The following is a 72,089-nucleotide window of genomic DNA, read 5'->3' on the forward strand; positions in this document are numbered from 1 at the left end:
CAGTTTTATTTTTAATTTCAGTATAGTTAACATACAGTGTTCTGTTAGTTTCAGGTATACAATATGGTGATTCAAAAATTCCATACATCAGAGGAGTCAAGATAGCAGAGGAGTAGCAGGCTGAGATGACATCAGGTAGCAGGAGATCAGCTAGATAGTTTATCAAACCATTCTGAACACCTACAAATCCAACAGGAGATTGAGGAGAAGAGCAGCAATTCTAGACATAGAAATTCGACTGAAAGGGAGGACCCGCGGAGAAGTGAATCCGAAGTAACGGGAAGATAGACCATGGGGGGTTGAGCAACAGAGCACAAAATCAGAACTTTTAAAAGTCTGCTCCTCTGAGGGACATCACTCCAGAGGCTAAGCAGGGGTGGAGCCCTCGTGGGGACAACGTGGTCTCAGGTCCCACGGGGTCACAGAAGGATTGGGGCTGTCTGAGTGTCACAGAGCTTGCAGGTATCAGAGCGGGGAAGCCAGCTACAGAGATGGAGCCGAGGAGTGAGCTCTCAACTCGGGGTTACCTTAAACTGTGACCCATGGCACAGTGAGACCACTATTCTTTGAGCAGGGACCCCACATGTGGCAGATCCAGGGAGACCACCCTGGAAGAGTGGCAGGGATCTGCTGGGTTTGGAGATCCCAGGCAGGACTGTATGCCAGAGCAGAGAATCTCAGTCACAGGCTGGTGAGCTCAGGGTGCCACCGGAGGCCAGGGAGATGGGAGTGATTGAGCACCTTTCTCCGAGGGCACACTGAGGAGTGGGGATCCTAGCACTTGGCTCCTCTGGGCCAGAGATTGGGAGGCTGCCATTTTCATTTCCATCTTCCAGAGCTCTATGGAAAGGGTTCAGGGAACAAAGGCTCCCAAGACCGAACCCAAGCAGATTACTTAGCCCTTAGCCCCTGGCAAGGGTAGACCAATTCTGCCTCAGGTAAAGACACTTGAGAATCACTACAACAGGCCCTTACCCCCAGATGATCAGCAAGAACATCCAGCCAAGACCAAGCTCACTGATCAAAGAGAACATTGGAACTCCAGAGAAGGGGAAAGCAAAGCATGGAATTCATGGCTTTCTCCCCATGATTCTTTAGTCTTGCAAAGTTAATGAAATTTTTTTATTTTACTTTTTTCTTATTCTAATTTTTTTAACTTTTACTCTTTCCTCTTTTAACTTTTTTAACTAGTTTATCTTAACAATATCTTTCTGAAAAAAAATCTTTTTGAACCTTCATTATTATAGTAATATTTTACCCTTTATTGTATCTAACTTTAGTTTTTGTATACACATAAGATTTCTTCTAAAACATTTTGGGATACAACTTCCTCTAATAGATCAAAATTTACCCTACATGTAGCACAGGGATTTATTCTAGTTTCCAGCCTGAGCAAAATCTCTCCACTTTCTTTTTCTTTCCATTCCCAACCAACTAATTTTATCAAATCCTTTTTTTTTTAAAGATTTTATTTATTTATTTGACAGACAGAGATCACAAGCAGGCAGACAGGCAGGCAGAGAGAGGGAGAGGAGGAAGCAGGCTCCCTGCAGAGCAGAGAGACCAATGCGGGACTCGATCCCAGGACCCTGAGATCATGACCTGAGCTGAAGGCAGTGGCTTAATCCACTGAGCCACCCAGGCACCCCATCAACTCCTTTTTTAGATTTTTTAAAATTTGCATCCTTACAGCCATATTACATCACTTCATCATGTTGACCCTTATTTTTGCATATACATATATGCATATATATATAAAGAATATAATATATATATATATATATATATATATATAATATATGTATATACTTTGTTTCTTTTAAAATTTGGGAAGTAGTTTCTTCTAAGATACCAAAATATTCCCCAAATTAAGTGGGTGGCTCTGTTCTAGTAAGAGAATAGAATCAATTTAATTTATATAATTTCCTTTTTTTAAAATTTTTTTGAAACTTCTTTTTACCCCCTTTCTTCTCCCCATGATTTGGGGTCTCTTCAGATTTAGTTAATGCACAGTTTCTGGGGGTCTTTGCCACTCTTTTAGTATTTTATTCTCTTGGTCATATATACTTATCTGGATAAAATGAGAAGGCGGGAAAACTAACTGCAAAACAAACAAACAAACAAACAAAAACCAAGAGGCAGTACCAAAGGCTAGGGACCTACTCAATATGGACATTGATAATTTGTCAGGTCCAGAGTTCAGAATGATGATTCTCAAGGTGCTAGCTGGGCTTGAAAAAAGCATGGAAGATATTAGAGAAACCCTGTCTGGAGAAATAAAAGCCCTTTCTGGAGAAATAACATAACTAAAATCTAAGCAAGTCAAAATTAAAAAAAAAAATAAAAAAAGTTTTTAATGAGGTGCAACCAAAATGGAGGCTCTTACTGCTAGGATAAATGAGGCAGAAGAGATGTTTTGTGGTATAGAAGTCCAAATGGGGGACGATCAAGACGCTGAGCAAAAGAGAGACAAAGAACTACTGGACCATGAATAGAGAATTCAAGAGATAACTGATACCATAGGACGAAACAACATTAAAATAATTAGGATTCCATAAGAAGAAGAAAGAGAGATGGGGGCAGAAGGTCTGTTGCAGCGAATTATCATAGAGAATTTCCCTAATATGGCAAAGGGAACAAACATCAAAATCCAGGAGGCACAGAGAACCCCCCTCAAAATCAATAAGAATATGTCCACAACCCATTATCTAATAGTAAAACTTACAGGTCTTAGTGACAAAGAGAAAATCCTGAAAGCAGCCTGGGACAAGAGGTCTGTAACATATAATGGAAAAACATTAGATAGGTAGCAGACTGATCCACAGAAACCTGGAAGGCCAGAAAGAACTGGCATGACATATTCAGAGCCCTCAATGAGAAAAACATGCAGCCAAGAATACTATATCCAGCTAGCTGTCTTGGAAAATAGGAGAGATAAAAAGCTTCCAGGACAAACAAAAATTAAAAGAATTTGTAAACACCACACCACCTTTGCAGGAAATATTGAAAAGGGTCCTCTAAGCAAAGAGAGAGCCTAAAAGCAGTAGACCAGAGAGGAACAGAGACAATATACAGTAGCAGTCGCCTTACAGGCAATACAATGGCACTCAATTCATATCTTTCGATAGTTACCCTGAATGTAAATGGGCTAAATGCCCCAATCAAAAGACATAGGGTATCAGAATGGATAAAAAAAAAAAAAAAGCCCATCAATATGCTTTCTTAAAGAAACTCACTTTAGGTCCAAAGATACCTCCAGATTTAAAGTGAGGGGTGAGAAACAATTTACCATGCTAATGGACATCAAAAGAAAGCTTGGGGTGGCAATCTTTATAACAGATAAATTTGATTTTAAGCCAAAGAGTATAATAAGTGATGAGGAAGGACACTATAGCATACTGAAAGGGTCTGCCCAACAAGAAGATCTAGCAATTTTAGATATCTATGTCCCTAACATGGGAACAGCCAACTGTATAACCCAATTAGTAGCAAAATCAAAGAAGCACATTGACAATAATACAATAATAGTAGGGGACTTTAACACCCCCCTCACTGAAATGGACAGATCATCCAAGCAAAAGATCCAAAAGGATCTAATGTGTTGTTTCACATTGATTGATTTCTGAATAGAGGCCTTAAATGGCACACTGGACCAGATGGACTGGTCATCACAGATATATTCAGAACATTCCATCCCAAAGCAACAGAACAAACATTCTTCTCTAGTGCACCTGGTACATTCTCCAGAATAGATTACATCCTGGGTGACAAATCAGGTCTCAACCAGTACCAAAAGATTGGGATCATTCCCTGCATATTTTCAGACCACAATACTCTGAAGCTAGAACTCAATCACAAGAGGATATTTGGAAAGAACCCAAATACATGGAGGCCAAAGAGCATCCTTCTAAATAATGAATGGGTCAACCAGGAAATTAAAGAAGAATTGAAAAAAAATTAATGGAAACAAATGACAATGAAAACATAACTGTCCAAAATCTGTGGGACACAGCAAAGGCAGTCCTGAGAGGAAAATATATAGTGATACAAGTCTGTCTCAAGAAACAAGAAGGTCTCAGGTACACAACCTAGCCCTTCACCTAAAAGAGCCGAAGAAAGTGCAGCAAAGAAAGCCTAAAACTGGCAGGAGAAGAGAAAAAAGATCAGAGCAGAAATCAATGAAACAGAAACCAAAACCAAAACCAAAACCAAAACCAAAACGAACAAACACAACAAATCAACGATATTAGGAGCTGGTTCCTTAAAAGGATTAATAAGATTGACAAACCCCCAGCCAGCCTTATTGAAAAGAAAAGAGAAGGGACCCAAATAAATAAAATCATGAATGAAAGAGGAGAGATCACAACCAACACCAAAGAAATACAATTATAAGAACATATTATGAGCAACTATATGCCAGCAAATTTGACAATCTGGAAGAAATGAATGCATTCCTAGAGACATATAAACTACCGACAACTGAACCAGGAAGAAATAGAAAACCTGAACAGACCCATAACCAGTAAGGAGACTGAAGCATTCATCAATAGTCTCCCAACAAACAAGAGCCCAGGGCCAGATGGCTTCCCAGGGGAATTCTACCAAGCATTTAAAGAAGAATTAATTCCTATTCTCCTGAAACTGTTCCAAAAAATAGAAATGGAAGGAAAACTTCCAAACTCATTTTATGAGGCCAGCATCACCTTGATCCCCAAACAGGACAAGGATCTCATCAAAAAAGAGAACGACAGACCAATATCCTTGATGAACACAGATGCAAACATTCTCACCAAAATACTAGCCATTAGGATCCAACAGTACATTAAAAGGATTATTCACCACAACAAGTGGGATTTATTCCAGGGCTGCAGGGTTGGTTCAACATCTGCAAATCAATCAATGTGAAACAACACATTAATAAAAGAAAGAACGAGAACCATATGACACTCTCAACAGATGCTGAAAAAGCACTTGACAAAGTAGAGCATCCTTTCTTGATCAAAACTCTTCAAAGTGTAGAGATAGAAGATACATACCTCAATATCATCAAAGCCATCTATGAAAAACTCACAGCAAATATCATTCTCAATGGAGAAAAACTGAGATCTTTTCCACTAAGGTCAGGAACACGGCAGGGATGTCCATTATCACCGCTGCTATTCAACATAGTACTAGAAGTCCTAGCCTCAGCAATCAGACAACAAAAAGATATTAAAGGCATCCAAATCGGCAAAGAAGAAGTCAAACTATCACGCTTTGCAGATGATATGATACTTTATGTGGAAGACCCCAAAGCCTCCACTCCAAAACTGCTAGAACTTGTACAGGAATTCAGCAAAGTGTCAGGATATAAAATCAATGCACAGAAATCAGCTGCGTTTCTTTACACCAACAACAAGACAAAAAAAAAGAGAAATTAAGGAGTCAATCCCATTTACAATTGCACCCGAAACCATAAGATGCCTAGGAGCAAACCTAACCAGAGGCAGAGACTCTCTACTCAGAAAACTATAAAGTACTCATGAAAGAAACTGAGGATGACACAAAGAAATGGAAAAATGTTCCATGCTCATGGATTGGAAGAACAAATATTGTGAAAATGTCTATGCTACCTAAAGCAATCTACAGATTAACTGCAATCCCTATCAAATTCCATCCTTTTTTTTTTTTTCAAAGAAATGGAACAAATAATCCTAAAATTTTTAGGGAACCAGAAAAGACCTCAAATAGCCAGAAGAATATTGAAAAAGAAAGCCAAAGTTGGTGGCATCACAATTCCAGACTTCAAGCTCTATCACAAAGCTGTCATCATCAGGACAGCATGGTACTGGCACAAAAACAGACACATAGATTAATGAAACAGAATAGAAAGCCCAGAAATAGACCCTCAACTCTATGGTCAACTAATCTTCGACAAAGCCGGGAAGAATGTCCAATGGAAAAAAGACAGCCTCTTCAACAAATGGTGTTGGGAAAATTGGATAGCCACATGCAGAAAAATGAAATTGGACCATATCCTTACACCACACACGACAATAGACTCAAAATGGATGAAGGACTTCAATGTGAGAAAGGAATGCATCAAAATTCTTGAGGAGAACACAGGCAGCAACCTCTTCAACCTCAGCCGCAGCAACTTCTTCCTAGCAACATCGCCAAAGGCAAGGGAAGCAAGGGCAAAAATGAACTATTGGGACTTCATCAAGATCAAAAGCTTTTGCACATCAAAGGAAACAGTTCACAAAACCAAATGACAAATGAGAGAATGGGAGAAGACATTTGCAAACAACATATCAGATAAAGGGCTAGTATCCAAAATCTATAAAGAACTTCCCAAACTCAGCACCCAAAGAACAAATAATCCAATCAAGAAATGGGCAGAGGACATGAACAGACATTTCTGCAAAGAAGACATCCAGATGGCCAACAGACACATGAAAAAGTGCTCCACATCACTCAGCATCAGGGAAATACAAATCAAAACCACTATGAGAGGCCACCTCACACCAGTCAGAATGGCTAAAATTCACAAGTCAGGAAATGACAGATACTGGCGAGGACGCGGAGAAAGGGGAACATTCCTATGCTCTTGGTGGGAATGCAAGCTGGAGCAACCACTCTGGAAAACAATACGGAGCTTCCTCAAAAGTTAAAAAATAGAGCTACTCTACAACCCAGCAATAGTACTACTAGGTATTTACCCTAAAGATACAAATGTGGTGATATGTAGGGGCACGTGCACCTCAATGTTTATAGCAGCAATGTCCACAATAGCCAAACTATGGAAAGAATCTAGACGTCCATCAACAGATGAATGGATAGAGAAGAAGCAGTATATATATAAATTTGAATGCTATGCAGCCATCAAAAAAAATGAAATCTTTCCATTTGCAATGACATGGATGGAACTAGAGGGTATTATGCTGAGCAAAATAAGTGAAACAGAGAATGACAATTATCATATGATCTCCCTGATATGAGGAGGTTGAGAGGCAATGTGGGGGGTTTGGGGGGTAGGAAAGGAATAAATGAATCAAGATGGGATCGGGAGGGAGATAAACCATTAAGAGACTCTTAATCACACAAAACAAACTGAGGGTTGCAGGGCGTAGAGGGGGTAGGGAGACGGTGGTTGGGTTATGGACATTGGGGAAGGTATGTGCTATGGTGAATGCTGTGAAGTGTGTAAACCTGGTGATTCACAGACCTGTACCCCTGGGGCTAATAATACATTATATGTTAATTAAAAATTAATTTTTTTAAAAAAAATTCCATACATCACTCAGTGTTCATCACGACAAGGGCACTTTTTGATCCCCTTAACCTCTTTCACCCATCCCCTCCCCCTCTGGTAACCATCTACTTGTTCTCCACAGTTAAGAGTCTGATTCTTGGTTTCTCTCTCTCTCTTCCTTTGCTCATTTGTTTTGTTTCTTAAATTTCACATATGAGTGAGATGATATAGTATTTGTCATTTTTTAAAAATTTATTTTTTATTTATTTTCAGCATAACAGTATTCATTATTTTTGTACCACACCCAGTGCTCCATGCAATCCATGCCCTCTATAATACCCACCACCTGGTACCCCGACCTCCCACCCCCCGCCCCTTCAAAACTCTCAGATTGTTTTTCAGAATCCATAGTCTCTCATGGTTCACCTCCCCTTCCAATATTTGTCATTTTTTGACAGACTTATTTTGCTTAGAACTATATTCTCTAGCTTCATCCATGTCATTGAAAATAAGATTTCATTCTTTTTTGTGGCAGAGTTATATCGCATCACACACACACACACACACACACACACACACACACACACACACACTTATGTATGTATATATAACACTTCTTTATCCATTCATTTACCGATGAACACTCCAGCAGCTTCCATACCCTGGCTATTGTAAGTAGTGTCGCTATAAACATAGGGGTTCACATATCCCTTTGAATTCATGTTTTTGTATTTTTTTGTGTAGATAGCCTGTATTGTGATTACTGGATGATAGAGTCGTTGTATTTTTGACTTTTTGAGGAACCTCTATACTGTTTTCAGAGTGGCTGGGTCAGTTTACATTCCCATCAGCAGTGCAAGAGGGTTCCCTTTTCTGCACATCCTCACCAACACTTGTTGTTTCTTATGTTTTTGATTTTAGCCATGATGACAGGTGTGAATTAATAACTCATTGTGGTTTGGATTTGCAGTTCCATGATGGTTAATGATGTTGAGCACCTTTTCTTTTCTTTCTTTCTTTTTTTAAAATTTATTTATTTGACAGAGAGAGCGAGAGTGAAAATGCATGCCTGAGAGAGAGAGAGAGAGTGCTCACACAAGCAAGGGGAGTGGCAGAGGGAGAGGGAGAATAAGGTTCCTTGCTGAGCAGGGAGACTGACATAAGGTTCAGTCCTAAGACCTGAGCGGAAGGGATCATGACCTGAGCCGAAGGCAGACGCTTAACTGACTGAGCCACCCAGGCACTCTGAGCACCTTTTCATATACTTGTTGTACATTTGTATATCACCTCTGGAATAATGTCTATTCAGGTATTTTGACCATTTTTTGATCAGATTTTTTTTATGTTATTGAGTTGTATGTGTTCCTTATATATTTTGGACATCAGCCCCTTCTCAGATATATGCTTTACAAATATTTTCTCCAACTCCATAGGTTGCTTTTTAATTTTGTTGGTTATTCCTTTTGCTGTGCAAAAGCTTTTTACTTTCCTGTGGCCCCACTTACTGATTTTTGCTTTCATTGCTTTCGTGTCTTTGTGTCCTATGCAAGAACATTGCCAAGGAGCTTTCTTTCCTTTTTTTTTTTTTTTTTTAAGATTTTATTCATTTACTTGACAGAGAGAGACAGAGAGCACAAACAGGCAGAGAAGAAGATGGAGAGGAAGAAGCAGGATTCCTACTGAGCAGGGAGCCCAATTCAGGGCTCAATCCCATGGAATCATGACCTGAGCCAAAGGCAGTCGCTTAACCAACTGAGCTACTCAGGCGCCCCCAAGGAGATTTCCCCTTATGTTTTCTTCTAGGAGTTTTATGGTTCCAGGACCTACATTTAAAGCTTTGATCCATTTTGAGTAAAGTTTTGTGAGTGGTGTAAGGTAGGGGTCCAATTTCATTCTTTTTCTTCTGAATGTCCGGGTTTCCCAGCACCCACCCTTTCTTTCTTGCTTGCTTGCTTGCTTGCTTTTTTTTTTTTTTTTTAATTATTGTTGTGTTATGTTAGTCACATAAAATACATCATTAGTTTTTGATGTATTGTTCCATGACTCATTGTTTTGCATGTAACACTCAGTGCCCCATGCAATCCATGCCCTCTTTAATACCCATCACTGGGTTCACCGATCCCCCAACCCTCTCCCTTCTAAAACCCTCAGTTTGTTTCCTGGAGTCCATAGACTCTCATGGTTCATCTCCCACTCCAATTTCCCCCCACTTCATTTTTTTTCCTTCTCTCTCCTAATGTCCTCCATGTTATTCCTTATGTTCCACAAATAAGTGAAACCATATAATGATTGTCTTTCTCTCTTTGAATTATTTAACTCAGCATAGTCTCCTCCAGTCCCATCCAAGTTGATGCAAAAGTTGGGTATTCATCCTTTCTGATGGCTGAGTAATATTCCATTGTGTATATGGACCATTCTTCTTTATTCGTTTGTTGAAGGGCCTTTCGGCTCTTTCCACAGTTTGGCTATTTTGGACTTTGCTGCTATGAACATTGGGGTGCACATGGCCCTTCTTTTCACTACATCTGTATCGTTGAGGTAAATACCCAGTCGTGCAATTGCTGGGTTATAGGGTAGCTCTATTTTTAATTTTTTGAGGAACCTCCACACTGTTTTCCAAAATGGCCGCACCAATTTACATTTCCACCAACATTGTAACAGGGTCACCTTCTCCACAACTTCTGCAACATTTGTTGTTTCTTGCCTTGTCTGCTTTTGCAATTCTAACTGGTGTAAAGTGGCATCGCAGTGTGGTTTTGATTTGAATTTCCCTGATGGTTAATGGTGATGAACACTTTTTCATATGTCCGTTAGCCATTTGTATGTCTTCTTTGGAGAAGTGCCTGTTCACGTTTTCTGACCAATTTTTGACGTGATTATCTGTTTGTTGGGTGTTGAGTTTGAGAAGTTCTTTATAGAGCTTGGACACCAGCCCTTTGCAGTGTAATTTGCAAATATCTTCTTCCATTCTGCGGGTTGCCTGTTTGTTTTGTTGACTGTTTTCTTTGCTGTGCAGAAGGTTTTTAACTTGATGAAGTCCCAGAAATTCATTTTTGCTTCTATTTCCCTTATCTTCGGAGAGGTGTCTTAAAAGAAGTTGCTGTGGCCGATGTCAAAGAGGCTCCTGCCTATGTTCTCCTCTAGGATTTTGATGGATTCCTGTCTTACACTGAGGTCAGTCATCCATTTAGAATTATCTTTGTGTATGGTGTAAGTGAATGATCCAGTTTCATTCGTCTGTATATAGCTGTCCAATTTTCCCAGCACCACTTATGGAAGAGACTGTCTTTTTTCCATTGGATATTTTTTTTGTGCTTTGTCAAAGATTGTTTGACCATAGAGTTGAGGGGTCCATATCTGGGCTCTCCATTCTGTTCCATTGGTCTATGTGTCTGTTTTTGTGCCAGTACCATGCTGTCTTGGTGATCACAGCTACGTAATATAGCCTGAAATCAGACAACGTGTTACCCCCAGCTTTGTTTTTCTTTTTCAACGTTTCCTTAGCATTTGGGGTCTTTTCTGTTTCCATACAAATTTTAGGATTGTTCATCCCAACATTCTGAAAAATGCTGTTGGTATTTTGCCAGCACCAGTTTTTTGAACCAACTGTCCTTTCCTCGTTGAATATTCTTAGCTCTCCTATTAAATATTAGTTGACCGGTTATGTGTGGGTTGATTTCTGGGCTCTCTGTTCTGTTCCACCAGCCCATGTGTAGGTTTTTATGCCAGCACCATACTGTTTGATTATGATGGCTTTGTAATATAGTTGAAAATCAGGAGGTGTGATGCCTCCAGCTTTGTTCTTCTTTCTCAAATTGCTTTGGCTATTCTGGGTCTTTTGTAGTTCCATATGAATTTAAGTGTTTCTTTTTGGTTCTGTTTCTGCAAAAATGGCACTAACATTTTGATAGGGCTCACACTGAATCTATAGATTATATGGGGATAGTGTGGATATTTTAACAATATTAAATCTTTCCATCCACGAACATGGAGTATCATTCCATTTATTTGTGTTTTCTTCTCATCAATTCAGCATATAGATATGTCACCTTCTTGGTTAAATTGATTCATAAGTACTTTATTGTTTTTGATGCTAGAGTAAACGTGATTATTTTATTCGTATCTTATTTTCAGTGGTTTACTGTTAGTATACAGACGTGTAACTAATTTCTGTATGTTGAATGTGCATTCTGCAACTTTACTGTATTGGCTGTGCTCTTGTTGGTTCTTTTTTAAAATCTCACTTTATTATTATCATGGTCACAGGGTGACTTAGTCTGACGTTAGTGTTCAGTGTGATGGCTGATGATCAACAGGAGAGCAATATGACCCAGCTGCGAGTGTCAAGTGATTTCGTGATTGAGAATGGTTGGGTAGACAGCAAGAAAAATTTGAGAGACTGTGCACATTCTCAAGGAGAGAGACAGAGTTTGCTCATGTAGACAAAACCAGGTGTAGATGGAACCACTGTAGACAACCAGACCAGTTATACAGAGGTAAAGGTCTCTACATTAATATTTTTTTTCTCTCACCTAAGTGCATGGTGAGCAAACCTGGGTACCACTGTGCTAGAAGGTAATGGAAACAGGGCTCAAATCCAAATCTGCTTCCCTCCTGTTCACAGGTCTACAACCAGTGAGATTTGGCACTATCCTGTCTTAAAGATGAAGCCAGCATGGTGGGTGGAGACCAAACAAACTGAATTTGTCCTGGGGTCCATTTTTCACATAAGGTGAAGCAACAGGCAGATCCTAGGCTGTGGCAGCCAGTTAAGGGTGAGGACCAGGTTGAAATAAGTGAGGTGTGGCTGTTTATGCTCTCACAAGGCACGATCACATCTCCCTGGGATTTCTACTGGGGAAAGCTTGTCAAGTTTGAGGCTTTCAACCATTTTCTTCCCATGTTTTCACTTTAGTGCTGAATCTACTGTGTAATGTGTACATCGCACTTTCATGAGTAGAAAGTCAGTTTTCCTTCCATTGTGGACATTCACCTCTGCACTTTAAGCAAACACCCTGCTCATGCCTTCTGCCAAATAAAATCTTTTCCCAGCTCCTGAAAATGGGTCGTTTTGATGGGAGGTCAAGGGTTGATTTGTATCCAGCCATATTTGTTTTGAGAAAGTAACAAATGGTCCTTCAACTGGGTTTTGGTGCACTGCCAAATTAGTCAGGTTCAAGGGTTTTGTTCAAAGTGCCCATGAATATGTGTGAGGCATCTTCATCTTAACCTCAAATTCTGTAGTTTGTGTTACCTATCAGCAAACATGTTGTAATGCAGATTTTAATTGTAATGCTTAAAAATTAAACTCTTTAATTTTGAGAAGAAAAATCCTTTTTGAGCAACACATATTCCCCCAGTCCTTGCCAATGACATTCTTACAATTGTTCATTCGCTTTCATGGAGAAAGGATACATAACTTTCCTTCTCTGTTAAAAGCGATATCTGTGTAACAGATGTCAGAGTGATAGATAGTAGAAATAGAAACAAAAACTTGTCTCCAATAGTCACAATAAATTGAAGCTAGAATTTTAAATAGTTTTCAGGTGTCAGGAAGGGAACCCCAAAAGTTTACTATGTTTGTGAGTGTCCTGTGGCTTTGCTAGTTATTTGCATTTCTCCCCACATTCTTGAGTGTATTTTCCAAACTGTCTAAACCGAGTGTGAATTCCCATTATGTTCATAAACAAAGCGTACAAAAGTATATCCAAAAATGGCTTCAGAAGATGTGGTTTCCCTTCTGGGCTCAGCCAATGAATAGGAGCATGATATGTGACAGTGTGGGACATTAAGGCCCCAAGCACCAACTTCCCTGTTGAGGGAGTGAGGATTCTCTTTTTCATGGGGTCCTTGCCAGAACTTATTGAAATCAAAAGGCAGCGCAGGTCACACAGGTGCTTTAGCCGCAGCCATGCCTGGAATCTGAGGCTCAGTTTCCTCATCTGTAAAGAAGGAATGACCATGTGGACTTTGTGGTTATATCAAAGGGATTAATCGTTATTATGTAGATTAAAATAGAAGCCAGTGTCATATTACATACATAATTAGTGAGAATATAAGGAAAGATGAGATCTCCTTGGGGGCTAATGGAAATTTTTGTTTCCTTCTTTAGTGTTTTTTTAAATGATTTTTGAAATTTATTTAAATATTCTGAAATATATTTAAGAACATTTCACAAAGCAAATTATTTAAAAACTTCCAAACTTGTTGACAAGGATGTGGAGAAAAAGGTGCACTGTTGGTGGGAATGCAAATTGGTATAGACACTGTGGAAAACTGTATGGAGCTTCCTCAGAAAATTAAAAATAGAATTACCATGTGATACAGTAATTCCACTACTGAGTATATAGCCAAAGGAAATGAAGACACTGATTTGAAAAGCTATATGCACTCCTATGTTTGTTGCAGCATTTTTTACAGTAGCCAAGATATGGAAGTAACCCAAATATCCATCCATAGGTGAATGTGATGAAGTTTTAGAATATAAGAGAGGTCCAGAGCTGATGACTAATAAAGAATTCTTAAGACATCTCTGGTGGAAAAAGGTGATTTAAATAAAGAATGGGAACAGGACCTGTGGGCAGAAAGAGCTGCTGCTCTGTGATCCCGAGGAGTGACTGATTATATACTCAGGAGTTGGGGAGGTGAGGACAAAGCGGGTGTTCAGAAGGGCTGTCCTATGGTAAAGAAGACTCTCGGGATAATGGAGGCCTGGTTATTGCCAAGACAAGCTGCTTTGTTTTTGTTTTTGTTTTCTCTAATGAGGTACCAACATGAAGACAGTTGGGAGTTTTTTGGTGGAATGCCCCACTCTTCCTTTCACACGTCCCTGTCCACAAACTTTCGGTTTAGAGGAAATTCAACTTTATTTATATTTCCTTCCACCTTAGCCTCCCTCCATTTTATGGAGGGGAGGATGATGTTAGGGTTTCAGGAACTGAATTATGGGCCTCTGGAAGTTAGGTTATGATAAGAAAGCTTCTTCCTTGTAAATCACTAGGACATTTGTAAATTAAGTGAGACTCAGGTCTTGCAGTATTGCCATCTCTACAAGATAGCTATTTGTTTTTCCCTTAGGGCAGCCAGGAGCACCTAAGGAAAGTCGCATATATCCCATGGGAGGTGGTTTGTGGGATGTAACCTTCTGCTTTGCCCTCAGCTTGCTTTCTGTTCCCTCATTTCGATAAAGGAGATGTGATCTATCTATCTATCTATCGATCGATCGATCTATATCTAGATAGATAGATATCTAGGTAGATAGGTAGATATCTATCTATCTATCTATCTAGATACAGATCGATCGATAGATATTATATATACACGCACACATACATATGGTGTACATCTATCTATCTATCTATAGTCGAGAATATATGGTATATATACCATGGTGTGTGTGTGTGTGTGTGTGTGTGTGTGTGTGATGGAATATCACTCAGCCATAAAAAAGAATGAGATTTTGCCATTCGCAACAACATGGGTGGACCTGGAGTTTACAATGCAAAGTGAAATAAATCAGTCAGAAAAATACAAATAATATATTATTTCACTATAGTTGGAATTTAGGAAACAAAACACATGACTAGAGGGAAAAAAGACAAGAGAAGAAGAAGGAAAGAAAGAAAGAAAGAAAGAAAGAAAGAAAGAAAGAAAGAAAGAAAGAAAGAAAGAAAGAAAGAAAAAAAAGAAAGAAAGAAAGAAAGAAAGAAAGAAAGAAAGAAAAGGAAGAAAACAAAACAAAACAGACTCTTAAAGAGAACAAATTGGTGGTTACCAGAGAGGAGGTGGGTGGAGTGATGGGTGAAATTGATAAAGGGCATTAAGAGTTCACTTACTCTGAGGAGTACTGAGTAGTGTACAAAATTATTGAATCACTAATTTGTACACATGAATCTAATATAATGCTGTATGTTAATTATGCTTCAGAGTGAAGAAAATATCACCACCTCCACGAACAACTTTCTAACTCACAATTCTACCTCTGGAAGTTTCACTTGTTCCCTACCATGCAAAACCACATCTCCTAAAACTCACAGACTGTCATTACAGTACTTTCATTGGATCTTTTTAGAGAACAAAGCATCAGTCTGCAGCCTCGACAGCTTCTCTGAGGTACATGCCCTCATTGTTGTCTGTGGAACAACCGTTCAATTTCTGAACGGACCTGTGTCCTGAACATCCTCCTCTATGCTGAGTGAAATAGATCAGGAGAGAGAGTCAATTATCATATGGTTTCACTTATTTGTGGAGCATAACAAATAGCATGGAGGACATGGGGAATTAGAGAGGAGAGGGGAGTTGGGGGAAATTGGAGGGGGGGTGAACCATGAGAGACTATGGACTCTGAAAAACAAACTGGGGGGTTTGAAATGGTGGGGGGTGGGAGGTTGGGGTAACAGGTGGTGGGTATTATAGAGGGCACGGATTGCATGGAGCACTGGGTGTGGTGCAAAAATAATGAATACTGTTATGCTGAAAAAAAAAAACCAGACGCTTAAACGACTGAGTCACCACCCCCCCCCCAAAAAAAAAGTAGGAGAGACAAATCCGTGGCAAATCTTCAGGTAAAAAATATTTGAAAAGCTTCAGAATCTTTAGCCCACCCTGTGGAGCCACAGCCCACGAGAACACTTTGAGCTCACAGTCTTTTGTCCCATTTCACATGAAATGTGTACCTGGAGATGGTAAAGGTGATGGAGTGACTAGATGCCTAAAGGTAATTAAACCAGTAGGGTGTGTCTGAGACTTCTCACAGGAAGTGAATGTTTAAACTGAGACTGGAGGCTAAGGAGGCATTAGCCAGCAGAATAGGAGATCATGGGGACTAACCAGATACAACAGACAGGAAATACCTTATAACCTGCCTCATCCCTTGGAAAAACCAATGTGGAAATTCCTTACACAGCAGTTTGGCATGCTGAGAAAAACTTTCTAACACTTAACAAGACAATTGTAGAAATTTCCTGAACGCTTTCTGCCCTCTCTGCTCCCACCTCAGGTTTATAATCTCCACGAGCCCTCTAAAAGTTGTGTGATGTTATTACTATGATTTCTCTCTGTGAAACCACAAAGAAGAAGAAAATCATTAGGTAAAGAATTTTGAGCATGATTTTTTTTTAAAGATTTTTATTTATTTATTTGACAGAGAGAAATTACAAGTACACTGAGAGGCAGGCAGAGAGAGAGAGAGAAGGAAGCAGGCTCCCTGCTGAGCAGAGAGCCCGATGTGGGACTCGATCCCAGGACCCTGAGATCATGACCTGAGCCGAAGGCAGCGGCCTAACCCACTGAGCCACCCAGGCGCCCCGAGCATGATTTTGATTCATATGCCCTTTCATTGCTCACAGTGCAAAATGTAACTTTTAATTGATTCTTCTCTCCATTTCCCAAATAATATTTTTCACTGGAGAAAATTCAGGAATTGGAGGTCCGTGTCATCTGATGAACATATCTAGAACGGCAGCTTAGCCATCATTTACCAGGGAACCTTGGAAGGAGGAAGGAGGAATGGAGCAAGGTCCCAATCAGAGGGAAGCTTCTGGAGATTTTGTGTCAAAGGAAGCATTAAGGGTGAGTCAGAGCCCATGCACATTAAATTCAGTAGCAAGAACTTTTCTTCAGCCCTTCCCTCCCAACTATAACAGGAACCGATATATATACATATATGTACGTATGTAACAACTGTAACAGGAGACCTATAGGCGTATGATTGAGAGACAGAAATAATGTGAAAAAACTATATGGATTTGGATACATACAATTAAGCCAAACACACATATACAATTTTTGTAGTGAAATTTCCAACCGGGTATATACTACCATGCTATAAAATCTTATGTCGGGTTTTTTTTTTTTGGATTTCAGATTAATGTGCTTATTTCAAAATCAAATGCAATGTAGGAATGTGTATTTATTGAAAAATATTTTTGTATGAATTTCTTATCTTCACCGCAAGATGTATTTCCTTGATAATTTCATTTATATTCCCCAGATATACTTCCCTGTGCACAGTAATATATAGGTACATTTACATGAACATAAGTATTCTTCAAAATTTTGCCCACAATCTGTATATGCAATTCTCCATGTTATATACACACACACATATGGAAATATATGCACACACAAACATACATACAAGCATGTGTAATTGTTTTGTACATGTTTAATCTTATAAATTTGTAATGTATAGCTCTTATTTGAATTATTTCAGTGGACTTCAAATGATAATCTTTCCTTAATCAGATTTATATATATAATAGGATATTAAACATTTGCCTCTAAAACTCATTCCATGCATTTTCCCAAAATTTGCATTCTTTATATGTGACATTTCTGTTTGGGATAGAGAAGGATTTTTTTTTCCCCTTTAGCTTCCTTTTTATTTGTCCAATTAAGTTTGTAACAGAGTTAAAAGTTTTTCTTGGGTCACATATCTGGTTTTGAATGCCCCAGGTGTTCATGTCATGCTGACAGGGTACTCAAACAACCTTTTCCCCAGTGCCTTTGTCTTAAAGATGATTCTGGAGATGAAATCCCATTCCCCAGGCCTGGAGGCCTGGATAGGGGGCCACAAGGATACTACTGTCCTGGGGGTGGTGTGTGTGTCTCAACCAGAAGCAGAGGAAAAGCGACCTCCATGGAGGGAAGGAAATGGTCATTTACAGGACTATTTTAAGCCAGAGGCACTTTACATGGTATCTCCAATAACCTTATTCAATTATTTTCCCCATTTATTTACACACATAAAATTAGGTGTGAAGTTTTTTTCCATTGTGCCCTGAAGCCTTCGATGCTTTGAATGATGAATTCTCATTGGGCTAGTATTTGATGCAACCCTAAGTGTTTCTTGTTTTGTTTTCTGTTGTAGCTGTATTGTTTTTAAATAAAGAAAACCCATGAAAATTAAAGCAATTTCTGTACTATCAAAAGAAAAAAAAAGTTTGAAAAGATGGGAGTACATTTTTGCAAACAATATTACAGAATCCGTGCTACTGGGCTAGAAAATGGAGGACTTTTGTTTATCAGTGGAGAAAGGGACGAACAATAACAAATAATTTACATAAAAAGCAAAATGCTTCTCCAGTACACATCTGGAAAGATGCCATACTGCATTAACTGAAGAAATGGCAACCTGGAGATGTTGTAATAAGTAAGTGAAAAAACCAATTTGTAGAAAATTACTTATGTGATTGCAAATTTTTAAAAGTGTGTATCTATAACCACATAACTACACAAATATTTTAAGGTAGGAGTACATGTTACATGAAGGGAAACGCCTCTGGAAAACGTGTACCAATCTATTTACATTGGATGTCTTGTATATTTGTGAGTTGGGGTGAGCGGATCATACAGATGGAAGGTGCAGAATGATTTCATTTTCTAAGTATACATTTTAATGTTTAGCATTTTGCAATTAGGCAAATTTGTTGAGAGAAACACATGAAAACATCTAATAGCCAATTCACAAGAAAAGTTCACATATACTTACCATGTTATGAAAATGTTCACATGATGCTGTTTAATTAGCAAATATAAACTTCAGCTTTAGATTTAACCGTTTGTGTGTGGGTGTGTGTGTGTGTGTGTGTGTGTGTGTTTCTGTCTTACACTTCCTTTGCCCCCAAATGTCAGAGTTTTCTTCACCTCTCTAAGGGACTAAATTTTCTCTCTCAGGGCATGGAGATCCAGGAAGGGATTTGTGGGTAAAGAGTAGAAAATTCCAAAGAGTAGTGGAAAATTCCAGAGTGTTCTCATTAATGCACTGGAACCCAGGTGCCTCCCTCCTTCTTTATGCTTTGCAAAGCCTTCTGGTCTGAGACTTTCAGAACTATAGTTGTCTCTGACTGATGAGGGAGCAGGAGGCTGGCTGAGGACAGAGCAAAAGCTGGCGCCTTGCACCCCCTCTTCACCCGCTCCCCTCCGTAATATGTGTAGCATTCCTCAGACACCCCTGACTGCCATAAAAAGATAAATAGTTAACTTGCAGGGATCGCAGTCCTGCAGAACAGGAATCTCCCTTGCTCTACAGATGTCCTAGAGACCTAAACAGGGAGGTTACCTTATCAATAGCACAAATTTCCAGAGGCAAATAACTCTCAGTTCCTGAAGCCCTAATGTCTCCCTCCCCACCATAAACTGGAGGAGGCTGAGGTAGAAGGGAATGTAAATGATAGCAGGATCATAACACCCCACCAAGAATCTCCCAACTATCTTGATGTTAGTGCCTGACCTAAAGACGGCATTGATCAAGCCATAAGGGCAAGGCCTCCCCACGGCACCTTGTAGGCCCTCCTTAACATTTGAAAACTCTGTTGAAACCTCCCATCCCTTCCCCTCACCTTCCCCCAACTGCAAGGTATATAACATGCCTACCCTCACAACCCGGGGCAGCAGCTCTTCCTGCCCACGGGTCCTGTCCCCGTGCTTTAATAAACCACCATTTTGCACCAAAGATGTCTCAAGAATTCTTTCTTGGTCATCGGCTCCGGACCTCAGCCCACCGAACCTCATCTAGGTTCTAGAACTTCATCATGACCACAAGGGGCATCTACCTATACTGACTATATTTTTTGGTAAAGGAAAAGGCATGATTTGTTTCATTCTACTCTCATTACGGTGACTCACCAAACTCTGCTATTTCCTTTTTAGTTTCCAGGTCTGGTGTGTGTGTGTGTGTGTGTGTGTGTGTGTGTGTGTGTGTGTGTTGTTTTTGGTTTTCTTTTTGTCTTTTTGGTGGGGGAGGGTAAGCTTCTTTGTTTGTTATTATGTCTCTGGAATGAGCTGGAGATTGTTATGCCCCACCCCCCCAAAATGCGTCCGTGATTAAAGGAGCGAGACTGATATAAAGCGAAGGTCAAGCAAAGCTTGACTTACTTCTGTAAATTCTTACTTACCTTCCACGCCAAGCATCAAGAATCAAACTGACCTGCCAGGGCCGCGCCTCTTACAGAGGGCGACCTTTCTCTGTTTCACAGACTAGTTTTTAAGGTCAAAGGCCATGCATCCGGGCCTGGCCACGCACAGGTGGCCAATGAGATTGTAATACACACGGGAAACTCCACAGTCATGTTAGGTCACACGTAAGTGACCAATTGAATTACAATTTACCCTATAGTAGACATTTGATCTAGCCTATCACCCTCATTAGAATTGGCACCCAAAAGGCTCCCAAAGGGTGGGCCCATACCCCTTGGTAGCTAGGGAGACAATAAGCAACCCCCCACTGATCAGCTGTCTCCACCTGGCCTGACCCACCCTTGTATCTGGGCTTTGTTACCTGGGGCTGGTTTCCGACTTGTTTTTAAGTCAGTCCCCTGGGGGGGAAGGGGAGCAGGGACAGTTTAAGGGTTAAACAACAAGATTGCTGTTTAACCTTAATGGAAGCCTCTGGTTAAATGGGTCCTTACAGAGATAATGCCAGTCATGTGATTATTTTCAGGACATTCTGTTATTTTGCTCTAACTTAAAAAAAAAAAAAAAAGTCCCACATATTGCAGTAAGAATTTAGCTAGGCTTCATATGCATGGGCATGTCACTGCCATTCCATGGAGCTCAGCTGTAGTCTCTGTTTCTCCAGGTAACATCTGAATAACTCCAAACCAGCTCTGGCACCTCATTAAGCCACAGCAAACTTGCAAAGCTGATATCAGAGTCCCTTCGTGAGAAATCCATGACAGAGCAGATGCAATGTAGCAAATCCAGAGCCTGCCCTATAGCTGGCACTCAGAGTTCTCTGGGTTGGCTGAATGAGGGAACAAGATGTGTTGCAGTGGATACAGAGCCTGGCATATAGAGTTCCCTGTTTGTAGCTGCAGATACCTGGGTCCCACCCCTCTTGATTCTAGTTGGCCTTTTCTGCAGGGCTGATTCAGTTGGAAACAGTTCCCTGGTAGGCTGGTAACAAATTTAGGGGACAGTAATTATATGAAGTAAAGCCTCCTCTGGCAGCCAATGCTCTCTTCTCCATGCCTCTAAGGAAGGGACTTCCTGTAAGGACTCCTTCTTGTTTGTGTGAAGCTGACCAAGTGGTTTGTGGCCTGCTCTCACCTTCCTCAGCAGCCGTCACTGATCATCTCCAAACATCCAGCTCCAGACCCCACGGATTCTCTTCACAAGCAACCTGGGAGGATATTGGTGACGGGCCACTGCCTTCAGTCCACACCATGGGTGAGTTGGTCAGCATGAGGCCTTGGTCTCAGGTTTCCAGAGGGTATGAGGGGTTCTGGGTCCCTTTCTCCACCCACCGGACACCCAGCCAACCCCCATTAAAAGGAAGTGTGGAGAGGGGCCAGGCTACTTGTTCTCCACTCTCGAGGAAATGGGCTGTTGGGTCCTGACATTCCCATCCTGGTTCCACATGGAAAACCTCCTCTTCTGTGGAAGTGGTCATGGCTGATGTGAATTCCGCCCCACCCCCCCGACACACACTGGTTGAGGGGATAGACCTGACTTATATGATCCTCACGGGTCCAGAGTTTGGAGAGTGGGGAGGGTCTTCTAGGTTGGCTGAGTGGGAGGCAAAGGGGACGGGGGGGTGGCGGTGGTGGTGGTGAAAACTAACATTCTTTGGATACATACTAGAGGTTGGGGAGGGGCATAGAACCCACCATTACCCCTGACTCTTACATCAACTATTCAGGGTAGATTATACTACCTCCATAGACATTTCTTGAGGTTTGCCTTATAGCCCAGCATATAACCAATTCTGGAATGTTCCATGTTGTAGTGGTTATGTGCACTGTTCCATGCCAATTAAGCAAATTTATTAATTTACTTAACTCTCATTTTAAAATCTCCACCTAGTAGAATTTATATCTGCCATTTTATGTCACTCAAGGAGGTGTTTTCCCCCTGTAATCGTGAATTTATCCATTTCTCCTTTTACGGTCATGTTTGCTTTGCATGTTTTGGCTCTGTGTTAAGACACACACACAAGTTTAGAATTCTGTATTAGTGGCTTCTTTTTGCATTGAAGCTTTCATCACAACAAAAGCTCCCTCTTTTCTCTAGTAATGTTTTTTTTTTTTCCTTGAAAGAGTACCTTTCCCTTTAGTAATATGGGTATACGAGCTTTCAGTAGGTTAGTGGGTAAATGGTATACATTTTGCCAAGTTTTATTTTTATTTTCAAATTTTCTAAATCCTTAAATTTTGCATGTGTCTCCTTATGGAGAGTGTGATGGAATTTTTTCTTTCTAATCTTTCTAATCTTCTAATACCTATCTTTCTATTTGGAATATCCAGTCTGAAACTTTTAATGTAAATATAGATATAAATTGGTTTCTGTATACCATATTAACTGCACATTTATTTCTGCCTGTGGTAAGGCCCGTTTCCTCTCCTGTCCTTAAAATGATTTAATATTTTCTTTTAGAAGGAGATAGGGGTGGGGAGGGGCAGGGGGAGAGGGAGAGAGAGAATGGCTTGATCTCACAACCCTGAGATCATGACCCGAGCTGAAATGAAGAGTCAAACCCTTGGGACACCTGAATGGCAAATCTTGGATTCATCTCAGGTCATGATCTTTAGGTCATGACCTCAGGATTGTGTGACGAAGCTCTGAGTTGGGCTTCTTGCTCAGCGTGGAGTCTGCTTCAGATTATCTCCCTCTCTCTTCCACTCTGCCCCCCCATCTCTTTCTCTCTCTCTCAAATAAATGGATAAATAAAATCTTTTAAAAATTGGACCCCTTAACTGATGAAGCCACCCAGGCCCTCATATATATATAAATTGTTACCTCTTTTGGCTGGGCAGTTAAACATTCTTTAGCCATTCTTGTAGCATTTACCCTTAAGAGTATAATGTATTTTTGGAATACTATGCAGCCATCAAAAGAAATGAAATCTTGCCATTTATGAAAACATGGATGGAAGTAAAGGGTATCATGTTTAGTGAAATAAGTCAACTGGAGAAAGACAACTATTATATTATCTCCCTGATATGAGAAAGTGGAGATGCTCCATGGGGAGTTTGGGGGGGTAGGAAAGGAATAAATGAAACAAGATGGGATTGGGGGGGAGACAAAACATAAGTGACTCTTAATCTCACAAAACAAACTGAGGGTTGCTGGGGGGAGGGGGTTTGGGAGAAGGGGGTGGGGTTATGGACATTGGGGAGGGTATGTGCTATGGTGAGTGTTGTGAAGTGTGTAAACCTGGCGATTCACAGACCTGTACCCCTGGGGATAAAAATACATTATATGTTTATAAAAGAATTTTAAAAATGGAGAAAAAAAATTTAAAAAAAAAGCCAATGGGACTTGAAGCCATCGAATGGCTTCAAAAGTTAAGACTTCAAAATCATCTTGTCTGGTGATTTTCAACTTTTTTTTTAATTAAATTAATTTATTTGCTTTCAGAAAAACAGTATTCATTATTTTTTCACCACACACAGTGCTCCATGCAATCCATGCTCTCTCTAATACCCACCACTTGGTACCCCAACCTCCCACCCCCCTGCCACTTCAAACCCCTCAGTTGTTTTTCAGAGTCCATAGTCTCTCATGATTCACCTCCCCTTCCAATTTACCCCTACTCCCTTCTCCTCTCTAACACCCCTTGTCCTCCATGATATTTGTTATGCTCCACAAATAAGTGAAACCATATGATAGTTGACTCTCTCTGCTTGACTTATTTCACTCAGCATAATCTTTTCCAGTCCCATCCATGTTGCTACAAAAGTTGGGTATTCATCCTTTCTGATGGAGGCATAATACTCCATAGTGTATATGGACCACATCTTCCTTATCCATTCGTCCGTTGAAGGGCATCTTGGTTCTTTCCACAGTTTGGCAACTGTGGCCATTGCTGCTATAAACATTGGGGTACAGATGGCCCTTCTTTTCACGACATCTGTATCTTTGGGGTAAATACCCGGGAGTGCAATTGCAGGGTCATAGGGGAGTTCTATTTTTAATTTCTTGAGGAATCTCCACGCTGTTATCCAAAGAGGCTGCACCAACTTGCATTCCCACCAACAGTGGAAGAGGGTTCCCCTTTCTCCACATCCTCTCCAACACATGTTGTTTCCTGTTTTGTTAATTTTGGCCATTCTAAATGGTGTAAGGTGATATCTCAATGTGGTTTTAATTTGAATCTCCCTGAGGGCTAGTGATGATGAACATTTTTTCATGTGTCGGATTGCCGTTTGTACGTCTTCACTGGAGAAGTGTCTGTTCATATCTTCTGCCCATTTTTTGATATGTTTGCCTGTTTCGTGTGTGTTGAGTTTGAGGAGTTCATTATAGATCCTGGATATCAACTTTGATTATGCATTATAACAAGCTTTGGAGTTAAAACACGTACACCTGTGTCTCAAGTATTAAAAAAGAAATAATAAAAAAAATAAAAAAATAAAAAATAAAAAATAAAAAAATAAAATAAAAAACTATAATTATTTTTTTTTTTCCTTTTAACGGTCTTATGTAAATTACTTCTTTAAAGCTCTTCAGACAGTGAAGGAACCTTGGAACACTTTGATTCCACTCACGCCCTCCCAGTTTTTTGCCATGAATTTGCCATGAATTGGTGTGTATATTTAAACCCCTAGAAGAAATTAGTGTCCTGGTGCTACATAGTCAATACTCATTTAGACTGGCCTACATATTCACAAATGTTACTAGTCTTTCTTTCCTGCATCTTGGTGCCTCAATCTGGGATCGTATTTCTTCTACCTGAAGAAGAACCTTTAATACTTCTTTTAGTTTGAGACTTCTGGTCACAAATTTCCCGAGTTGTGCTACATTAATGCCACTGTGAAATGCACATCTTTTCCTTAGGAATGTTTTCCCTTAAAGCATCCTTTGTCTCATATTAGTGCTGTTATACTGACTTGATCATCCTGCTACTTTGTGAAAGTTCTCAAGCAAGATTGCTTCAAATGCCACTTCTCCACGTTGCCCTCTCCTTCATTCCAGGACTCAAATGAAGCATGTGTTAGATATGCTCTCTACATCTCCCTTAATTCTCTCCTTCTCTCTTTTGGTATTCTCCTGGCTTTTCTGGATACTGTCATCGGATCTAACTTTCGCTTCTCTAATTCTTTCTTCAGGCAGGAACTCACCTTTGACCCTTGAACCATAACACCAAACTTTCAGGGTGGATTTTGTTATCCCCCTAGGGCAGAGGAGGGAACTGTGAGTTAGAGATGACAGGCAACTTGTCCCAGGTCACCCAGCCTGAAAATGGCAGAGCAAGGGCTAATGTCACAGATTAAACCCTAGGCCCAAACCATTTCTTCTGTGCTTGTGTTCTTCTTGGCTGCAAGTGCTCCCCACCTCTCATCTTCCACAAAATGGAACCACAGAGAAGTTTGTCAACCTCTTTGGCACTGTGCTCTATTTGATTTTAGATGATAAAATCAGTGATGTTTCTTCACAACCCATGATATTTCCCCAGAACCGTTTGTGGTATGGGGACCACTGATGTGTTGTTCTCAATTTCAGGACATAATGATGTGGGTAACCCCTTAAAAAGAAGAACAAGATGCTGGGGTATTTACCGAAGGAGATACAACAACTGGTCTGAACAAATAAGTTCTGGCATTCATCCTTCATCCCACCAGCAACAAGATGGAGATCCAGCAACAAATGGCGCTCACATGAGCACCCGAGTGAGATAGTAAGTGACCAGTCAGCATAGCTGAAATGGACCAGCCAGTGGAGTGCATAGGCCTGAGGTAGAATATGTCATTCTTTTCTCCAACCTAGAAGAGTGAAGAATGATAGAATCAGGTTAATGGTTGAGCAAACTTTATTGTACCCTGGTATCAGTGGGCAAATGTGTAATGGAAGACTTTTTGAGCACGTGTGGACTACTTCCTTCTCTCCCCTTCCCCACAGCGCTCCCTATGCTGTTCCACCATGTCATCGGAGAGGCAATTCTCAGAAACAAGACCAAACCCAGACTAACATGGAGGGAGAGCAAAAGCCTCCAGAGAGAAGAATGGAGCAGGAGAAGCAGGATGAGACCACAGGGAAATGGTTCAAGATCATTGTGAGTATCCTGGCAAAGTGGACTGAATACATAGAAGAAGGTGAACAGAGGAAACTGTGTTGGACTCATGCAGAGATGCTAGGTACTTTTCTGGGGGCAGAGGAGTGGGTAATCGGCATTTTTTACTACTAGCATTGTCACATTTTCGACATCACATATGTTAATATCCTAGTTAATACCCTAGATCAAGTAAGGGCAGACTCAGAAAAGCAGTATAAAGTGAACAGACTGACTACAGGGAGAATCAGGTAAGTTGACTAAGAGCAGAGGAAACTACAGCCAAGGAGATGGAGCAACTCCACACTGGAAGGCTCTGTTTAGCTCTAGCTGAGTGTGGGAGGAGGTTGAGTCTCTGGGGTCCCTGCTGAAGAAGTAGGAGTCTCTGGGGTCCCTGTTGGAGAAGCAGGCTGAGGCATCCTGCCTTGAGCTAGGATCACTTGGGACTTTATAAAAGGAAGTATATGTTAAACATCTTAAGTTGATTATTTGAAGAAAGGTGTTTGAATGGAAAGAAAGGTTATTTAGGAAATGCATGTCTGGTACAAAAGTTTGCAATGATGGATAACATCTTATTATAAGAAATTATTCCATAGCCTCCCCCGCCCCCGCCCGAAAAAGGTATGAAAGCAGGACATGGTCGGGTCTTATCATAACCTTGGATTCCATTGTGTCAATCAATCTCTTCTCCCAACTTTTCTCCCATCTCTGGATCCTAGATTCCATTCGGCATCAAATATGATGAGAAGTGGCTGCTGGATCTGATTCAGGGACAATGCAGTGTCCCCTTCACCCCAGTTGAGGTAAGAGAAAACAGTGAAGCAGATGAGAAGAAACAGGGCAGATGAGTAGTGGCTGGGGTCTCATTTTTTTTTTTTCTCTTGCCATTATCCCTATAGTTTCACTATGAGAGAATGCAGGCCCAGTTTTTTGTTGAGGATGCCAGCGTTGCGTTTGCACTGAAGAATGTCAATGGCAAGATCTGGGATGAGGCTAATGAAAGGGTGAGTGTCAAGGGCGTGACTGGGGCTAGTTAGGGGCAAGAGGGCGGGAGAGGGGCAAGGTCTTGTGTCAGATTTCCTGGTACTTACCCAGCCCCTCTTCGGTTCCCTACAGATCTCTATCTTTATCTACCCCTCTGACACACCCCACTCTGTGCAGAAGGAGCTGAAGTCAGTAAAGGTGGAGCAGACAAAGGTAATGCTGACTCAAGACTAGTTGTGCACCCACATCCAGGCCCACATCTTCTTCAAATACCTATTGCACCCCATCTCCACCTCAAACACTCAGAGCCACTGAGCCCATCTCTAACTCTGCAGCTGACCATGAACAAATGATATGGAGGTTCCCAGCAATCTCTTAACATCCAGAGAGTCTGCTTTGCCCCTGGTATGTCTACATCAGTGATTCCAGGGCAAGCGAGGGCAGAGGAGCCTGTCTGGAAAGGAGACTTAGCGATGGTAACGTGGGGAGGGGCTGGTGCTGGAGCTGTACCAGCTGGGCCTTTCTCAGCCCTCTGATTCCCTTCTCTTGGCTTCTCGGAGACTTGATCACCCATGATATTGAAATGGTACCAAAGCCTAGACACAGCATGGCTGCCTCCCTGAAGACCCATGAGAAGAACATGCCTGAGATGAGGACTCAGAGCCAGTGCTGAGACTGGTGGTCAAAGTGGGAGAGATTAGGTAGAAGAGGCAGACTGGTCTCAGATATCCGCTGTGGGGGTCCTCACTCTAACTTTTTCCTTACCATAGCTTTTGCCCTCGAACCTGAGAAACAAGACACCCTGCCAGCTGGATGGCCTGTCTGACACTGTGCAGAATGCCACTGACATTAAGAACTTGAACCTCTCCAACAGTGAGGTGAGGTGTGGTACCCAGATCCTTCTCTGAAAGGAGGGTGGGAGTGCTCATGGGATGGTGACAAGAGTCAGGGAAGTGGATTTGTTGGAAAAGGGAAGGGCTGGGTGTGCAGGGTCATCCTGGCCATCTTTCTCTGCTCCATGTGCTTCCTCCCCATAATTATAGGTGATGTCTTTAGAGGAGCTGGACGAGGGCAAAAGTCTGCAGCCAGAAGAGATGACTGCCGACAGAAGCACCCTGTGCACCGCCTTCCCTGATAAATCAACCAACATAAGGTCAGTTGTACACTGTGTCACCCCGTGGGACTCTGAACTATGCCTGACGGTTCCTGTTTGGAGGAGGCAGCAGCTCTGTTCCTTTGTGTATGTGTGGGGTGGGGGACCAGAGTCCTATGCTCTCCTCTTTGTGTCCCTCACCTGTGCTTGGACATCTCCTTCCTTTCGTCTGACCTGCTCACCAGTTTGTCTGGTCTGAGGTCCCTTTGCACGTTGTCTGAACCCAGCCTTCCCTAGAATGCCCTCCCCAAAGCGTGATCCACGAAGCAGGGCTCCCCTTCCTCACTAGGACGAGGGTGACCACCTTGAACCACATGCTGTGACCTGGACTGACAAGGGTCCTCCCACCCAGGGCCTCATGCTGAGACAGGACTTCCTGCCTCCCTGCCAAGACAGGGCTTCCCTCCCTTGTTCTGAGAGGGACTCTCCTTTTTCTGAACCAAATGTGTCCCCCCTCCAATTCCAGGCTGGCTTGGTGGCTTTCCTGCCCCATGCTGAGGGCCGAGGTTCTGGGGGTCTGCCATCATGACATCCATTCTTCTGACTCAGGGCCAGGAGCTTGGCCCTCTGTAAGAGAAACCAGGGTTCCCTGAGTCTGAGGGCCAGAAGTAGGTGACTGCCAGTGAAGAGAGGGCTTCCTGAGGCAGGAATGGAAGGCAGAGGGCAGAGGTGCTTGAGAGGGCAGAAGACAGGCCTCTCAGAGGCACTGCCCCCTCCCCTCCCTCCACAAGGCACATCATCCTGACTGGTCCTTCAGAGGAGCCCTGGGTAGCCCGATATGGTTATGATCCTTCAGGCAAAGAACCAACTGGGACAGGCACAGGTGCACTGGGGCCAACGGGAGGGAAGGCAGTAATCATAAGAGGGAACCACAGACCCTCAGCTCCTTGCTGACCTGGGGCTTGACCCTCTACTCCTTCTGGGGTAGTTCTCCTGCCCCCATGGCTGCCTCTTTCCCCATGTCCAGCTCAGACTGAGCTCACGCAGGTGACAAAGTTTGAAAGTTTCATCCAGCATGCAGTGGGTCCCCCAGGCCAACACCTACCTGTTTTCCATTCTTACCTTGGGTGCCAGGGCCAGCCAGGGCAGATGAGGGAAAGGACTGTAGTCAGGGAGCCATTTCCTCCTTCTCCTCTCTTCCTCCCTGACCCCCCCCCCACCATGTTAGAGCTGCTTTTTTTTTTTTCCCCCTTCCCTTTTCTTTGTTTTCTCTCCCTCCTTTATCTCTACTCCCCTATGTCTCTCTCATCTCTCCTTTCCTACCTTCACTCCCTCTTCTGTCTTCATCCCCCTCCCTCTCCTTCCTTGCCTCCTGGGTTTTGCCCCAGTCACCTCCCCGCCCCAGCATCCTGGGCCACCCCTGGGGGGTGTCATGGCCTTACAGAATGCTGGACCCCTAGTGAGGTAGCAGAGTCCTCGTCTCCCACCCCATTGCCTCTTCTCTCTGGAGCCTTTGGTGGGGACCGGAAGGAAGGAAGGGAGCAAGAAAGTGGAAGGCAGCCCTGAAGCCTGGGCTTCAACTGTTGCTTCTGGTGGCACTGGAGATGGGATTCAGGACAGTCTAGGTGGGATCCACCCAGTGGGAGGGGGAGGAAGGGGTGGAACAGAGGAATGGAATCAGAGAGAGAGGGAAAAGAGAGTATGTGCTTTCCCACTAGGTCCATCTGCAAGGGAGGAGCCAAAGGCGCTGGAAGGCTGGGACACTGCAGTGTAGGTGGGACATACTGGGCTGTGTGTCAGGTGTAACTGTGCTTGCTCCCATGATGAGGGACTCCTGCAAAGTTTCACCGACTATTCTGTTTTGTCTGGATTTCTGCAGCTCCATCCTGGAATTGTTTCCCAAGTTATTACGCCTGGTAGGTGTATTTCTTGATTATTGACTTCTCTACTGGCACTGATGCTGCCCCAAACCAGCCCTGAAGCCATTTAGGTCTTGCAGAAGTTACAATCTTCATGACCCTTAAACATCATGGAGGTCCAGATCCACGTGGGAACCCAACAAGGGCTCTATATCTTCTTCAACCACGTTGTCCAGGGGCATCAGGAACCCCAAGACTGTGATCCCAAATGTAGTCTTGCCCATGTAATTTCCAGGGCCCTTTTGCAACTGTCCTCTGACCCTCACCCTTCCCGAGGCCCATGCTTTCCCTGACTGTCCAGCACTAGCTCCTGGTCTGCACTGCCCACTCCCTCTTCCTTTCCCCAGGATAGCCAGGAGTCACCTTCACCAACCAGCGTTGGTATTGCAGCCCACAAGTGGTTACCAACCTGCAGGGTAAGGAGGGCAGATCAAGCAGGGTTTTGGGTAGTGCACAACTGTGGTCCTGAGGACTGTTGTGATTTCAGGGAAGCTTCTTTGGATCTGATGCATTGAAGCGTCTAGTCCTGCAATTCCTGCAGCAGTGAGTACTCCTGGGAATCTGGGGAAGGGGATGGCTAGGACGGGATGGGGGGCACCCAAGCTCAGGACTGCTGACTCAGTCTTGATATCTCATCTGGGGTCCAGACCTCAGAGATAGACTGCTGTCATTACTCTCCCACAGTTACTACTTGATCTACGACTCCAGAGACCGTCAGGGTCTCCTCGGTGCCTACCACGAAGAGGCCTGCTTCTCCCTGGCCATTCCCTTCAGCCCCGAGGACCCAGGCCTGTGAGTAGCAAAGCTCAGTCTCTGTTCCTGGGCCCTGTGGCTCCCCAGCAGACACAGGGCAGCTCCTGGAATCACCCACACTGGCCACACCACCACCTCCTTTTCCTCTTTCTCTGCTAGAAGCAGCTTGTGCGAGTACTTCAAGGAAAGCAGGAATATGAAGAAGCTCAAGGACCCCTGTGCGTGTGTGATGGGGAAGACTGGGCAGGGAAAGGGGGTGTGCAGGGGTAATTACAGGGCCCAGGGTGTGGCAACCCCTGACCTTTGCTTGTTTCTCCTCCCCCCATAGCCCTGCGTGTTCAGCTGCTGAAGCATACAAAATGTGATGTCATGCGCTCCCTCTGTGTGCTGCCCAAAACTCAGCATGACCTCAGCTCCTTCGTGGTGGACATGTGGTTCCAGACGGTGAGCACCTCCTTCGTCCCAAGGGCAGACCCAGAAAGCCATGGGTGGGTAAGAAGTTTAGGTGACTTAGCACCTGGGCTCTTCCCTTTCAGGAGAGGATGCTCTGCTTCTCTGTCAACGGGGTGTTCAAGGAAGGTGCGTGTGTGCATAAACTCCTCCCCAGATGCTCCTCTGCTCTCTCCCCGCTGGCTGGGCTCCCTCTCAAAACTCTCCTAGCTTACCTGGTGCCTTCCTTTCTCTTCCTATTCCCGCTGTGTTCTCCCATCTCCACTCTGCCCTCAGATCATCCTGGTCTGAATTAGGTCTATGCCTGCCTGCCCTACACCACTGGGGCATTAGAGACACAGTCTGTGGAGTTGGACAGTTCTGACCCTAGATCCTTACTCTGTGACCTTGGGCTCCTAACCTGTAAGTTTACTCAAATGTTAATGGAACTAATGATGTCCATCTCTTGAGCAGCTGTGAGAAATGCATCAAATGCACTTTTGAAGTGGTTTTCACTGGTCCCAGCACATGGTAGGGTCCCTGTCACTCGGAATAGATTGCCTTCCCCATTCAGAACACCCTGAGCTCCCCAGAGAACAACTGTCCCCTTCAGCATGAATGTCAAGTCAGACCGTGACTGGGGAGTGCTATGTGAGTATGTAAAGCATGTTGGAATGCTAAGGGGGTATTGTTTGTTGCTCGTTGTTAAAGTGGAAGGCATGTCTCAGGATTCTGTTCGTGCCTTCACTCGGACCTTCATTGCTACTCCTATCAGCAATTACAGGTGAGTGCTTTGTTGTGGGTGGAACACCCAGTTCAGTATGAGTTCTGGGGTATGTGAATGGGGAGGTACAGTCTTTGGGGTGTTGCACAATTGTGAAAAGCCAACAGGTATAACCAAGGAATCGTGTCTCCTAGTGATTAAGAACACCGGCTCTGGAATCAGATTATGGGTTCTTTCCCTGATCCCAACACTCACTAGCTTTGTGACTTTTGTCAAGTCACATGATCTCTTTGTGACACAGTGACTTCCTCTGAAAAACGGATATTAGACTGTCCACTCTTTGGCAGTGTAAATATGGGTGTAAATTTGCCTGTGGTTTGGGGATAAACCTATAAATGTAGTGAAATTGGTTAGACAGTCTCTCCAAAGGTTGGCTCTGTGAAGTGTGAAGGAAAAGTAGAGGTATCAGCCAAGGAACCTGGGTGGCAGGCACAGTAGGGGTATGGAAAGAACTTGCTTGCTGAGTGGCAGTGGGAGCAGGATCATTGTTGGGGCGTAGGGTTGACAATCTGTCCAATTTCTAAGGTCCCATATTTTTACCCTTCAGTCTATGCATCGTGAATGATGATCTGTTTGTGAGGGACGCCAGCCCCAAGGAGAACCAGAGCACATCCTCTGTCCCAGTGCCCACACCCTCCTGCAGCTCCTGGCCCACCCTTTGCCAGAAGCAGCAGGAAATGGGGCAGACTTTCTCCACCCAGTCTGGGATGAATCTCCAGTGGTCTCAGAAGTAAGTGCTGGGGGTGCATGGGGATAGGAGGGAGCTGGGAGGAACCAAGATTGAATCATGTCAACTTGCAGGTAATTTGTTCACTCACTACTTATAAGATAAGCAGGTTTTTTTAAAATTATTTGTACATTTACTTACTTAATTAGTTTTAGCTAGCCCACTTTTTTTTTTTTTTTTTAACAGTTGTTCATTACTTTCCTAAAAATCCATGGACCTGTACCTTTATTGGCAGACATTTTGGTTTCAGGAGTTTTTCCCAGTACGCACTGTGCCACAGGGCTCATTCCATTGCCTAAGTTGTGATAAATGTGGTGGTGTGCTCCTTTTGCATAGACTGGGACATGGTACTGTGCAGTCAGATTGTCTCTGGCTTTAGTTTTAATGGATGTCACCTGTGCTTTCTCCACACTAGGTAACTTCATGACAGCCACTGGGACTACATTGGTTCTCACACAGCGCAAGGTGAGGTTCAGGAATTCAGGCCAAATGAACCAAAACTGGGTGGCCTGGGGAGGAGACTCAGGGTTCCTGGCTCTGCTGATCTCCCAACTCCCTCTCCTCACTTTCTCCAGGCCAAGCACATGATCCCAGAGGAGACCCTCACCCAGACTCCTCCAGGATCCTGAGAACACATCCCTGACAAGAAACTGTTTTTGTAGTCATCTTCATCTTCATCATCTTTGTTATCTTTTTTCTCTAGCCTGAGTTAATCTCTGACTGAGCGGGAGGTTTGCTGGGAGCTGGGAAGCCAACGTTTAACTGACGCTAATCTGCTCAAAGACCAACTGTGTAGTTTCCCACTCAGGATCCCTGATTCTCTTCTTAATAAATAGTGGCATTGCATGTTATGTTGAATCTCTGAAAAATCCATCCAACGCCTGTATTTTGATCACTGGTCTATAGAGAAAGAAAAGGAGACGCAAAGAGGGTCAGTGACTCTTGGAGAATAGTAGGGTAGAGACTCAAATGCTTAGACTTCTCTTTAAAGCCCAGGCTGTGTGTGTGTGCCCCATGGCTGTGTGGCTACCAGGGTGGGGGATGTTCTCTTATTCTATTACAAATGGGGATAGTGTTCTGTGCCCCTAGTGCATTAGTCAAATGTTTTTAGGCAGAGAACAATAGAACTGTTTTTTTCAGAACTGTTTTTTTTTCTGAAAATAAATAAATTGAAAAAATTAAAAAGAAAAAGAATAGTGTTACATTCTTTTTTTAATTTATTTTTTATTTTCAGCATAACAGTATTCATTATTTTTGCACCACACCCAGTGCTCCATGCAATCCGTGCCCTCTATAATACCCACCACCTGGTACCCCGTCCTCCCACCCCCTGCCTCTTCAAAACCCTCAGATTGTTTTTCAGTGTCCATAGTCTCTCATAGTGTTACATTCTTAGCCATATATATCTATTGAAAAGAAACCTATTTGAAGAAAGGCAGCATTAAAAAGCACATGAAAATCTTAGGATAAAAAATTATCCTCATGTATAACTGATATAAATATCCTTGGTATATAAAAGCAAAATCAGTAGAGTGATCACATAACTGAGATCAACCTGAAATTCTTATTAAATGAAGTAGTAATGCCCAGAAAGTCTATGAAAGTCTATTTAAACATAATAATAATAACGACACATTTACAAACACTGCGATAAGATACTAAATGAGAAAAGAAAGCTAAAGACTTTAGTTTCCAGGAAAATACATTGTGTGTGTATGTGTGTGCACATGCACGTGTGCACGTGTGTGTGTGTGTATGTGTGTCTGTATTGCTATACTGTATATGATATGTAGAAAACTCATTAATTATAAAAGTACATTGTGTCAGGTAAAAAATATTTGGAAAAGACATAACCTCTTAGAGAGAAGATTTTTTTTTTTCTTTAGGTCAGAGATCTCCCCTTTGGTGTGTAAGGTATCTGTTGGGGCCTGGAGGAAATGGGGAATTATTGATATGAGGAAGGTCCCTGAGAGTCAGTTCTGGGAGGTGTTCACAAGTAGACCCTCCCTTGAGGCCTAGGAGTATAGTGGAAGGAAGGGGTTCAAATGGAGGCACAGACCTTGTGTGCCTTCATGAGCAGATAAGTAAACAGCCCTTCAGACCTGCACCTCCTGGGTAGCCTCTAGGTTGCTGCTGTCGATTGTTGAGAACTAGAAATGCTCCTCTAACTACTTCCATGTCTATTTCAATTCTTATTCTCCATCCTGTTTATAAAACACATGACTACTCAGTCAAAATCGGACAGGTCTGAGGCCACAGGAAACTAACAGGTCCCCAGCCTCGTGTCTGCTGGGACACCTGCCAGCTGCTTAGGACACCTGCTGGATGGGAACCTGCCATCTTAGCTCTGATGTTTTTTTGCCTTACAAGGGTCCTGCTCAGATGTTTATCTTCTAGGCACCCAATGAAGCTTTGGGTTAAGGATCAAGATCATAACCCATTTCCTTTTGTTCCATGTGCTCTTGTGACCCCAGTTTTTAAAACTATTTTTGTCATCCATTCTCTCTATGTCAGCAGAAAGACTGCCTTCCCACGTCATCACTGGGTGTTCTGTAAGCCAAAGCTTAATTTTATATGTAATGGGGACCTAATGAAGATTTGTGAATGGGTATAGAGACAAAAATCTTCCTTTTGAATGCCAGTGACACATAGATGTTAACAATATAAGCATTATAAATGTGCATATGTATTCATATATATTTCCATACTTAATCTTACCAAGTTAATAACTATCCTTTTATACAAATTACTAAAATAGAAATTACTGTAGTAATTTTAACAATGCGGGTGCTATGCTCAAATTGTTTTGAAAACACACTTGATTTGGAAAATGCACATCTGTCCCAATTCTATTGAGTTTATCTGAGAGAAACACTAGACAAAAGAGGATAATTAGACCCAACTGAACCAAGCCACAAACCTCAAATATCTACCAGCTCCCTCAGTTCGCAGGAAGTGTTATCAGCCACACTCATGCACATTTGATGTTAGAATTTTCGGTCTGATATCCGTTAGCTTTCTTCCTACCACTTGATATCTTTACTATGTATGTTCCGATCAATGGACATGGTATGTCTCATCATGTATTTAGGTCTCATCATTATTTTGTTGTTTTTAGCACACAAGTCCTATAAAGGTTTTAAGAAATGCAAATGATGTTGTGCTTTTAGGTTCAAATTAGAATGTCTATGTGTTCATTGTTACTTTATAGTAACTTTATATTCCACTTGTCTTGTATCCTATTACCTTCTTGAACTCACTAGTTTTAGGAGGGGTGTGTGTGTGTGTGTGTGTGTGTGTGTGTGTGTGTTTTCCTTGGATTTTCTATATAGACAACTAAATCATCTGCAAACAAAGAGATATTTTTTCTTCCTCTCAAATCTGTTTGCCTTTTATTTCCTTCCTTCCTTCCTTCCTTCCTTCCTTCCTTCCTTCCTTTCTCTTTTGCCCATTGCCCCTGCTGGAACTTCCATACTATGTTCAATAAAAGTAGTGAGAGTGTACATTTTTCCTTTTTACCCAGCTATTATTAGGTAAGAAACCATTCAGTCTAGCATCATTAAATATAATTTTGTTGTAGGTTTTTTTTATAGATGCTATTTGTTAAGTTGAAGAAGTTTGTCTTTATTTCACAAAGAGAAACTCTCTTAGAGCTAATAAGTGAATTTAGCAATGTTTCAGGATACAGTATCAAAATACAAAAAAAAAATGAATTTCTAAACATCGCCACAGAACAGTCTGAAAATGAAACTAGGAAGACAATTTCAACTACAGTATCATCAAAGAGAATAAAACACATAAATAAATTTAATGGGGAAAACGCAAAACATATATTCTGAAAACCACAAAGCATCATTGAAAGAAATCAATCAAGACTTACTCAAGTGGAAAGATGGAGGAGGAGACAAGATGGCGGAAGAATAGGGGACCTTGTTTCATCTGGTCCCTTGAATTTAGCTAGATAACTATCAAATCATTCTGACCACCCATGAATTGAACCTGAGGTGTAAGAAAAAAACGATCTGGAGCTCTACAAGTAGAAAAGCAACCACTTTCTGCAAGAAAGGGGGTGCAGAGAAGTGAATCTGAGGGGATATATTGGAGGATAGGGAGCCTCAGTAAGCTGGCTACCAGAAAGTGATATAGCCCAAGATGGCAAAATCAGAACCCTTAGAAATCTGCTCCAGTGAGAAACATTCCTGACTGAGAGGAGCTGGGGTGGTGAAAGGGGGCAAATTTCTAAAGGCAAATTTCCCTGGAGTCACAGAAACAACCAGGGAGCCTGAGCCAGTAGAGTTCCCAAGCATTGGAGCAGGGAAACTGGTTAGGGTCAGCGAGCCTGGAAGGGGACTCTCAGCTGGGTTTGTCATAAAGTGTGAGCTGAGCCTTGATCGGGTGACTGCTCTCTGTGTGGGGACCATGCAAATGACAGGAACTCGGGGCCCCTCCACCTTCCCTTGGGATGGGCAGAGTGTGTGCATGCAGACCCTGGGGACAGCTCTCAGTGCCTGAACCCTACAATAAGCAGGAACGCAGCGGCCCTCCACCTCCCTACACCGGGGCTGAGCAGGTGCGTGTGTGGTGGGGCAACAGCTCTCAGGGTGGGAACCCTGTAGAGGACAGTAGTGGGTAACCCTCTGCTTACCCCCTGGAACCTTCTGCCTTCCCCCTCAGGAGGATCAGTGTGGATGCACACTGTAGAAGTCTGCAGAATTTGGCACACACAAAAGTGAAGACCATTTATCCCTGAGGGTTTACTGAAGAGAGGGGATCATGAACTTTGGACTCTGGGGCTGGAGATCAGGTGGCACCATTTTTATTTTGATCCTCTAAAGAAGCCTGGAGAGCCTTCCGGAACAAAAGCCACACAGGGGACCAGCTTACACTGAGCCCGCCCTCCTGCCAAGGGGCAGAGCAACTCTGCCCAAGCCAAGACACCTGAGAAACAGCATGGCAGGCCTCTCCCCCAGAAGACCAACTGGAAGAATCAGTACACAACAAATTTATGGACCACACAAGACTGTAAAACTCCAGTGTTAGGGGAAAATGGTATATATAATTCAAGGTTTTTCCCTCCTGATTCATTTATCTTTCAGTTTAAAATTCTCCACTTTTTTCTTCTTTCCCTTTTCAACTAGTTCCGTACTTTATCAGTCCTTCTTTTAAAGTCTCTTTTCTTAACTTTTGTTTTTTCATTTAAATTTTATAGATATATTTTTCAGTTTTGGCTTCCTTTCACTCTACTCAATTTTATTTTTGTATATATGTAAGTTTTGTTTTCTTTACAATTTTGGTATTTAGTGTCTTCTAACACAGAGACCAAGATACACCCAGGACCAGCTAGATCACCAGGTTTTGTACATCTTGTGAGATTATATCCCCCACCCCACCTCCTTTTCTTCATCATCCTTTGCTTTTGTTTTTTTTTTTTGTTTTGTTTTTGTTTTTTGTTGTTGTTGTTTTCTGGTGTCTGACCTCTTTGAATTTGTCTAGTGTGTATTTTGCTTGGATTGTGGTTGATATTTTTGATCCTGCTCATTCATTCATCCATTCTTCTCTGGGGAAAATGACTAGAAGGAGGAATTCACAACAAAAGAAAGAACCAGAGGTAATACTCTCTGATACATATCTAATCAATATGGATATAAGTAAAATGCCAGAGCTGGAATTCAGGATAACAATTATTATATAATTGGACTTGAAAAAAAGCATAAAAGACACTAGAGAATCTCTTAGGGCAGAAATGAGATCTAATCAGGCCAAAATTACAAGTGCTCTAAATGAGATGCCATCCAAATTGGATGCTCTAATAGTTGGTGTAAATGAGGCAGAAGAGAGACAGTGTCATAGAAGTCATGTTGATGGAAAGGAAGGAAGCTGAGGTGGAGAGAAAAACAACTACTAGGACATGAGGGGAGGCCTCAAGAAGCTAGTGATGTTATAAAATGTACCAACATCAGAATTATTGGGGTGTCTGAGGATGAAGAGAGAGTGAGAGAGGGGGCCATAAGGTGTATTTGAGCAAATCATTGCTGAGAACTTCCTTAATCTGGGGTATAAATCAAGCATTCATATCCAAGAGGTAGAGAGGACATCTTCCAAAATCAATGAAAATAGATCAACACCCTGACATATAATAGTGGAGCTTGCAAATTTCAGAGACAAAAAGAAAATCCTGAAAGTAGTTCAAGACAAGAGGTTCCTAACCTACAGGGGTAGGAACATTAGACTTACATAAGACCTATCCACAGAGACCTGGCAGACCGGAAAGGGCTGGCATGATATATCCAGGGATCTAGACAAGAAATCCACACAGCCAAGAATACTTTATCCAGCAAGACTGTCATTGGGAATGAAAGGAGAGATAAAGAGTTTCCAGGACAAACAGGAACGGGAAGAATATGTGTCCACCAGGCCAGCCCTGCAAGAATTATTAAGGGGAATCCTGTAAGCAAAGAGAGAGAGCCCAAGAGTAACATAAGCCAGAAAGAAACAGAGACAATCTACAGAAAAAGGGGCATTACAGGCAATACAATGGCACTAAATTCATACCTTTCAATAGTTACTCTGAATGTAGATGGTCTAATTGCTCCAATCAAAGGACACATGGCATCGGATGGGGGAAAAAAAAAAAAAAGAAAGAAAGTCCCATCCATATACTGTCTACAGGAGACTCAGACACCTCCACACTGAAAATGAGGGGGTGGGGAATGATTTATCATGCTAACAGACCTCAAAATAAAGCTGGGGTAGCAATCCTTATATCAGACTAATTCAATTTTAAAACAAAGACTGTCGTAAGGGATGAAGAGGGACACCATATCATACTTAAACGGTCTATTCAAAAAGAAGATCTAACAATTATAAATATTTATGCCGGTAACTAGGGAGCAGCCAATTATATCAACCAATTAATAGCAAAATTAAAGAAGCACATAGATAATAACACCTTAATCGTACGGGACTTTAACACTGCCCTCAAAGCAATGAACACATCATCTAAGCAGAAAAATCAGCAAGGAAACTAGAGCTTTGAATAACACATTGGACCAGATGGACTTCAGAGATATACAGAGAGCATTCCATCCTAAAGCAAAAGAATAAACATTCTTCCAGAGTGCACATGGAACTTTCTCCAGAACAGATCAAGTACTGGGTCACAAATAAGGTCTCAACTGATATCACAAGATTGGGATTATTGCCTGGATATTTTCAGACCACAATGCTTTGAAACTTGAACTCAATCACAAGAGGAAATTTGGAAGGAGCTCAGACATTTGGAGGTTAAAGTGCATCCTGCTAAGAAATGAATGGGTCAACCAGGAAATTAAAGAAGAACTAAAAAAAAAAAAAAAAATCATGCAAACTAGTGAGAATGAAAACACATTGTTCCAAAACCTTTGGGATACTCCAAAGGTGGTCCAAAGAGTGATGTACGTAGCCATCCAGGCCTCTCTCAAAAAATTAGAAAAATCCCAGATACACAAGATAACTATACACCTAAAGGAGTTAGAGAAAGAACAGCAAATAAAGCCTAAACCGAGCAGGAGAAGAGGGATAATAAAGATTAGAGCAGAAATCAATGAAATAGAAACCAGAAGAACAATAGAACAGGTCAAGGAAACTAGAAGCTGATTTTTTGAAAGAATTAATAAGATTGACAAACCCCTAGTCACACTTATTGAAAAGAAAAGAGAAAGGATCCAAATTAATAAAACCATGAATGAAAGGGGAGAGATCGTGACCAACACCAAGGAAATACAAAGAATTTCAAGAACATGGTATGAGCAACTATATGCCGAGAGATTAGGCAATCTGAAAGAAATGGATGCATGCCCAGAGATGGACAAACCACCAAAGTGGAAACAGGAAGAAACAGAAGACCTGAACAGACCATAACTAGCAAGTAAATTGAAGCATTAATCAAAAACCTCCCCCAAAACCAGAGTCCAGGGCCAGATGGCTTCCCAGGGAAATTCTACCAAACATTTAAGGGAGAAATAATACCTATTCTACTGAAGCTGTTTCAAAAAATAGAAATGGAAAGGAAAACTTCCAAACTCGCTCTAGGAGGCCAGCCTTATCTTGTTCCCACAACCAGACAAAGGCCTATATCCCAGATGAACATGGATGCCAAAACACTCACCAAGATACTAGCTAATAGTATCCAACAAGTACATTAAAAGGACAATTCACCAGGACCAAGTGGGATTTATTCCTAGACTGCAAGGGTAGTCCAGCATTCACAAATCAATCAACGTGATACATCCCATTAATAAAAGGAAGGACAAGAATCATATGATCCCCTCACTTGATGCAGAAAAAGGATTTGACAAAATACAACATCCTTTCTTGATCAAAACTCTTCACACTGTAGGGATAGAGGGAACACAACTCAGTACTGTAAAAGCCATCTACCAAAAGCCCACAGTGAACATCACTCTCAAAGGGGAAAAAACTGAGAGCTTTTCCCCCTAAGGTCCAGAACATGATAGGGATGCCAACTCTCACCACTGTTGTTCAACATAGTACTAGAAGTCCTAGCCTCAGCAATCAGACAACAAAAAGAAATAAAAGGCATTCAAATTGGCAAAGAAGAAGTCAAACTCTCACTCTTCATAGATGTCATGGTACTTTATGTGGAAAACCCAAAAGACTACTCCCCCAAATTGCTAGAACTCATACAACAATTCAGCAACATGGCAGGATACAAAATCCATGCACTGGAATCTGTTGTATTTCTAAACACTAACAATGAGACTGAAGAGAGAGAATTAAGGAATCAATGCCATTTACAATTGCAGCAAAAGCTGTAAGATACATAGGAGTAAACCTAACCAGCAGAGAGATGAAAGATCAGTACTCTAAAAACTACAGAACACTTATGAAAGAAAATAAGGAAGATACAGAGAGATGGAAAAACATCCCATGCTCTTGGATTGGAAGACAAAATATTTTAAAAATGTCTGTGCTACCCAGAGCAATCTACACATTCAAGGCAATTCCTATCAAATTACCATCGACATTTTTCACAGGGCTCGAACAAACAATCCAAAAATTTGTATGGAGCCAGAAAAGATGCCACATAGTCAGAGGGACATTGAGAAAGAAAGCCAATGCTGGCAGCATCACCATTCCTGACTTTAAACTATATTACAAAACTGTGATCATCAAGATGGCATGGTACTGGTACAAAAAACAGAGACATGGATCAATGCAACAACAACAACAAAAAAGAGAATCCATAAATGGACCCTCAACTCTATGGTCAACTGAGCTTTGACAAAGCAAGAAAGAATATCCAATGGAAAAGAACAGTCTCTTGGATAAATGGTCCTGGAAAAATTGGACAGCCACATGTGGAGGAATGAAACTGGACCATTCTCTTACACCATACACAAAGATAAACAAAATGGTTGAAAGACCTCAATGTGAGACAGGAATCCATCAAAATCTTGGAGGAGAACCCAGGCAGCAACCTCTTCGGCCTCAGCCACAGTGCCTGCTCGCAAGACATGTCTCCAAAGGCAGAGGAAGCAAAGGCAAAAAAGAACTATTGAGACTTCATCAAGATAAAAAGCTTCTGGACAGCAAAGGAAGCAGTCAACAAGACTAAAAGGCAACCTATGGAGTGGGAGAATGTATTTTTAAATGACATATCAGATAAAGAGCTAGTATGCAAAGTCTATAAAGAACTTATCAAACTCAATGTCCCAAAGAACAAATAATCCAGTCAAGAAATGGGCAGAAGACACGAACACACATTTGTCCAAAGAACACATACAAATGGCTAAGACACCTGGAAAAAAATGTTCAACATTACTTGGCATCAAGGAAGTACAAATCAAAACCACAGTGAGATACCATTTTATATCAGTCAGAATGGCTAAAATTACCAAGACAGGAGAAACAAATGTCAGTGAGAATGTGGAGAAAGGGGAACCCTATTACACTGTTGGTGGGAATGCAAGCTGGCCCAGCCATTCTGGAAAACAGTATGGAGGTTCCTCCAAAAATTAAAAATAGAGCTACCCTATGACCCAGCAATTGCCCTACTAGGTATATACTCCAACAATTCAGCTGTAGAGAAATGAAGGCGTATCTGCACCCCAATGTTCATAGCAGCAATGTCCACAATAGCCAAACTCTGGAAGGAGCCAAGATGTCCTTCAATGGATGAATGGATAAGGGAGATGTTATTTTACACACACACACACACACACACACACACACACACACACAGACACACACACACACACACAGGAACATTATTCAGCCATCAGAAAAGATGAATACTTACCATTTACATTGACATGGATGGAACTGGAGGGTATTATGCTAAGTGAAATAAGTCAATCAGAGAAAGACAACTATTATGTGGTTTCACGCATATGTGGAATATAAGAAACAGTGCAGAGGACTTATAAGGGAAGGGAAGGAAAACTGAATGGGAAGAAATAAAAGAGGGAGACAAACTAGGAGAGATTCTTAACTATGGGAAACAAACTGAGGGTTGCTGAGGGGGAGGTTGGTGTGGGATGGGGTAACTGGGTGATGGGCATTAAGGAGGGCGCGTGATGTGATGAGCACTGGATGTTATATGCAACTGATGAATTCTTGAACACTGCATCTGAAAATATTGATGTCCTTTGTGTTGGCTAATTGAATATAAATAAGAAAAATTAAATGGGAAGACATCTGTGTTCATGGAGTACTTAATATTGTTAACATAGCAATACTATTCAAATGTATACACAGATAGTATCAGCATTATTATAACCATGATACCAGCAGCAACCCCATTAAAATCCAAGCTACCTTTTTGCATAAACGAAAAGGTGATTTAAAAAAAATTCATTTGGAAATGCAAGGGGCCCAGAATAGCCAAATCAATCTAGAGAAAGCAAAACAAAATTGAATGACTCACATTTTCCAATTTCAAAAATTACTACAAAGCTAAGGGTATTGGCATAATGCCAGATATATAGGCCAATTGAATATAATTCAACTCCAGAGATAAACTGCATATTTTTTATATTATCTTACTTTCATATACTTACATTTATATACTTTTATATTATCTTACTTTTGCACGTTTTTTGTTTATTTATTTTTAATTTTCATTCCAGCATGGTTAACATACAGTGTTGTTTTCAATTTAGGCATATATCAACAATTCCATACATTTGTGCTCACCAAGATAAGGGTACTTTTAATTCCAATCACCTATTTCACCAATTCCCCCACCCACCTTCCTTCTGATAACCAAATGTTTGTTCTCTATAGTTAAGAGTTCCTTTTTGCATTTGTCTCTTTTTCCCCCCTTTGTTCCTTTGTTTTCTCTCTTTAATTCTGCATGTGAGTTAAGTCATCTGGTATCTGTCTTACTCTGACAGATTTATTTCACTAAGTATTACACCTTCAAGCTCCATCCATGTTGTTGCAAATGATAAGATTTTGTTCTTTTTAATGGTTGGGTTTATATATTTTATATATATAAAAATGTATATATATTTTTCATATGTATATGATATATATATATTATATATATATATTATGGAAGTAGCCCCAGAGTCCATGGATAAATAAATGGATTAAAAAGATTAAAAAGATATAGATAACTATATATCGATAGGTCTATAGATATAGATATCTATCTATAGATCTATATCTATATAGATTTATATATCTATATCTTGATATAGATATAGATATAGATATATCTTAAAAAGATTAAAAAGATATAGATAACTATATATCGATAGGTCTATAGATATAGATATCTATCTATAGATCTATATCTATATAGATCTATATATCTATATCTTTTTAATCTTTTTAATCCATTCATTTATCCATGGACTCTGGGGCTATTTCCGTAATTTGGCCACTATAAATAATGCTGCAATAAAAATAGGGGTGCATGTATCCCTTTGAATTAGTGTTTTTTTTTTTTTATTTTTTATTTTCAGCATAACAGTATTCATTATTTTTGCACCACACCCAGTGCTCCATGCAAAAACGAAAAGGTGCATAAACGAAAAGGTGATTTAAAAAAATATAATACCCACCACCTGGTACCCCGACCTCCCACCCCCCACCCCTTCAAAATCCTCAGATTGTTTTTCAGAGTCCATAGTCTCTCATGGTTCACCTCCCCTTCCAATTTCCCTCAACTCCCTTCTCCTCTCTATCTCCCCATGTCCTCCATGCTATTTGTTATGCTCCACAAATAAGTGAAACCATATGATAATTGACTCTCGCTGCTTGACTTATTTCACTCAGCATAATCTCTTCCAGTCCCGTCCATGTTGCTACAAAAGTTGGGTATTCGTCCTTTCTGATGGAGGCATAATACTCCATAGTGTATAGGGACCACATCTTCCTTATCCATTCGTCCGTTGAAGGGGCATCTTGGTTCTTTCCACAGTTTGGCGACTGTGGCCATTGCTGCTATAAACATTGGGGTACAGATGGCCCTTCTTTTCACTACGTCTGTATCTTTGGGGTAAATACCCAGGAGTGCAATGGCAGGGTCATAGGGAAGTTCTATTTTTAATTTCTTGAGGAATCTCCACACTGTTCTCCAAAGAGGCTGCACCAACTTGCATTCCCACCAACAGTGTAAGAGGGTTCCCCTTTCTCCACATCCCCTCCAACACATGTTGTTTCCTGTCTTGCTAATTTTGGCCATTCTAACTGGTGTAAGGTGATATCTCAATGTAGTTTTAATTTGAATCAGCTAGGACAAAGAAGATCCTTACATACAGAGGAAAGCCCATCAGAATAACATCAGATCTGTCCACAGAGACCTGGCAAGCCAGAAAGGGCTGGCAAGATATATTCAGGGCACTGAATGAGAAGAACATGCAGCCAAGAATACTTTATCCAGCAAGACTGACATTCAAAATGGATGGAGAGATAAAGAGTTTCCAAGACCGGCAAGGCTTAAAAGACTATGCAACCACCAAGCCGATACTGCAGGAAATATTAACGGGGCTTCTTTAAAGGAGGAAAAAGCCCAAGAATAGCATTGAGCAGAAATATAGAGACAATCTACAGAAAGAAAGACTTCAAAGGTAACACAATGTCAATAAAAATGTATCTATCAATAATCACCCTCAATGTGAATGGCCTAAATGTGCCCGTAAAATGGCACAGGGTTGCAGACTGGATAAAACGACAGGACCCACCCATATGTTGTCTATAAGAGACCCATTTTGAACCCATACTGAAAGTGAAGGGATGGAGAAGCATCTTTCATGCCAATGGGCCTCAAAAGAAGGCCGGGGAAGCGATTCTCATATCAGACAAATTAGATTTTAAACTAAAGACTGTGGTCAGAGATACAGAAGGACACTACATCATTCTTAAAGGGACTAGCCACCAAGATGATCTAACAATTGTAAATATCTATGCCCCCAATATGGGAGCAGCCAATTACCTAAGAAAACTGTTAATCAAGATAAAGAGTCATATTGATATGAATACACTAATCGTTGGAGATCTTATTAACACGCCTCTCTCAGAAATAGACAGATCAAGAATAAATGAAACAAGATGGGATTGGGAGGGAGACAAACCATAAGTGACTCTTAATCTCACAAAACAAACTGAGGGTTGATGGGGGGAGGGGGTTTGGGAGAAGAGGGTGGGATTATGGACATTGGGGAGGGTATGTGCTTTGGTGAGTGCTGTGAAGTGTGTAAACCTGGTGATTCACAGACCTGTACCCCTGGGGATAAAAATATATGTTTATAAAAAATAAAAAAATAAAAAAAAGAAATAGACAGATCATTGAAGCAGAAAATCAATAAAGGAACAAGAGCATTGAATGACACATTGGACCAGATGGACCTCATAGATATATACAGAACATTCCACCCTAAAACAACAGAATACTCATTCTTCTCCAGTACACATGGAACCTTCTCCAGAAGAGACCACATACTGGGTCACAAATCAGGACTCAACCGATACCAAAAGACTGAGATTATTCCCTGCACATTCTCAGATCACAAGGCTTTGAAACTGGAGCTCAATCACAAGGAAAAGTTCCGAAGGAACTCAAACACCTGGAAGCTAAAGACCACCTTGCTTAAGAATGTTTGGATCAACCAGGAGATTAAAGAACTGAAACAATTCATGGAAACCAATGACAATGAAGACACTTTGATCCAAAACCTATGGGATACAGCAAAGGTGGTACTAAGGGGGGAAATACATAGCCATCCAAGCCTCCCTCAAAAAAAAAAATTGAAAAATCCAGAACACAGCAGCTGTCTCTACACCTTAAAGAACTGGAGAATCAACAACAAATCAAACCAACTCCTCACATAAGAAGGGAAATAATCAAGATTAGAGCTGAGATCGATTAGGTAGAAACCAGAGATACAGTAGAACGTATCAATGAAACTAGAAGCTGGTTTTTTGAATTAGTGTTTCTGTATTCTTTGTGTTAATACCCAGTAGTGCGGTTGCTGAATTGTAGGGTAGTTCTAATTCTAACTTTTTGAGGAAACTCCGTATTGTTTTTTAAGAGTGGCTTCTCCAGTTTGCATCCCCACCAGCTGTGCAAGAGGATTCCCTTTCCTCCACATCCTCACCAACATTTGTCATTTCTTGTGTGTGTGTGTGTGTGTTTTTTTTTAATTTTAATCATTCTGACAGGTTTCAGATGATATCTCATTGTGGTTTTGATTTGCATTTCCCTGATGATATGTGATGATGAGCATCTCTTCATGTGTCTGTTAGCCATTTCTATATCTTCCTTGGAGAAGTGTCTGCTCATGTCTCTGCCCATTTTTAACTAAACTATTTGGGACTTTTTGGTGTTGAGTTGTATAAGTTCTTTATATATTTTGGATACCAAGCCTTTATCAGATATGCCATTTGCAAATATCTTCTCTCATGCAGTAGGCTGTCTTTCAGTTTTGTTGGTTGTTTCCTATGCTGTTCAGAAGATTTTTATTTTGATGTAGTCCCAATAGTCAATTTTGCTTTTGTTTCCCTTGCTTCAGGAGACCTAGCTAAGAAAGATGTTGTTATGGCCAATGTCAGAGAAATTATTGCCTGTGCTCCCTTCTAGAGATTTTATGGTTCCAGTCTCACATTTACATCCTTAATCCATGTTGAATTTATTTCTGTGTACGGTGTAAGACAGTGCTCCAATTTTCCCCAACGCCATCTGTTGAAGAGACGGTCTTTTTTCCACTGGATATTTTGTCTTCCTTTGTCAAAGATTGATTGACCATATAATGGTGGGTTTATTTCTGGACTTTCTATTGTGTTCTATTGATCTATGCATCTGTATTTGTGCCAGTACCATGCTCTATTGAGTGCCACAACAAATTAATATAACCTGAAGTCTGGAATTGTGATAACCCCAGGTTTTTTTTTTTCTTTGTCAAGATTGTTTTTGCTATTAAGGGTCTTTTGTGATTCCACACAAATTCCAGGATTGTTTATTCAATTTCTGTGAAAAATGTTGTTGGTATTTTTTTTATTGTGTTATGTTAGTCACCATAAAATACATCATTAGTTTTTGATGCAGTGTTCCAAGATTCATTGTTTATGTACAACACCAATTGCTCCATGCAATACGTGCCCTCCTTAATACCCACCACCAGGCTCACCCATTCCCCCACCCCCCCTTTAAAACCCTCAGTTTTTTTTTCTCTGAGTCCTAATGTCCTCCATGTTATTTGTTATGCTCCACAAGTAAGTGAAACCATATGATAATTGACTTTCTCTGCTTGACTTATTTCACTCAGCATACTCTCCTCCAGTCCCGTCCATGTTGCTACAAAAGTTGGGTATTCAACCTTCTGATGGCTGAGTAATATTCCATTGTATATATGGACCACATCTTCTTTATCTATTCATCTGTTGAAGGGCATCTCGGCTCTTCCCACATTTGGCTTTTGTGGACATTGCTGCTATGAACATTGGGGTACATATGGCCCTCCTTTTCACTGCATCTGTATCTCTGCAGTAGATACCCATTCGTGCATTTGCCAGGTCATAGGGTAGCTCTATTTTTAATTCCTTAAGGAATCTCCACACTGTTTTCCAAAGCGTCTGCACCAACTTGGATTCCCACCAACACTGTAAGAGGGCTCCCCGTTCCCCACATCCTCTCCAACATTTGTTGTTTCCTGTCTTGTTAATCTTTGCCATTCTAACTGGTGTAAGGTGGTATCTCAGTGTGGTTTTGATTTGAATTTCCCTGATGGCTAATGATGATGAACATTTTCTCATGTGTCTGCTAGCCATTTGTATGTCTTCACTGGAGAAATGTCTGTTCATGTCTTCTGCCCATTTTTTGACATGATTATCTGTTCTTTGGGTGTTGAGCTTGAGTTCTTTATAGATCCTGCATATCAGCCCTTTGTCTGTAGTGTCATTTGCACATGTCTTCTCCCATTCTGTGGGTTGCCTCTTTTTTTGTTGTTGTTGACTGTGAAATTTATATAGATTTCTATAGATTTCACTTGGCTGTGCAGAAGCTTTTGATCTTGATGAAGTCCCAAAAGTTCATTTTTCCTTTTGTTTTCTTTGCCTTTGGAGATGTGTCTTGAAAGAAGTTCCTGTGGTCGATGTCAAAGAGGCTCCTGCCTATGTTTTCCTCTAGGATTTTGATGGACTCCTGTCTTACACTGAGGTCAGTCATCCACTTAGAGACTATATTTGTGTATGGTGTAAGTGAATGGTCCAGTTTCGTTCTTCTGCACATAGCTGTCTGATTTTCCCAGCACCATTTATGGAAGAGACTGTCTTTTTTCCATTGGATATTTTTTCATGCTTTGTTGAAGATTATTTGACCATAGAGGTGGGGGATCCATATTTGGGCTCTCTACTCTATTCCATTGGTCTATGTGTTTGTTTTTGTGCCAGTACCATGCTGTCTTGGTGATCACAGCTTTGTAATAAAGCTTGAAATCAGGCAACGTGATGCCCCCCGCTTTGTTTTTCTTTTTCAACATTTCCTCAGTGATTCAGGATCTTTTCTGGTTCTGTGCAAATTTTAAGATTGTTTGTTCCAGCACTTTGAAAAATGCCACTGGCATTTTGATTGGGATGGCATTGAAAGTATAGATTGCTCTGGGCAGCATAGACATTTTAACAATGTTTATTCTTCTGGTCCCTGAGCATGGAAAGCTTTTCTATCTTCTTGTGTCTTCCTCATTTTCTTTTATGAGGGTTCTGTAGTTCCTTGAGTACAGATCCTTTTCCTCTTTGGTTAGGTTTCTTCCAAGGTATCTTCTGTTTTTTGGTGCTATTGTAAATGGAGTCGATTCTCTAATTTCCCTTTCTGCACTTTCATTGTTAGTGTATAAGAAAGAAACTGATTTCTGTGCATTGATTTTGCATCCTGCCACATTACTGAATTGCTGTTTGAGTTCTAGTAATTTGGGGGTGGAGTCTTTTGGGTTTTTCACATAAAGTATCATGTCCTCTGTGAAGAGAGAGAGTTCGACTTCTTTGCCGATTTAAATAAATTTTATTTTTTTTGTTTTCTGGTTGCTGTTGCTAGGACTTTTAGTACTATGTGGAGCAATAGTGGCAAGAGTGGACATCCTTGTCATGTTCCTGATCTCAGTGGGAAGGCTCTCAGCTTTTCCCCATTGAGAATGATATTCGCTGTGGGATTTTCATAGATGGATTTTGTGCTGTTGGTATTTTGATAAAGATTACACTAAATGTGTAGATTGCTTTGGGTAGTATAGACATTTTAACAATATTTGTTCTCCCAATCCATGAGCGTGAAATGCCTTTCTATTTGTCTGGGTTGTCTTCAATTTCTTCTTCTTCTTCTTCTTCTTCTTCTTCTTCTTCTTATTATTATTATTATTATTATGTTACGTTTGTCACCGTAGAGTACATCATTAGTTTTTGATGTAGTGTTCCATGATTCATTGTTAGCGTATAACACCCAGGGCTCCATGCAATCTGTGCCCTCCCTAATAGTTTTCAAATTCTTTCATCACTGTTTTTTTTATTTTTTTATAATTTTTTATTTTTTATAAACATATATTTTTATCCCCAAGGGTACAGGTCTGTGAATCACCAGGTTTACACACTTCACAGCACTCACCAAAGCACATACCCTCCCCAATGTCCATAATCCCACCCCCTTCTCCCAAACCCCCTCCCCCCAGCAACCCTCAGTTTGTTTTGTGAGATTAAGAGTCACTTATGGTTTGTCTCCCTCCCAATCCCATCTTGTTTCATTTATTCTTCTCCTACCCACTTAAGCCCCCATGTTGCATCACCACTTCCTCATATCAGGGAGATCATATGATAGCTGTCTTTCTCTGCTTGACTTATTTCGCTAAGCATGATACGCTCTAGTTCCATCCATGTGTTTTATAGATTTCAGAGTATAGGTCTTTCACCTTTTTGCTTAAGTGAATTTCTAAGCATTTTATTCTTTTTGGTACAATTCTAAGTGGGATTGTTTGTTTGTTTTTTTTTTAAGATTTTTATTTATTTATTTGACAGACAGAGATCACAAGTAGGCAGAGAGGCAGGCAGAGAGAGAGAGAGGAGGAAGCAGGCTCCCCGCTGAGCAGAGAGCCCGATGCAGGACTTGATCCCAGGACCCTGGGATCATGACCTGAGCTGAAGGCAGAGGCTTTAACCTACTGAGCCACCCAGGAGTCCCCTAAGTGGGATTGTTTTCTTAATTTCTCTTTCTGCTGCCTCATTATTAGTGTATAGAAATGCACCAGATTTCTATATGTTGATTTTTGTATCCTGTGAATTTACTTAATTTACTTATCGGTTTTAGTAGTTTTTCAGTGGACTCTGTAAGGTTTTCTATATACAGTATCATGTTATCTGCCTAGACTGGAAGTCTGATTTCTTCCTTGCTGTTTTAGATGCCTTGTTGTTGTTGTTGTCGTCTGATTTTTGTGGCTAGGGCTTCCATAACTGTGTTGAATAACGGTGGTAAGAGTGGACATCCTTGTCTTGTTCCTGACCCTAGGGGAAATCTCTCAGTTTTTGCCCATTGAGGTTGATATTAGCTGTGGGTTTTTCATATGTGGCCTTTATTATGTTCAGGTATGTGCCCTCTAACATTAGGTTGTCTTTTAGTTTTGTTGACTCTTTACTTTGCTGTGCAGAAGTTTTAATTTTGATGTAGCCCCAAGAGTTTATTTTTGCTTATTTGTTTCCCTTGCCTTGGGAGACACATTTAGAAGAATGTTGCTATGGCCGATGTCAGAGAAATTACTGTCTGTGTTGTTGTGGAATTCTTAAACCTTTCTTTCTTTCTATTGTTAATTAAATGACACTTTCTTATTTTATTGAGGTGTAATTAACATAATGTTATTTAAGTTTCAGAGGTACGGTATAATGATCCAACAATTCTGTACATCTTTCAGTGTTCATCAATATAAGCTTTACTCTTAATCCCTTTTATTATTTCACTCATCCCTCTCAACCTCCCTACTGGCAACCACCAATTTGTTCTCTGTACTTAAGAGTCTGTTTTTTTCATTTCTCATATTTTTTTAATTTATTTTTAAAATTTCTTTTCAGTGTTTCAGAATTCATTGTTCATGTACCACACCCAGTGTTCCATGCAATACATGCCCTCCATAATACCCACCACCAGGCTAACCCCAAATCCCACCCCCTGCCCCTCCAAAACCCTCAGATTGCTTTTCAGAGTCCATTGTCTCTCATGGCTCGTCTCCCCCTCCAATTTCCCCCAACTCCCTTCTCCTCTCCATCTCCCCATGTCCTCTGTGTTATTTCTTATGCTCCACAAACAAGCAAAACCATATGATAATTGACTCTCTCTGCTTAACTTATTTCACTCATCATAATCTCTTCCAGACCCGTCCATGCTGCTACAAAAGTTGGGTATTCATCCTTCCTGATGGAGGCATAATACTCCATAGTGTATATGGGCCACATCTTCCTTATCCATTCACCCACTGAAGGGCAATATGGGAGCAGCCAATTACCTAAGAAAACTATTAATCAAGATAGTCATATTGATATGAATACAGTAATAGTAGGAGATCTTAACATGCTACTCTCAGTAATAGACAGATCATCCAAGCAGAAAATCAGTAAAGAAACAAGAGCATTGAATGACACATTGGACCAGATGGACCTCATAGATGTATACAGAACATTTCACCCTAAAACAACAGAATACTCATTCTTCTCGAGTGCACATGGAACCTTTTCCAGAATAGACCACATACTGGGTCACAAATCAGGGCTCAACCGATACCAAAAGACTGAGATGATTCCCTGCATATTCTCAGATCACAATGCTTTGAAACTGGAGCTCAACCACAGGAAAAAGTTTGGAAGGAACTCAAACACCTGGAAGCTAAAGACCACCTTGCTTCAGAATGCTTGGATCAACCGGGAAATCAAAGAAGAACTTAAAAAAATCATGGAAACCAATGAGAATGAAGACACTTTGGTCCAAAACCTATGGGATACAGCGAAGGCGGTCCGAAGGGGGAAATACATAGCCATCCAAGCCTCCCTCAAAAAAATTGAAAAATCCAGGGGCGCCTGGGTGGCTCAGTGGGTTAAGCCTCTGCCTTCGGCTCAGGTCATGATCTCGGGGTCCTGGGATCGAGTCCCACATCGGGCTCTCTGCTCAGCAGGGAGCCTGCTTCCCTCTCTCTCTCTCTGCCTGCCTCTCCGTCTACTTGTGATTTCTCTCTGTCAAATAAATAAATAAAATCTTTTAAAAAAATTTGAAACATCCAGAATACACCAGCTGTCTTTTCCCCTTAAAGAACTGGAGAATCAACAACAAATTAAGCCAACTCCACACACAAGAAGGGAAATAATCAAGATTAGAGCAGAGATCAATGAGATAAGAACTAGAGATACAGTAGAACACATCAATGAAACTAGAAGCTGGTTTTTTGAAAGAATCAACAAGATCGATAAACCATTGGCCAAACTAATGCAAAAGGAAAGGGAGAAGGCCCAAATTAATAAAATTATGAATGAAAAGGGAGAGATCGCAACTACCACCTTTATTTCTTCTCTGGTTCTTACGATTCCCCAGGTTGGTTGCTGAAAAGCCTCTTTTGTTTTCCATAAGGTGGCACTCTAGTTCAAGTTTGTTTTCTTGCCTGCCCAGAGATCCTGGTCTGCTTTTTGGAAGCATTCTGTTTATTGGAGCTTTCTCTTACCACTACACTTGGGAGTGCACACAGGGAGCCTGCCCAACAGAGGGGGAGGTGTGGGTTTAGCTCACGAAGTCATTCCTCTCCAGCAGCACCCAACAAAGCTGAGGTAGCCAGGCACTCATTCACTTTCTCCTCTTTCAGCATGAGGGGTCACTGCCAGCTAGTTCAGCATCATGCTGTTTTTGCCTTGGATGGGCAGCACTGGCAAAGTTCCTCTTACCCTCTTCAATGCATCCTGGCTCATTTTTTTTCCTTTGGTTGTTTTTCCAACAGAGAGGTGGAATCTCTACTCAGGAAAGCTGCATTTCTACAAAGTCTCCCATGCCCGTGGCTGTGTCTGCCCAAGTCAGCACTCACCAGCTTGTTCCCTATTATGGCTAAGAGGGGTTAGAGCAGGTTTGTAGGTTCCTGCTGATTTCACAGTCTGTTCTGAGGTTTGTCAGCATATTAGCCTATTACCAGATCCAGATGTGAGCAAGACCCCTCCTGGGTCCCTTGGTGTTTTGTGCTAGATCCCACAGCCCACACAGAGGTACATGTGTTTGTGGGTGAATTTCTTTTTTTTTTTTTTTAAAGATTTTATCCTTTTATTTGAAAGACAGAGATCACAAGCAGGCAGAGAGGCAGGCAGAGAGATAGAGAGGGAAGCAGGCTTCCCGCGGAGCAGGGAGCCCGATGCGGGGCTCGATCCCAGGACCCTGAGATCATGACCCGAGCCAAAGGCAGCAGCCCAAACCACTGAGCCACCCAGGCGCCCCTGTGGGCGAATTTCTAATTAGTTATCATAAAGGGGGGACCAAAAGGAAGGACATCTCATGCTGCCATGAGGCTGACGTTTGGTTCTATAAGTATTCATTCTTTAAAATTCCTGGAAACATATCCTTTGGAGTTATACTATAACTTATTGAAACAACCCTTCATCAACATATTTTAATTTTTTTCAAACTTTACTATCAATATTGCACCAACAATACCTTATGCATATAGTCTTCCACAAAATATGTGCCAATATATACTCCCACCTACACTGACTATATCACAACATTTGACTTGTCATGCTCTGATGAACACAAGACATAATCATTTCTAAATACCTAAGCATACAAAAGTGTAGCTGGAAATACATAACAGACACAAAGGTACTCATCAACCAATTTATAACCTACTGACATTTTATCATGTGTGATCTAGATTTTTTTTTTTGATGTTATGGATATGTCTCAATCTATCTCACTTTTCTTTCATTCCATTCCCTCCCCAGAGACAACTGCGCTTTAAGGCTGATGTACCCTTATGCATGCTTTTATGCTTTTACTAGATATTTTTACGGCCATAAGCAATATGCAACATTACTTTTAGAGACTTAAGGATGGTTGAGAATGGTCCTATAAGAAATGTTTGTTTTTGAAACACACTTTTCTTGCATAATATTGTGCTTTGTTATTCATACATATTGATATATAGAGCTATAGGTCTTTTGTTTTTTATTAAAGATTTATTATTTATTTATTTTAGAGAGAGAGAGAGAGAGAGCGTGCACGAATAGGGGGAGGGCCAGAGGAAGACAGGAAGGGAAAGCAGACTCCCCAATGACCAGGGAGGCCTACAAGGGTCTTGGTATCAGGACCCTGAGATCATGACCTGAGCCAAAACCGGGAGTCAGACGCTTAACCAACTGAGCCACCCAGGTGCACCTATAGGTCTTTTATTTTAATTGAAGCATAGTGTCCCATTGTATAAATGCACCACAGTCTGTCTGTTTTCCTATTGATGGGAATGCAAGGTTTTTTAGGTCTGTTTGCTGTTATTATATTTACCTTTATTTCTCATAATTATTTTTGTTTTGTACAGTATTAGAGTGGATGGGTATCATGGTTCCTGGCCAGGGTTTTCTCAAATCTGCCATTACATAGCAATCATTCAAGGTGTTTGCTAAACAAACAGAATCCCAGTTCCATGTCCTCAAATTTCTAATTCATCAGGTCAGTTAAGGGGTCTGGAAGCTTGTATTTTTCAGTAGCACCTCAAGCATTTCCAAAGATCAGGCAAAGTCTGGGAAGCTCTTTGATCAGTTAACAGGAAACCATCTCATTAAATTCTCAAGTTGCTTTTCTTTTGTTTTTTGTTCAACTTCTGTTCTTTTATATCTCCATTATCTTTAATGATTAGGTTAAAAATTTAAAAATACAGACATGCATAAGGTAGCAATTTAACAAATTTGATAAACAACCCTATTGATTTTTACTATATAAATACATATGCAAAAGATAACTTTAATAACCCAAGGAAAAATACAATAATCATTTAGAATGGCAAATAACTTTTCTTCTTTTTCTTTTGTTTGTTTGTTTGTTTGTTTGTTTGTTTGTTTTTTAAGTAGCTCCATGCCCAGTGTGGAGCCCAATGGAGGGCTTGAAATCACAACCCTGAGATCAGGACCTAAGCTAAGATCAAGAATCTGACACTTACCCAAGTGAGCCACACAGGCACCCCTAGAACGGTAAGCAGTTTCTAAGTAAAGTATCCCTTAGGCAAGAGACCATTCTTCCCTGACCATATAACCCTTATGTGATAGATAAGAATTGTCCTAACCCTGAAAGTTTTATTACTATTCTTTTCATGACCATTAAAGATTTTTTGTTGCATTTGTTCCAAATTAAAACATTTTTCAACATGATAACACAAGTCACAGAACAATAGTGATCGTGAAAATTACTGGTGTTTCAAAATACGTAACAGTTGAAAAAGATATGTGACAGGTAATGTAACATATCCGGTTCAGAGCTTGATAACACTTTTTTTAAAAAAGAACAGTGAATCTTGGAACACTGAAAAAATAAAATAAAATTTAAAAAATAATAAATAAATAAATAGAACGTTGTTTCTCCTCTACAAAAGCCAGTTTATCTTGATAATGTCAGAAAGAATTATTTTTTAAAAATTCCAATTGAGACAGAAACCAACATGCGTGGGATAGGTTCCCTAAGTCTTGACTAAAATGCAAAAGATTGTCTGCTTTATTTATGCCTCCATCACACAGAATCACACATAAGTTATATGTATATATAGAAACATTTTATTCCTTTGAGGGTCCATAAAATTCCAGGGTATTGGTGCACCAAAAGTTGTTAAGTGACAGGTGTGGTTGATGCCTCACACAGAAGATTGCTTCACCTACAGAGCACCAACATAGCTCCTCTTGAAAAACGCTGCATATTTTGGATTCTTAACAAAATTTCACTATCATCAAATTACTTCCATGAAGCTCTGTGAATGTCACTTGCTCTCCAGAAAGATTGTGAAATTTAGGTTCTCATACATAGTATATTATAAATAGCACCCACACTTTCACTGACACTTATTTAAAAATGCAATATGGCAAATATCTATAAATGTGCAATAAAGTGCAAAGAATGATTTTACAGGCACCAAAGTACTCATTAACTAAATTTACCACCTCCTGATATTTAGCATTCTTTCCTGGAAGTCCTCACACTACCCGCACCAGAACAACATACTAGAAGGACAAGTGGCTTGCTGTGGGTGAACAGAGCATGGGGTGGTACCTACAAATGGTGAGATGGGATTGTCTGTGAAGCATCAAGAAGGAGGTGCCATTTGAGCTGAGAAAGGATATATAGTCAAGGAAAGTTCTCCAAGGGGGCATTCCAGGTCTGATCCATGGTACCGATGAAAGAATGTGCAAAGGTATACTTGGTGGTTACACAGGCAATCCAGTATTGCTTAGTGTAAGACGCTTGGATGGGTAAATTGAGAAATTATGGAAAGATAGGGCCAGCCAAGTCTCTGGGAGGCTCAAATACTGTGGCCACAGAATCAAGATACTTCCCTATAGGTTGTTTGTTTCCAAACCTGACTGAGCATCAGAACCTCTGTATTTTTGTTTGTTGGTTTGTTGTTTAATTTTGTGTTGGAGATAGGTAAGAGGAACAAACATCAAAATCTGAGTTGGGTTCCTCCAGGTTCCCTTCTTAACCTGCCATTAGGCCTGGACAGTCAATGCCTATAGTTTTTGTCTTGAGATGATTAACTCACTATCTCTTTCTTTCTTTCTTTCTTTCCTTCTTTCTTTCTTTCTTTCTTTCTTTCTTTCTTTCTTTCTTTCTTTCTTTCTTTTTTTAAGGTTTATTTTATTTTATTTTTTTCCAGTGTCCCAAAATTCACTGTTTACGCACCATTGGGTGTGGTGCATAACTCTGTCTTTCAAACTTGGGATCTAAATGTGGGAGGTTCTACAAGTTTTACCTAAAATCTCCACAGATGTATGTTGAAGATGCATACCATGAACGTGAGGAAGTTTCTGCTCGCCCTGTAAAATAAAAGTCCCTAGCTAAACCCTTAATCTCAGAAACATGGGGTATCATGGCTGTACACGGCCTGAGTCCAACAGCATTAGTTTTCATGAACACCACCATATAGCCACCACCCCAATCCAGAAACAGAACACTATCATTATCCCACAGGGCTCCTCTGTGTCCTCCTCCAAGTCATTACTACCACTGCCTCTATGCAAAGTTCACTACTAGTCTGATTGTTGATGTCATAGATTAGGTTGCTTGTTTTTGAGCTTTACAAAAAGGAAGTCATACGGTGTAAACTCTTTTGTGTCTCCCATCTTTAGGTCTGTTAGAGTTATTCAAGTTATCCCATTTTGCAATGGTTTATTTTCACCACTCTACAGTAGTCCATTCTTTCACTTTGCCAAATCTAATTTATCCGTTCTTGCTGATGGGAATCAGGTTGTTTTCAGCCTTGGGTTATTATGCATAATGCTGCTATGAGCATATATTTTCTGCATATATTTTTGGTGCACAAAAAATTACTTGTCATTGAGGATATATCTATCCTCAATGTAGGGTGTAGTTGGTGGGCTATCAGATGTGCGCAACCTCAGCCTTAATAGATACTAACTGGTTAACCAAGTGCTTATATCAATTCATACCCTATCAGCAATGTAGAGTTCCACCTACTTCACATCCACATCAATAGCTGGTTTTGTTAGTTAGTTTTACTTTCAGCCATTGCTGAGGACATTGTATTATGGTTTTAGTTTGGATTTCCCCAATGAACAATGATGTTGAGCAGCATTTTTATATGCTAAGTAGCCATTTGGGTCAAGTAAGATCATATCTTTGTTCTCACAGTGTATGCAGTATGATTCAATTTGGCCAAAAATTTATATGCAGTTTGTGTATATGTGCACTGATATGCATATATATAAAGAATATGGACCTGTTAGTAGTGGTGATATTGATTGAGTGCTTGTTGTATGTCAGACACACTTCTTCTAAAGTGTCTCATTTATATAAAATCATTCAGTCCTTATAAAAGCCTTATAGGATACATTTTTTCAAGGCAACGAAGAAGCCAAAATGCAGAAATATTGATATCACACCTATTTATTATGCCAGTTGTCAGTGGTTAGAGGGAGTCCCTGATTATATGCACTGTCTTTTTTATGTGTGATTGAAATGTACACACTGCTAGCATCCCCAGAAGACTCCTTCTACATGTAAAGGGGTGAATATGTTATCTTCCCAGTGGTTACTAAAATTCCTTTTATGACTGGGCCATAAAGGTGTCATCTGAGATGAGTGGAGAGATAAATGGTCCTCAGTCATTTGGTAAAGTATTTAGAAAAGAGCAAAGTTGCATACTAAAGCATCTGCAGTACAGTTCCATTTAATGTTTTATCGTATGTGTAATACATACATATGTGAATCTATGCACGTATATAGAAGAATAATGCGACTGAAAAATAGTCAGAGATAATGATAATAACTACTGAGGCATTTTCTCCTTGCCAGGCACATGTACACATACATACTATTTAACGTAGTTTTCTATATCTTCGTATATGAGTATATAGGCTTACATACTTGATATACATGTTTATGCATTATTAATTATTATTATTATCATATCATTATGTTAAATATATATGTTCACAACCATCCTATATGGCAGGAGTTTTTTTAAACAATAAAAGGACAGAAATATTAATATGATTAATATATATTACAACGGTAATCAGTGAGTGATAGATTTATTATTTGCATTTGGTTATTTATGCCTGACTACATTTCCCATATGTAAAAAGGTAAAAACATTTTGTCTTAATATCCCCCACTAAAATTCCTTTCAGGAGGGATGACCAAAAAATATGTCTGAGACTGAGGAGGGGGTGTTTGAAGGCCCAGTTGGGTTTTAATTCTAAATACTTCATGGCCGGCCTCCTGCTGGGGAAGGAGCCAGATAATTTTCCACTTTGGGGGGATTGGCAGGGGGAATGGATGGTAACCTAGCTGAGGGTAGTTTCGGTGAGATGTTATTTATCAAGTTGAGAAGGTTTCCCGTTCTTCCACCCAGGCCAGCCATTCATGGGCCACACGGCTGTCAGACTGTATCCTGATCTTTCAAATGGTGCCCTTTACAACCATCTTCTCCACAGATCCTCTGTGAGAGGATGGTAAGGTGTCAGAATTTTCAGGGATAGGTACCTCTGTGTCCATGCTTGGAGTCATGCCCCACCCCAACTCCTGTCCTCGGTCTTCATGAGAATACTTCTGTCTCCTCTGAGCCCCAAACACACAAGTTGGTCTTACCTCATTTCCAAGGAAATGTGACTGTGGTCCTTATCAAAGGGTAGTGGGACTGAGTCCTTATATCCCCTTACCCCTGTCCTTCAAAATCTGGCTTGTTTGTCACATGACAAAGTTCTCTCAAAACATAGACACCCTTCCAGTCCTAAAGGTGAAGTGGATGAGAAACAAGCATTATTTTTGTCCCCAGCAGGGCCTTCTATCTCCTATAGAATAATCTACAGGGGGAAACATTGCACAATGTCAGCAGTAGCTGTCAGAAGGTGGTTGGGGATTGGTTATCTCGTGCTTTCATTATATTTGCACATGTGTACCATGTTCATAAATTATAAATGGGAGCCGAAGGGACAGAAATGAGGCAGGCTGTGTTCTGAAGCAATGTTGCTTAGGAAGTTATTTAGACAACAGATGAGAGTTGCAGGGAGATTGAAAGTAAGCTTGCCAGCAAGAATATACCTTTTATGTACAACTATATGGGGAAGAAGATGGATTTCACTGGAGGAAAGAAGTACAGATTACTTTTTCCAGAACATTTTTGTGGTGTTTCAATAGGTAGTTGTTTTAGCATCTTTATGCTTTATGTTCCCGTTTTTGTCTTGTTTTGCTGTGCGTTTCTATGGAGAGGGACAAATTTAGAACATTGGCTGGGCCTATTTGTGTATATTAATTTTTAATTAAATAAAGCAGATTGAACGACATCATGTATATTGTGACATCTTTTTAAAAAGAATAATTACTACATAATGTGTTCTAAAATATGTATAGACAAAATATAAAAACTACATTAGAACTTTAACAACAGTTGTCATAGGAAGAGTGGAATGCCAAAGGATTTTACTTTCGGTGCCCTATATTTGTGCGCCTATATTTTTTTAATGAATTTAAACTCTTTTTATTGTGGTAAAATGCAAAGAACCTAAAACTTACCATCATCATTTCTAAGTGTACGCTTCAGTGGTACTAAATACGTTCATAATGTTGTACAACCATCACCATCATCATCTCCAGAATTCTTTTCTTCTTATATGACTGAAACCCTATCCCCATTAAATAATAACTTCCCATTTTCCCCTCACAGCAGCCCCCAGCAACCACCATTCTACTAGTTGTCTGTGTAATTTTGACTACCCTAAGTGCTTCCAATGAGTGGACTCATATAGAGTATTTGTCTTCTTGTGACTGGCTTATTTCACTTGGCATAATGTCCTCTGGTTTCATCTATACTGTAGTATATGTCAGAATTTCCTTCCTTTCTATTTTTTATTTTAAAAATTATTTATTTATTTATTTATTTATTTACTTACTTATTTATTTATTTTAGAGAGCAGGGAGGGGCAGAGGGAGGGGCAGGTTGAATGGTAAAATGGGAGCAAAACATATTCCCCAGGATACTTTCTCATTCTCTTTTCTCAATAATTCACCTGCCTCATTTTTCATTCATTCAAAAAGTGTTCGATTGAAGCTTACGAGGTTGCTGGTATATTCCTTTTTTTTTTTTTCAAAAAACAGGTTATTTATTTATTTTTAGAGCTAGAGAGAGCACGGGGCAGGGAGGGGCAGAGGGAGAGGGAGAGACAATCTCAAGCAGACTCCACACAGCCTGATGCTGGCCTCAGTCTCACAACCCTGAGATCACCTGAGCTGAAACCAAGAGTCATACGCTCAACCAAGTGAGCCACCCAGGCATCCAAGTATATGCCTGGTTTTAACCTTAAAAAGTATCAGTTTAATAGAGTTCAACCTACTGTCTCTTGGGACCTACTGTGTGTCAGGCACTGGGATAGGTGCTGAATATGTCCTGATAAGTAAGGTAGACATGGTCCCTCTAAGCATGAAATGTACAGTCTAGTGGGGGAAGAGAAATCTTATAAAAACACAATCCTAAATTGTGATAGAGAACAAGGTTCTGTGAGAGATAACATGAGGGTCCAGACCAAGGAATCAGAGAGGGACTCTCAGAAGCCATGATATTAAGTTGAGTCCTAAAGGGTAAATAAGAGTTAGCCGGGGGTGGGGAGGGGGTGAGTGATTAGCCTTCCAGAAGGAGAAGCAGCATGTGCACAAGCTCTAGAGCAGGAAGGTCCTTGACCCATTTAGAACCAAAGGAGGCTAGTGTGGCTGGAACTTATCAATAGCTGGAAGAGTTTACAGGTTGGTGAACCAGAATGCTTCCATATGCTGCCATACAGGGTTGAAAACTCTATGTTGACAGAAGCTCTTTGTTCATGATTTCAGTCTATGCATTTCTTCATCTGCCTGTTGATTTATGTCTTTTGTAATAAACAAGTGATCTAGTGAGTAATTGGTTTCTGGAGTTCTGTGAGCCTGTCAAACAAATTAATCAAACCTATTAAAAAGTAAATAAAGAGGAATTGTTAGGAAGCAGATGTACAGCTAGGGAGAAGAGGAGGAAAAAACTGAAAAGACCAAGACAACGCGAAGGCCTTGTGGGGAGAAGGTGATATACAAACCCTCCCTGGTAGCCAGAGAAGGGCTAACCCAGCCATAGGTGGTAAGGCCCCTTGTGGGCCCTCAGACTGAATTTTTTCAAAATTTTATTTGAGACAGAGAGAGAGAGAAAGCCAGTGAGCACAGGCAGGGACGCCAGTCAGAAAGAGTGAGAAGCAGACTCCCTGCTGAGCAGGGAGCCTGATGTGGGGCTGGATCCCAGGACCCCGAAATCATTATCTGAGGCCAAGGCAGACACTTAACCAACTGAGCCACCTGGGAGCCTCTCTTTATTGTCTTTTTAAAAATCAGTATTGCTCAAAAAACAAAATTATGAAATTTCATTTTTTAAAAGACGTGCTTCAACCTGGGGAAGTAAAAAGAAAAGTCATGTTTTATGTTCTGCACCACACAGAAAATAATTTCTCTAGGCTTCACAGAACTTCATTTTAGAACAGTCTAGCTTGTTTTAAAATTTTGTAAAAAAAAAAAAAAAAAGGGAAGGGACGCTTTGGGGAGAATCTTCTTAAATACAAATGGTGTTTTGAAAATGATCAAGGAGAAATCCAGTTGTCAGCTCTTGCTCCTTTGATAGAAATAATCCACCAATCCCCTCCTTTTGAAACAAATTTTAGGATTTATTAATAAACATTTATACTTTATTCTATTATGATTAACATTTGTTATATATGGAAAAGCATATTCTGACAACTTAAGTCATCTGCTGAAATTTAATGGCTATTATTAGTGATGATTTTGAAGACCTAAGCAGAGGGAAGGACTGTGTGGCAGTGGCAGATTGAGGGATGCAGAGACAGTCAGATTCTCCCTGCCCTGATAAGAGATTGGGAAGGTGCCCATCTTCCCACTGCCATATTACAGAGCCTTTTGTTTCCTACATTCAGACTCTTGACTGTGCTTACTCCAAAAATACAGATGGTCTAGAGACCAAAGTAGTGACCTAAGTAAATTCCATTAGTTCTTTCCATCCGTTTCTCTCCCAAATTCCCACCTAGTAACTCACCTCCCAGACAGATGTGTGGGGGTGGTGTCTGTTCTCATACCTCTTCTAAACCTCTGTGGTAGATGACTCCAAGAATAGTAGAGAATTGTTTGCTGTGGGGAGAGCCTCCCAAGTCTTCCTGTTCTCTCCTCTTTGTTACATTGTCCAGTTGGAAACCCTTGTGGGACGTTTCTGCTATCTCTCACCTGAGTTAGGAAGTGCACACTGCTGGGACCCTCACCCTATCCTCGCCACCTCCAGGGCACCCAGGAAGAACCCGACCTTGCCGCAGGGTCACTTTCTGCCAGTCCATACTCATCCTGGTACTCCCTCATTTATGCCAAGGCCCAAGGAACACTATCCACTGACCATCCTGAGTAAACTTAGATTAGTTATTCTCAACACAGAAGTCTGTGGAACAGATACTCAAATATTATCTCTGTATGTGAGAAGGTAGTAATATATTCACATTTTTGTGGGAGATAGGGGCCAAACTTCTTGGCGGATTCTCTAAAGACACCATGAGTCCTCGCCCTTAAAAACGTTTTAGAATCTCTATTTATGCTATCTTGCTCTCTATTTAGCTCTTTACTTTCACCTTAAACTTACTTCTTTTTCGATTGTTTTCTGCCTTAGTAGTCACTCACTGGCCAATCCAGAATCTGAGCAACATCATTGAATCCCTCATCATTGTTCCTCATATTCAATTAATAACCAAATCTAACGAAGACCGGCGTATCTTTGTAAAACAGCAGTATGGAACTAGAGTTTACATACCATAAGATTTGCCAACTTAAAGTGTACACTTCAATGCTTTTTAGTGTATTTACAGATATACGCAACCATCACCACAGTCAATTTAAGGACATTTCATCACATTAAAAAAAAAAAAAACCTCAAAAAGTACACTTTCGTTATCACTCCCCACTCTCCAATTCTCTCCAGGCCAAAGCACTGCTGACATAATTTGTCTCTATAGATTTCTCTATTCTGTCTATTTCATATAAATGAAATCATACAATATGTACTCTTTGGGAATTGACTTCTTCATTTGCTCAGTGTTTTCAGAGTTCATGGCAACAATACAATAATCATTTGAGGAACGGATAAACTTTTTTTTTTTTTTTTCCCCAAAGTGGTTGATTGTTCTAAACGTTCCTAGCAGCAATACATGAAGGTTCTGATATCTCCATATCCTCATGGACATTTCTTATTTTCTGAAATTTTGATTCTAGTTATATTAGTGAAGATGAAGTAATATCTTACGAGGGTTTTGACTAGCATTTCTTAGGTGATTAATGACGTTGAGCATCTTTTCATATTATAGTTCTACTCCCATTCCAATGTGTATGTTTTGTCCCCAAACCACCAAACAATTCTCCGGTATCAGCTGGGTGTCCTACAGTTAACTCAATTCTGACACTTTAGAGATAGTATCAGATTCCACAGATTAAGGGCTCAGTTACACAAGTTTGCCCTCTCCTTCAAATGCCAATCACAAGTCCCGGTTGTTACTTGTGCTTCTGACTAACTGACTATAAATCAGAAGTTCTTAACACCCACCCCCCTCCTTAGGTTTGATTAATTTGTTTGACAGGCTCACAGAACTCCAGAAACCAATTACTCACTAGATCACTTGTTTATTACAAAAGACATAAATCAACAGGCAGATGAAGAAATGCATAGACTGAAATCATGAACAAAGAGCTTCTGTCAACATAGAGTTTTCAACCCTGTATGGCAGCATATGGAAGCATTCTGGTTCACCAACCTGTAAACTCTTCCAGCTATTGATAAGTTCCAGCCACACTAGCCTCCTTTGGTTCTAAATGGGTCAAGGACCTTCCTGCTCTAGAGCTTGTGCACATGCTGCTTCTCCTTCTGGAAGGCTAATCACTCACCCCCTCCCCACCCCCGGCTAACTCTTATTTACCCTTTAGGACTCAACTTAATATCATGGCTTCTGAGAGTCCCTCTCTGATTCCTTGGTCTGGACCCTCATGTTATCTCTCACAGAACCTTGTTCTCTATCACAATTTAGGATTGTGTTTTTATAAGATTTCTCTTCCCCCACTAGACTGTACATTTCATGCTTAGAGGGACCATGTCTACCTTACTTATCAGGACATATTCAGCACCTATCCCAGTGCCTGACACACAGTAGGTCCCAAGAGACAGTAGGTTGAACTCTATTAAACTGATACTTTTTAAGGTTAAAACCAGGCATATACTTGGATGCCTGGGTGGCTCACTTGGTTGAGCGTATGACTCTTGGTTTCAGCTCAGGTGATCTCAGGGTTGTGAGACTGAGGCCAGCATCAGGCTGTGTGGAGTCTGCTTGAGATTGTCTCTCCCTCTCCCTCTGCCCCTCCCTGCCCCGTGCTCTCTCTAGCTCTAAAAATAAATAAATAACCTGTTTTTTGAAAAAAAAAAGGAATATACCAGCAACCTCGTAAGGTTCAATCGAACACTTTTTGAATGAATGAAAAATGAGGCAGGTGAATTATTGAGAAAAGAGAATGAGAAAGTATCCTGGGGAATATGTTTTGCTCCCATTTTACCATTCAACCTGCCCCTCCCTCTGCCCCTCCCTGCTCTCTAAAATAAATAAATAAGTAAGTAAATAAATAAATAAATAAATAAATAATTTTTAAAATAAAAAATAGAAAGGAAGGAAATTCTGACATATACTACAGTATAGATGAAACCAGAGGACATTATGCCAAGTGAAATAAGCCAGTCACAAGAAGACAAATACTCTATATGAGTCCACTCATTGGAAGCACTTAGGGTAGTCAAAATTACACAGACAACTAGTAGAATGGTGGTTGCTGGGGGCTGCTGTGAGGGGAAAATGGGAAGTTATTATTTAATGGGGATAGGGTTTCAGTCATATAAGAAGAAAAGAATTCTGGAGATGATGATGGTGATGGTTGTACAACATTATGAACGTATTTAGTACCACTGAAGCGTACACTTAGAAATGATGATGGTAAGTTTTAGGTTCTTTGCATTTTACCACAATAAAAAGAGTTTAAATTCATTAAAAAAATATAGGCGCACAAATATAGGGCACCGAAAGTAAAATCCTTTGGCATTCCACTCTTCCTATGACAACTGTTGTTAAAGTTCTAATGTAGTTTTTATATTTTGTCTATACATATTTTAGAACACATTATGTAGTAATTATTCTTTTTAAAAAGATGTCACAATATACATGATGTCGTTCAATCTGCTTTATTTAATTAAAAATTAATATACACAAATAGGCCCAGCCAATGTTCTAAATTTGTCCCTCTCCATAGAAACGCACAGCAAAACAAGACAAAAACGGGAACATAAAGCATAAAGATGCTAAAACAACTACCTATTGAAACACCACAAAAATGTTCTGGAAAAAGTAATCTGTACTTCTTTCCTCCAGTGAAATCCATCTTCTTCCCCATATAGTTGTACATAAAAGGTATATTCTTGCTGGCAAGCTTACTTTCAATCTCCCTGCAACTCTCATCTGTTGTCTAAATAACTTCCTAAGCAACATTGCTTCAGAACACAGCCTGCCTCATTTCTGTCCCTTCGGCTCCCATTTATAATTTATGAACATGGTACACATGTGCAAATATAATGAAAGCACGAGATAACCAATCCCCAACCACCTTCTGACAGCTACTGCTGACATTGTGCAATGTTTCCCCCTGTAGATTATTCTATAGGAGATAGAAGGCCCTGCTGGGGACAAAAATAATGCTTGTTTCTCATCCACTTCACCTTTAGGACTGGAAGGGTGTCTATGTTTTGAGAGAACTTTGTCATGTGACAAACAAGCCAGATTTTGAAGGACAGGGGTAAGGGGATATAAGGACTCAGTCCCACTACCCTTTGATAAGGACCACAGTCACATTTCCTTGGAAATGAGGTAAGACCAACTTGTGTGTTTGGGGCTCAGAGGAGACAGAAGTATTCTCATGAAGACCGAGGACAGGAGTTGGGGTGGGGCATGACTCCAAGCATGGACACAGAGGTACCTATCCCTGAAAATTCTGACACCTTACCATCCTCTCACAGAGGATCTGTGGAGAAGATGGTTGTAAAGGGCACCATTTGAAAGATCAGGATACAGTCTGACAGCCGTGTGGCCCATGAATGGCTGGCCTGGGTGGAAGAACGGGAAACCTTCTCAACTTGATAAATAACATCTCACCGAAACTACCCTCAGCTAGGTTACCATCCATTCCCCCTGCCAATCCCCCCAAAGTGGAAAATTATCTGGCTCCTTCCCCAGCAGGAGGCCGGCCATGAAGTATTTAGAATTAAAACCCAACTGGGCCTTCAAACACCCCCTCCTCAGTCTCAGACATATTTTTTGGTCATCCCTCCTGAAAGGAATTTTAGTGGGGGATATTAAGACAAAATGTTTTTACCTTTTTACATATGGGAAATGTAGTCAGGCATAAATAACCAAATGCAAATAATAAATCTATCACTCACTGATTACCGTTGTAATATATATTAATCATATTAATATTTCTGTCCTTTTATTGTTTAAAAAAACTCCTGCCATATAGGATGGTTGTGAACATATATATTTAACATAATGATATGATAATAATAATAATTAATAATGCATAAACATGTATATCAAGTATGTAAGCCTATATACTCATATACGAAGATATAGAAAACTACGTTAAATAGTATGTATGTGTACATGTGCCTGGCAAGGAGAAAATGCCTCAGTAGTTATTATCATTATCTCTGACTATTTTTCAGTCGCATTATTCTTCTATATACGTGCATAGATTCACATATGTATGTATTACACATACGATAAAACATTAAATGGAACTGTACTGCAGATGCTTTAGTATGCAACTTTGCTCTTTTCTAAATACTTTACCAAATGACTGAGGACCATTTATCTCTCCACTCATCTCAGATGACACCTTTATGGCCCAGTCATAAAAGGAATTTTAGTAACCACTGGGAAGATAACATATTCACCCCTTTACATGTAGAAGGAGTCTTCTGGGGATGCTAGCAGTGTGTACATTTCAATCACACATAAAAAAGACAGTGCATATAATCAGGGACTCCCTCTAACCACTGACAACTGGCATAATAAATAGGTGTGATATCAATATTTCTGCATTTTGGCTTCTTCGTTGCCTTGAAAAAATGTATCCTATAAGGCTTTTATAAGGACTGAATGATTTTATATAAATGAGACACTTTAGAAGAAGTGTGTCTGACATACAACAAGCACTCAATCAATATCACCACTACTAACAGGTCCATATTCTTTATATATATGCATATCAGTGCACATATACACAAACTGCATATAAATTTTTGGCCAAATTGAATCATACTGCATACACTGTGAGAACAAAGATATGATCTTACTTGACCCAAATGGCTACTTAGCATATAAAAATGCTGCTCAACATCATTGTTCATTGGGGAAATCCAAACTAAAACCATAATACAATGTCCTCAGCAATGGCTGAAAGTAAAACTAACTAACAAAACCAGCTATTGATGTGGATGTGAAGTAGGTGGAACTCTACATTGCTGATAGGGTATGAATTGATATAAGCACTTGGTTAACCAGTTAGTATCTATTAAGGCTGAGGTTGCGCACATCTGATAGCCCACCAACTACACCCTACATTGAGGATAGATATATCCTCAATGACAAGTAATTTTTTGTGCACCAAAAATATATGCAGAAAATATATGCTCATAGCAGCATTATGCATAATAACCCAAGGCTGAAAACAACCTGATTCCCATCAGCAAGAACGGATAAATTAGATTTGGCAAAGTGAAAGAATGGACTACTGTAGAGTGGTGAAAATAAACCATTGCAAAATGGGATAACTTGAATAACTCTAACAGACCTAAAGATGGGAGACACAAAAGAGTTTACACCGTATGACTTCCTTTTTGTAAAGCTCAAAAACAAGCAACCTAATCTATGACATCAACAATCAGACTAGTAGTGAACTTTGCATAGAGGCAGTGGTAGTAATGACTTGGAGGAGGACACAGAGGAGCCCTGTGGGATAATGATAGTGTTCTGTTTCTGGATTGGGGTGGTGGCTATATGGTGGTGTTCATGAAAACTAATGCTGTTGGACTCAGGCCGTGTACAGCCATGATACCCCATGTTTCTGAGATTAAGGGTTTAGCTAGGGACTTTTATTTTACAGGGCGAGCAGAAACTTCCTCACGTTCATGGTATGCATCTTCAACATACATCTGTGGAGATTTTAGGTAAAACTTGTAGAACCTCCCACATTTAGATCCCAAGTTTGAAAGACAGAGTTATGCACCACACCCAATGGTGCGTAAACAGTGAATTTTGGGACACTGGAAAAAAATAAAATAAAATAAACCTTAAAAAAAGAAAGAAAGAAAGAAAGAAAGAAAGAAAGAAAGAAAGAAAGAAAGAAAGAAGGAAAGAAAGAAAGAAAGAAAGAGATAGTGAGTTAATCATCTCAAGACAAAAACTATAGGCATTGACTGTCCAGGCCTAATGGCAGGTTAAGAAGGGAACCTGGAGGAACCCAACTCAGATTTTGATGTTTGCTCCTCTTACCTATCTCCGACACAAAATTAAACAACAAACCAACAAACAAAAATACAGAGGTTCTGATGCTCAGTCAGGTTTGGAAACAAACAACCTATAGGGAAGTATCTTGATTCTGTGGCCACAGTATTTGAGCCTCCCAGAGACTTGGCTGGCCCTATCTTTCCATAATTTCTCAATTTACCCATCCAAGCGTCTTACACTAAGCAATACTGGATTGCCTGTGTAACCACCAAGTATACCTTTGCACATTCTTTCATCGGTACCATGGATCAGACCTGGAATGCCCCCTTGGAGAACTTTCCTTGACTATATATCCTTTCTCAGCTCAAATGGCACCTCCTTCTTGATGCTTCACAGACAATCCCATCTCACCATTTGTAGGTACCACCCCATGCTCTGTTCACCCACAGCAAGCCACTTGTCCTTCTAGTATGTTGTTCTGGTACGGGTAGTGTGAGGACTACCAGGAAAGAATGCTAAATATCAGGAGGTGGTAAATTTAGTTAATGAGTACTTTGGTGCCTGTAAAATCATTCTTTGCACTTTATTGCACATTTATAGATATTTGCCATATTGCATTTTTAAATAAGTGTCAGTGAAAGTGTGGGTGCTATTTATAATATACTATGTATGAGAACCTAAATTTCACAATCTTTCTGGAGAGCAAGTGACATTCACAGAGCTTCATGGAAGTAATTTGATGATAGTGAAATTTTGTTAAGAATCCAAAATATGCAGCGTTTTTCAAGAGGAGCTATGTTGGTGCTCTGTAGGTGAAGCAATCTTCTGTGTGAGGCATCAACCACACCTGTCACTTAACAACTTTTGGTGCACCAATACCCTGGAATTTTATGGACCCTCAAAGGAATAAAATGTTTCTATATATACATATAACTTATGTGTGATTCTGTGTGATGGAGGCATAAATAAAGCAGACAATCTTTTGCATTTTAGTCAAGACTTAGGGAACCTATCCCACGCATGTTGGTTTCTGTCTCAATTGGAATTTTTAAAAAATAATTCTTTCTGACATTATCAAGATAAACTGGCTTTTGTAGAGGAGAAACAACGTTCTATTTATTTATTTATTATTTTTTAAATTTTATTTTATTTTTTCAGTGTTCCAAGATTCACTGTTCTTTTTTAAAAAAAGTGTTATCAAGCTCTGAACCGGATATGTTACATTACCTGTCACATATCTTTTTCAACTGTTACGTATTTTGAAACACCAGTAATTTTCACGATCACTATTGTTCTGTGACTTGTGTTATCATGTTGAAAAATGTTTTAATTTGGAACAAATGCAACAAAAAATCTTTAATGGTCA

The 72,089-nt window shown here is 40.6% G+C and overlaps 1 protein-coding gene across 2 annotated transcripts; it reads left to right on the forward strand.

The window, feature by feature from the left end:
• Positions 1–21,030: 21,030 nt before the first annotated feature.
• On the forward strand, positions 21,031–34,044 carry NXF3 (nuclear RNA export factor 3; the record flags this gene model as incomplete). Of its 2 annotated transcripts, XM_082718451.1 has the most annotated exons (19): positions 21,031–21,403; positions 25,679–25,853; positions 26,075–26,228; positions 26,945–27,028; positions 27,125–27,229; positions 27,342–27,422; positions 27,980–28,087; positions 28,253–28,362; positions 30,182–30,218; positions 30,569–30,637; positions 30,709–30,764; positions 30,906–31,013; positions 31,134–31,192; positions 31,303–31,418; positions 31,511–31,553; positions 32,115–32,187; positions 32,735–32,917; positions 33,330–33,379; positions 33,490–34,044. In XM_082718451.1, exons 1-18 carry the CDS (start codon positions 21,202–21,204, stop codon positions 33,331–33,333), a joined length of 1,767 nt encoding a protein of 588 aa, XP_082574577.1. In that variant the 5' UTR covers positions 21,031–21,201. The 2 variants fall into 2 exon arrangements, with proteins under 2 accessions (XP_082574577.1, XP_082574578.1); XM_082718452.1 differs by lacking the exons at positions 33,330–33,379; positions 33,490–34,044 and having other exon boundaries at positions 32,735–32,921.
• Positions 34,045–72,089: the final 38,045 nt, after the last annotated feature.

Source organism: Mustela nivalis, assembly GCF_964662115.1.
Source record: "Mustela nivalis genome assembly, chromosome: X".
NCBI classification, from domain to species: domain Eukaryota; kingdom Metazoa; phylum Chordata; class Mammalia; order Carnivora; family Mustelidae; genus Mustela; species Mustela nivalis.